Source organism: Globicephala melas, chromosome 1 (genome assembly GCF_963455315.2).
Source record: "Globicephala melas chromosome 1, mGloMel1.2, whole genome shotgun sequence".
Classification (NCBI taxonomy): Eukaryota; Metazoa; Chordata; class Mammalia; order Artiodactyla; family Delphinidae; genus Globicephala; species Globicephala melas.
Genome location: NC_083314.1, coordinates 110,817,597 through 110,889,685, shown reverse-complemented (window position 1 = coordinate 110,889,685; position 72,089 = coordinate 110,817,597).

Here is a 72,089-nt window from a genome sequence, read left to right as displayed (position 1 = left end):
TTAAGTCTAGTGAAGGAGACAAATATTTAATACATCGTCAGAGAGATTGGATATTTGGAATCTGTAAAAATGTAGTTTTGGGGAAATTCTTACCACATTTTGCCTTTTAAAAATGATACAAATATTATACGAATATATGCATGTTATAGAACTCCTAAACAATATAATACTGTGAAAATTGCCTTCCTTCTCCCTCCAGCCTATACCCTTTCTATAGGTAAATATTGCACTTCTCATTTAAAAAAACATCTAAACAAGTATCCACCTACATATTTATATGTACACACATATACGTTTACTTTTCTCTTTCACATACATGAGATTATACTATAAATATTATACAGCTGAAATTTATATTTTATAAAATGTTTCATGTAAATATATAAACCCACCATTTATTACAATGATTAAATTCCCATATATCAACATAATTGTTGATGACTATTGATATGACTATTCCCCTTTTGATGGGTGTGTTAGTTTCCTGTGGTCACTGTAACAAATATGCACAAACTAAATGACTTAAAACAGCAGAAACTTATTCTTTCATGATTCTGGGGACCAGAAGCCTGAAATTAGTATTGCTGGGTTAAAATCAGTTTGGTGGCAGGGCTATAATCCCTCCAAAGGCACTAGGGGAGAATCCATTCCTTGCCTTTTCAAGCTTTTGATGTCTGCCAGTACTCCTTGACTTGTGGCCACATCACTTCAATGTTCAAGGACAGCACCTTCAAATCTCACTCTGCTCCATCTTCACGTGGCCTTCTCTTCAGTGTGTGTCAAAACTTCCTCTTCCTCCCTCTTACGAGGACACTTGTGATGGTATTTAAGGCCCATTTGGATAATCCAAGATAATCTTCCCATCTCGAAATCCTTAACTTAAATTATATTCTAACTTATAAGTTAAATTTAGAACTAAATTATGGTCCTCTTTTTGTCGTAGAAAGTAACAGTCACACTTGGTGACTTTGGGGACCATTCTTCAGTCTACTACAGTGGGTATTCAGGTTGTTCCTATTTTTTAATACAAACAAGGCAGAAACTATGATCATTGAAATTTATATGTGTACACATGTGTAAATATTTTGGTAGATGAAATTCCTAAAAGCAAAATTTCAGAATCAAAGAGTACAGGTAACAAAATACTGTTAAATAATGCCAAGTATTCTCTGGAAAAATTTGTGCTGCAACACTGTACAGTTTCCAAAATACTTCATGGAGTGCTCATTTTCCTATTTTTGTCAAAATTACATATTTTATCTTTGTTCTTATCAATTTGAAAAGTGAAAACTGGCAACTTGTCATTGTTGATTTGAATTTTTTTCATGATTAAAAGTTTGAAAATTTTCTCTCTGTATAATTTCTCATTCTTCATTTTTTTGAATTTTCTTCTTAATTTGTAGAAATCATTTATAAATTAATATTGATAATTAATATTTTATTCTTATATTTTTACCAATCTATTACTTGTCTTCATAGACTTGTTGAAAGAAATTGTAATTAATGTAAAATCTACCAATATTTTCCTTTTGTATATTTTCAGTTTTGCATCTTGTTTAGAAATATCTTGCTTATCCTAAAAAAGTAAAAATGTGTTCTTACATTTTCTTCATTTTTTTTTTTCCCCTAATTGCCAGGAATTTAAGTGTAAGGTAACTTGTCTACCTTTATTAGCTCTCTTTCTAATGGAAAACTAATTATACCATTGATATTTTAGAACTAATTTACCTACTCTCCCACTAACTTTGAAATACTACCTTTATCATATAATAAGTACTCAAATACACCCAGATCTGTTTTTGAACTATATATGATTGATCTGTTTCTGCTAATTCTGAGAGTTCTATAAGGGTAAAGATTGCATCTGTTTTTCCATTCTGTACCTCAGTGGTACACATATATGTACATATATATAGTATACATACAGGCACTCAGTTAATGTGCCAGTAAAACATAAGACTTCCAGTTAAATATGAATTTCAGATAAAAAATGAATTTTTTTTTAGTGTAACTGTGTTCCAAATATTGAATGGAACATACTATGCTAAGAGAAATTGTTCATTGTTTACCTGAAATACAAATTTAACTGGTATCCTATATTTTTATCTGCTAAATCTAGCAACCTTACAGTTGGTATATATTGAGTGAATAAATGAACACTCTATCATAATTTTGTAATTATATTTGCTATTATATTTCATAAATATATATATTATTACACAGGCAGGGAAAATTCCTTCTCTGTGTTCTTCTTTTGTAAAAGATTTTATTTATTTTTAAGAATTCTCCTTCCTGCGTAAATTTCAGAATAATGTTTGCCAAGTATTTTTATTGGGATTGCATTGAATTTATCAATGGTCTTTGTTTTACTTTCTGTATTTCTGTAGTTCTCAATACTCAGCTATGCTGAAAAAGAGGATGATAAATAAATAAATAACTCTGGCCAATATTATATATTATGTTTAATGGTTAAGCACTAAAAGCATTATCATTGAATAAAGAACAAGACAAGAATGAAAACTATCACCACTCGAAATTTTAGCCTCTGTAAAAAACAAGGAAAAGAAATGAGATATGTGAATATTGGGACAGGAAAATTATTTGCCTATGATGCAATTTCTTACCTACAAGTTCCTATTTAGAAAACCCAAAAGATCAATGAAACATACTCAAATTAATATGAACGAATTTAGTAAGTGGATCATTTACAAAATAATTGTATAAAAAAAGTAACTTTTACAGATTTTCAATAAAAACCAGTTAGAAATCATGGCATAAAAATATTATTCTTAATATGAAATAAAAATATAAAACATCTAGAAATAAGCTTAACAAAATATACACAAGTTTATATATAATTATAAAATTTTACTTAGAGACATGAGAAGTCCTTAATACATGAAGTGCTTTATCATATTCTTGGATAAGAAGTTTTTTTTTTCTTTTCAGTATGCGGGCGTCTCACTGTTGTGGCCTTTCCCGTTGCGGAGCACAGGCTCCGGACGCGAAAGCTCAGCGGCCATGGCTCACGGGCCCAGCCACTCCGCAGCATGTGGGATCTTCCCAGACCGGGGCACGAACCCGCGTGCCCTGCATCAGCAGGCAGACTCTCAACCACTACACCACCAGGGAAGCTCCATTGGATAAGAAGTTTTAATGCTGAAAATGAGATTTGTATTGAAATAACTTAAATGTATTATAAACTTTATGATACAGTGTAAATTTTTTGATGCCTTTGTAAATTTGAAAAATCCATCAAACATGTCTTATACCCTTTCTAATAATGAAGTCTCATGACTACATCTTCTTAAGTCTGTGGAATATTTTCATATCTCTTATAAATCTACTTTACTAACTTAAAATACGTATTACCTGAGATGATGATAAAATTGTTTGATTGATACTTTTACATGTCAAAGACTAGTTGCATGTGTACCCAGAGTTAATATAATCACATCAATGAAAAAAATGATCAAGATTATTTAAAAAAATAATACCACAAATAACTGAAAAATAAAGCAGGATGAGGGGAACTTGTATTAGCAGATATGAAATGATAAAATAAAGCTGTGAAAATCAGAATAATGGTTTAATGTAAGAATAGACAGAAAACAGGGCAGAATAAAAAATGAACAGAACTACTAAGAAAAAGCACAGCACTGTACTCTAACACTCCTGGTCACTTTTTACCCCAATACTGATACAGTAGTATTCTTTCTCCAGAGAATCTTTCTTATGAGAGCCTATTTCAAAATGGCAGACTTCATATGTGACTCGACTTTCTTTCCCTCTTGTGGTTCCCCTTAGTACAGGATATGTATATTTACATACATATACCACACAGTGCTAGTAGAATCAAAAAAGTGAGCAGGAATAGACCAGAAACAAACAATGAGAAAAACATGAAAGTTAGCAAGCAGATGGTGCTGGATTGACCAGGAAAATATAACAGGGAAATCCAGTGCTTGAAATACCAGAAGCAGTGCTTCTTTCCATCCAAAGCAATGTCAACTGTAGGGCCATAAATTTCCAGACTAGGAGAGTGGGAATGGGGTAAACATCAAGGGAATCAGCTGAAAGAAAGACTCAGAATAACTGAGCAGATCGTGCCTCTCCCTCACAACTTTCTCTGTGAAGCAAGGGAAGGAGGACTTGATTGTAGTTTTTCTCTAATTCTCCCCTTGATTCTTAACAATTACTTTTTCATGAATTCATATTTAAAAAAAAATCTATATGTGTCTTTAGCTTATCTTAACCAAACCAAAATGTAAGAATAAAGTTTTGGAAACAAGTTGTTAGAAGACATTCCTCTATGTTGTTTGTAATTTGGTTGTTAATGATTCCAAGGTGACTCCTAAGTCTTATTGAGGAAACTAAAGAGTCATAATGTAAAATAATTTTAAATTTTAATTAACTATACCCCATGCTATAGTCAGCTGAAGAAGGCCAATTTTGGGAAATGCAGGTGAATCTCAATCCAGCATGATCCAGGAGAGTGAGTATACTCTGACACTAGTTAGTTACTCATTTTTAAGGTCTGTTCTCATTGTTTATGATTCTATTAGAGAACATTTGTCACTTAGTCCATTACTTGATGACAATAACTTTTAAGATAATCCAACTTCATTTCTCATTGAATATATTTCTTAAAAATACTTCTCTATGAGGAACACAGTTCCACACAGCTAAGATAGATATTTTTATCAAATATATCTGCTCTTCTAAATTAACAGATGGGCATTCTGAGATATAAATCTATCCATTGTAAGTGTGCTTGACACCATTTCGTGTTCATTCTTACTTTGCTCTGTCCACCCTAATTGAAATTTATAAACAAACTAATTATATTGTGTTCTTTGAGTCTGAGAACCTACACACATGATAACCCCATGAAATAATCATCTGATTTTTTAAGATGTATTTATTGAGTGACTACATTATGACAGAGACCCCAAAACCTCAACTAGTCTGTGGGCCTTTTTCATAATTTATTTTCTGCCCCTCTTTCTCTCACCTTCCTGTTCTACCCAATCCCTGCTCACTATGATACCCATCCTCCCTTCCATTACCCAAATGTGAAATTGTCCTGTGGCCAACACAGTTTTTAAAAAGCGTATCTCACACCACAAGTGTTCCATTTTCACATGAGTAGAGCTCTTGTTTTAATTGTTATCAGTTTATATATATCAGCCCATCAGAAAGTTGGGACTCTATTTTTACCATTCAACTCAGAAATGTGGCTTATATCTGCTTGGGCTTATTATTTTGCTCTACTTTTAAGATGGATTCTTTAGTATGTCAGTTCAGCATAGAAATTAATAGACAACTGTAGAAGTTAAACATTAAGTAATACTTCACCACACGGGCAGTTGGAGGAAATAGTGAAGGAAGCTGTGCTAGGATGAGAGCTCACAGCCCCACATAGCTGTGTCTCTGGCACATCTTAGCCTTTAATAAAAGAGTTTTTATGTACCATCCTGCTTACCTGTGGGTTCACAGGTGTGTGAAAGACTATCATCCACAGAATAAAACACCCCATGGCACCAGGACCATAAAAAGTGGTGACCTTCATCGATCTTTGCCTGAGGGAAAGAAGGCTTGAGAACATATAGAACATGGAAGAGAAAGAAAAGGCCACAAACGAAGTTTCAATTGTTTCCAGCTTGGGTCAGAGGAAGGGGTATGCCCCACCTAGAGCTGGAAGGCTTTGACTTTGTAGTCCAGCAAGTGCAGCTAGAGATGTGACAAGATGGTCCAGTGCAAGGCCCTGCTTGGCACAAAGGTAGCTGTGACCTAAATTAAGGAAGCAGGGAGTCACATTAAAAAAGCAAGATAAGACCCTAATCACATCTTTCTGGAAAGAGAGAGAAAGGTTTTGTTAATAGAATAGATTGGAGAGAAAGGACAAAATTACATACAAATAAATATCCTGAAAAGTAGACAAATTCCCTTTAAATACAAAATTAGGGAATCTAGTTCTAAGGGATACATTTGGCCAAGTGGGCTGAGGTTTCATTTATTTCACTGCTGTATTAGCTTTATCCTCCCTGATATATAAAACATTCTATTAAACAGGAAAAGTCTATTTTTTTTCAAGCATAAGAAAACTTTTCTTTAAAAAAGTTTAGTTTTAATTGTCCAAACTATTCTAAACCTTTCTTTGTATTAAAACATTAAATGAATTAAAATGAATTCTGAACTGAAACTCAAAGTTCTTCACTCATTATTTGCAAGCTAATGTCACTTTTAGAAGAAGGCAAAATAAGGATAGAGGGGTGAGGCTAAAAAATCTTCTTTCCAATGTTTGCACCTAATTGTCAGTTCCAAAGCATTGTTGCCCGAATTTCATTCTGAATGGCTAGGGAAAAGTGTCACTGTAACCAGAGTGATGGGGAGGCCTGAATGATATCATTTCATTTAGGAGAATGGTGGCCACCTGAGCAAACAGATAACCCAAAATTGGGCCTGATTTGAAACAACATACCTTCTTCTCCGACACTTAGCCTCCTGGTAAGCTGGTTACCTGTTAGACAGGATGTTGCAGCCCCAGAATCTGTTTTCAAAGATTTCATCAATTCAGATATGGGGGAAAACACACATTCCCAGACACACAAAATAAACTCTAACATACTGAAGGGCTTCAATTTCCTTGTACCTGGAATGCTTATGCCTTTGAGTCAAGCATTCTGAGTATGAAGGGGAGGTATACTGTAGAAACAGTGGGGTGTAATGATTTTTCACTGCAGTGGAGTGAGGTTTATATCCTACCGAAGAACATTCAAAAGAAAAAGGTCTATACATGGGCAGCGTGGATGCATTTTAGTAGGTTTCTCCCTCTCCACAATTTTACCTTCCCAAGCTTGAATTTATAGGCTTAGGTTTCATAGTGTAATTACTGGGTTTAATATCAGAGAGGAGAGCCGCTTTGGCTTTTAGAGTATGGTTGGTGTTTATTCAAGGGAAACAATCTCCAATGCAGTTTCATTTTCTTTTCATTTTCACTGGGGTGGGGGGCGGGGGATGAATACTGATGTTTATGGAGTTTAAGGGTCTGGCAGCACTGGGAACTGCAGAACTTTGTTTATCCAGAGTCCAGTTTCAATCCAGAGGGTGCCAATGCAAACTTCTCCAGACTACCACGCCAAAAATGTCAGCCCTGTCTTGGAGAAGCGGCCTTCCCAAGCAGGGAGAGGTACTCAGAGCCAGCTTAGTTTGAAACTGAACTATGGAGAAAGCCCAAGAGCTCAACCATGCTGTCTCAAGCACAGCAGTTTAAAAATATGCTTTTTATCAGATTTTCCTCATATTGTGTCTCATATTTTTTTATCACAGCAGGAGCCTGCCATCACCAGCTAAGCTGATTGACTGTGTCCTCTACCAGCATCCGCCTTTGATATTCATGTCTTCAGGAAAGCTCCATCCCTTTCACTTGCACTCTTGCTGGGGTCTCTCTATGCACCCGCTACTACCACAGTTACAGCATCTGTCCCCCAACTGGGAAGGAAGCTTTAGCTCATCAGGATCAACTGCATTTCTACTAACTGTGGGTGCCGTCAGAAATGCAATGTTGGCAACACTTTCTTCCATTCTTTAGACATTACATCTCCACAGCCCTTGGGGTGTTTCATTCTAACAGCTGGAAATTCCTGATTTTCAATATGATTTGCTTTTTCCTCCTCATAGTGCTTGGTATCAGGGCCAACTTTGTAAGGCGGTTTTTAATGAACCCATAGCCAGTGTGTTAAATATGTTAGTTGAGTTTTTCCATAAAGCTAAGCTAATATAACATGATTGTTTTCTTAGGCACCCTATGGGGAGTAAGGAACATAGAGGGTAGGGAAGGTGGGGTTGTGTAATTGATATAGTTGGTATGTTGCCAGAGTTACACACCTTTCAAGACCCCCCACCCAACAGTGAGCTGATGACCTTCATGTTAACTGAGCTTTCTAAAATAAGGAGCTCATCTATAAACTGGAGCCCAGAAAGACTGAAACTTGAAGTATAACCCTTTGGGAAAGGCTGCCATGCTGAGAAAAATTGACTCAATAACTAGCATGGACAAACTTTGAAGTTAAACTCTATACTTGCTACTTTCTAGAATTCTTGTCACTGCAAAACTATCTAAGAAGATCACTGCAAAACTATCTGTGACATTAATCAAATGCAATAAGAAAAATGATATACACATATTTGTTTTCTGTAACTTGTGTTGCCTGTGGCATTTGTCCAGTGCCTACTATGCAGCAGATTCTCAAGTACTGGGGATGGTTTCTGATTATTCCTGTGTGAGTTCACTACACAGTCTTGTGAGAGCTGGCAAGTATCTCTCAATAGCCACAGCAGTTCATTTAAGCTCAAACCTCTGAAACTGTGACGCGAGAAGATAGTATTGAAAATTAAAACAAAGCAAACAAACAACAAACAAAAAACCCCAAGCTCAGTAAACTAGTTAAAATCCCAGACTCTTGAGCCATACTACTTGAGTTTCAGTTCCAGCCATTTACTGGCTGTATGATCTCAGGCAAGAGGCCCACCCTTTCTGTGTCTCAGTTTTCTCCTCTGTAAAATTGGATATAATAACAGTATTTACTCATTTTATTAGAATGAAAATTAATTTACTTGAAATCTGTAAAAGGTTGGTGATTAGTACATAATAAGTTCATTTAGATATTTGATAAATAATCTACTCTTAGGATATAGTCATTGATTAGGGGGTATTATTCCCTTGTCAGGTCTGAAACCACTATATGTGGAAAGAATGCATATATTGCACAGAAGAACTAAATCCACCAACTATGAAGTATTCCAGTAACATGGTATATATTCAAATTAAAATGAACTATTGAAAACTAAGCATTTACAGTATTGTCAAAGATGATAATTTAAAGATATTGGATAACATTTAAAGGCAAACTGGCAAAAGTTTTGAGTTTCAACTCTCATGTTTACAAACTGTGTGACTAAAATTTCTGCATTCAACTTTCCTCATCTTTAAAATGACTTTTTTTTTTTTTTTTTTTGCGGTATGCGGTCCTCTCACTGCTGTGGCCTCTCCTGCTGCGGAGCACAGGCTCCGGACGCACAGGCTCAGCGGCCATGGCTCACGGGCCCAGCCGCTCTGCAGCATGTGGGATCTTCCCGGACCGGGGCACGAACCCGTGTCCCCCGCATCGGCAGGTGGACTCTCAACCACTGCACCACCAGGGAAGCCCTAAAATGACTTTTTAATGCACTTGTTGCAGTAGGTTATGGTGAGGTTTAAATAAGTGCTTAGTACAATGTCTGACATATAGTAACCATCCAGTAATATGAAGACTTTAATTTTTTTTAATTATGAGGCCATAATACATTTTACATCTTTATTAGAGTATAATTGCTTTACAATGTTGTGTTATTTTCTGCTGTATAACAAAATGAATCAGCTATATGTATATATATATCCCCATATTCCCTCCCTCTTGTGCCTCCCTCCCACCCTCCCCATCTAGGTGGTCACAGAGCACCCAGCTGATCTCCCTGTGCTATGCAGCTGCTTTCCACTAGCTATCTGTTTTACATTTGTAGTGTATATATGTCAATGCTACTCTCTCTTTTGGTCCCGGCTTCCCCTTCCCCCTACCCACATTTCCACAAGTCCATTCCCTACATCTGTGTATTTATTCCTGTGCTGCCCCTAGGTTCATCAGAAGCTTTTTATTAGATTCCATATATATGTGTTAGCATACAATATTTGTTTTTCTGACTTACTAAACTCTGTGTGACAGTCTCTAGGTCCATCACCTCACTACAAATAACTCAATTTAATTTCTTTTTATGGCTGAATAATATTCCATTGTATATATGTGCCACATCTTCTTTATCCATTCATCTGTCAATGGACACTTAGGTTGCTTCCATGTCCTGTCTATTGTAAATAGTGCTGCAATGAACATTGTGGTACATGTCTCTTTTTGAATTATGGGTTTCTCAGGGTATATGCCCAGTGGTGAGATTGCTGGGTCATATGGTAGTTCTATTTGTAGTTTTTTATGGAACCTCCATACTGTTCTCCATAGTGGCTGTATCAATGTACATTCCCACCAACAGGGCAAGAAGGTTCCCTTTTCTCCACACCCTCTCCAGCATTTATTGTTTGTAGTTTTTGATGATGGCCATTCTGACTGGTGTGAGGTGATATCTCATTGTAGTTTTGATTTGCATTTCTCCAATGATTAGTGATGTTGAGCATCCTTTCATGAGTTTGTTGGCAATCTGTATATCGTCTTTGGAGAAATGTCTATTTAGGTCTTCTGCCTAATTTTAGATTGGGTTTTTGTTTTCTTGATATTGAGCTTATATATTTTGGAGATTAATCCTTTGTCATTTGCTTCATTTGCAAATATTTTCTCCCATTCTGAGGGTTCTCTTTTTGTCTTGTTTATGATTTCATTTGCTATGCAAAAACTTTAAAATTTCATTAGGTCCCATTTGTTTATTTTTGTTTTTATTTCCATTTCTCTAGGAGGTGGGTCAAAAAGGATCTTGCTGTATTTATGTCATAGAGTGTTCTGCCTATGTTTTCCTCCAAGAGTTTTATGGTACCTGGCCTTACACTTAGGCCTTTAATCCATTTTCTGTTTATTTTTATATATGGTGTTAGGGATTGTTCTAATTTCATTCCTTAATATGTAGCTGCCCAGTTTTCCCAGCACCACTTATTGAAGAGGCTGTCTTATCTCCATTGTATAGTCTTGCCTCCTTTATCAAAAATAAGCTGACCATATGTGCGTGGGTTTATCTCTGGTCTTTATATACTGGTCCATTTATTTATATTTCTGTTTTTGTGACAGTTCCATATTGTCTTGATTACTGTAGCTTTGTAGTAGAAGCTGAAGTCAGGGAGCCTGATTCTTCTAGCTCCGTTTTTGTTTCTCAAGGTTGCTTTGGCTATTCAGGGTCTTTTATGATTCCATACAAATTGTAAAATTTTTTGTTCTAGTTCTGTGAAAAATGCCATTAGTAGTTTGATAGGGATTGCACTGAATATGTAGATTGCTTTCGGTAGTGTAGTCATTTTCACAATATTGATTCTTCCAATCCAAGAACATGGTATAAATCTCCATCTGTTTGTATCATCTTTAATTTCTTTCCTCAGTGTCTTATAGTTTTCTGCATACAGGTCTTTTGTCTCCCTAGGTAGGTTTATTCCTAGGTATTTTATTCTTTTTGTTGCAGTGGTAAATGGGAATGTTTTCTTAATTTCTCTTTCTGAGTTTTCATTGTTAGTGTATAGGAATGCAAGAGATTTCTGTGCATTAATTTTGTATCCTGCTACTTTATCAAATTCATTGATTAGCTCTAGTAGTTTTCTGGTAGCATCTTTAAGATTCTCTATGTATAGTATTATGTCATCTGCAAACAGTGACAGTTTTACTTCCTCTTTACCAATGTGGATTCCATTTATTTCTTTTTCTTCTTTGATTGCCATGGCTAAAACTTCCAAAACTGTGTTGAGTAATTAATAGTGGTGAGACTGGGCACCCTTGTCTTGTTCCTGATCTTAGTGGAAATGGTCTCAGTTTTTCACCATTGAGAATGATGTTGGTTGCGGGTTTGTCATATATGGCCTTTATTATGTTGAGGTTGTTTCCCTCTGTGCCCACTCTCTGGAGAGTTTTTAACATAAATGGGTGCTGAATTTCGTTGAAAGTTTTTTCTGCATCTTTTGAGATTATCATATGGTTTTTCTCCTTCAATTTGTTAATATGGTTCATCACATTGATTGATTTGTGTATAATGAAGAATCCTTGCATTCCTGGGATAAACCCCACTTGATCATGGTGTATGATCCTTTGAATGTGCTGTTGGATTCTGTTTGCTAGTATTTTGTTGAGGATTTTTACATCTATGTTCATCAGTGATATTGGCCTCTAGTTTTCTTTTTTGTGACATCTTTGTCTGGTTTTGGTATCAGGGTGATGGTGGCCTTGTAGAATGAGGTTGGAAGTGTTCCTCCCTCTGCTATATTTTGGGAGAGTTTGAGAAAGATAGGTGTTAGCTCTTCTCTAAATGTTTGATAGAATTCACTTGTGAAGCCATCTGATCCTGGGCTTTTGTTTGTTGGAAGATTTCTATTCACAGTTTCAATTTCAGTGCTTGTGATTGGTCTGTTCATATTTTCTATTTCTTCCTCGTCAGTCTTGGAAGGTTGTACTTTTCTAAGAATTTGTCCATTTTTTCCACATTGTCCGTTTTATTGGCATATAGTTGCTTGTAGTAGTCTCTCATGATCCTTTGTATTTCTGCAGTGTCAGTTGTTACTTCTCTTTCATTTCTAATTCTGTTGATTTGAGTCTTCTCCGTTTTTTTCTTGATATGTCTGGCTAATGTTTAATCAATTTTGTTTATCTTCGCAAAGAACCAGCTTTTAGTTTTATTGATCCTTGCTATTGTTTTCATTTATTTCTGATCTGATCTTTATGTTTTCTTTCCTTTTGCTAACTTTGGTTTTGTTTTGCTTTTTGTTTGTTTGTTCTTCTTTCTCTAATTGCTTTGGGTGCAAGTTTCGGTTGTTTATTTGAGATTTTTCTTGTTTCTTCAGGTAGGATTTTATTGCTATAAACTTCCCTCTTAGAACTGCTTTTACTGCATCCCATAGGTTTGGGTAGTCATGTTTTCATTGCTATTTTTTTTCTATGTATTTTTTGACTTCCTCTTTGATTTCTTCAGTGATCTCTTGGTTATTTAGTAGCATATTGTTTAGACTCTATGTGTTTGTATTTTTTAAAGATTTTTTCCTGTAATTGATATCTAGTCTCATAGCATTGTGGTCAGAAAAGATACTTGACACGATTTCAATTTTCTTAAATTTACCAAGGCTTGATTTGTGACCTAAGATATGATCTATCCTGGTGAATGTTCCATGTGCACTTGAGAAGAAAGTGTATTCTGTTTTTGTTAATGGAATGTGCTATAAATATCAGTTAAGTCCATCTGGTCTAATGTGTCATTTAAAGCTTGTGTTTCCTTATTTACTTTCATTTTGGATGATCAGTCCTTTGGTGAAAGTGGATGTTAAAGTCCCTTACTATTATTGTGTTACTGTTGATTTCCCCTTTTATAGCTGTAAGCATGTGCCTTATGTATTGAAGTACTCCTATGTTGGGTGCATAAATATTTACAATTGTCATTTCTTGGATTACTCCCTTGATCATTGTGTAGTTTCCTTCTTTGTCCCTTGTAATAGTCTTTATTTTAAAGTCTATTTTGTCTGATAGGTGTATTGCTACTCCAGCTTTCTTCTGATTTCCATTTGCATGGAATATCTTTTTCCATCCCCTCACTTTCAGTCTATATGATCCCTAGGTCTGAAGTGGGCCTCTTGTAGACAGCATATATACAGGTCTTGTTTTGGTACCCATTCAGCCAATCTGTGTCTTTTTGTTGGAGCATTTAATCCATTTACATTTAAGGTAATTATCAATATGTATGTTCCTATTACCATTTTCTTAATTGTTTTGTTCTTAATGGTTCCTATTACCATTTTCTTAATTTGTTTCTTAATTGTTTCTTAATTGTTTTTGTTTGTTTTGGTAGGTCTTTTCTTTCTCTTGTGTTTACCTCCTAGAGAATTTCCTTTAGCATTTGTTGTAAAGCTGGTTTTGTGGTGCTGAATTCTCTTAATTTTGCTTGTCCACAAATATTTTAATTTCTCCTTCGAATATGAATGAGATCCTTGCTGGCTAGAGTAATCTTGGTTGTAGGTTTTTCCCTTTCCTCACTTTAAATATGTCTTCCCAGTACCTTCTGGCTTGCAGAGTGTCTGCTGAAAGATAAGCTGTTAACCTTATGGGGATTCCCTTGTATATTATTTGTTGCTTTTCCTTTGCTGCTTTTAATATTTGTTCTTTGTATTTAATTTTTGTTAGTTTGATTAATATGTGTCTTGATGTGTTGATTTATCCTGTATTTATCCTGTATGGGACTCTCTGTGGATTTGATTGACTATTTCCTTTCCCATGTTAGGGAAATTTTCGATTATAACATTTAAAATATTTTCTCAGACCCTTTCTTTTTCTCTACTTCTTCTGAGACCCCTATAATTTGAATGTTCATGCATTTAATGTTGTCCCAGAGGTCTCTCAGCCTGTCTTCAATTCTTTTCATTCTTTTTTATTTATTCTGCTCTGCAGCAGTTATTTCCACTGTTGTTATCTTCCAGGTCACTTATTCATTCTTCTGTGTTACTTATTCTGCTATTGATCTCTTTTAGAGAATTTTTAATCTCATTTATTGTGTTGTTCATCTTGCTTGTTTGCTCTTTAGCTCTTCTAGGCCCTTGTTAAACGTTTCTTAAAGTTTCTCCATTCTATTTCCGAGATTTTGGATCATCTTTACTATCATTACTCTGAATTCTTTTTCAGGTAGACTGCCTCTTTCCTCTTCATTTGTTTGGTCTGGTGGCTTTTTACCTTGATCCTTCATTTGCTGCATATTTCTCTGTCTTCTCATTTTGTTTAACATACTTTGTTAAACAGCCTTTTCGCAGGCTGCAGGTTCATAATTCCTCTTATTTCTGGTGTCTGCTCCCAGTGGGTGAGGTTAGTTCAGTGCCTTATGTAGGCTTCCTGGTTGGGCGGTCTGGTGCCTGTGTTCTGGTGGGTGGGGCTGTATCTTGCCCTTCTGGTGGGCAGGGCTGCATCTGGTGGTGTGTTTTGGTGTGTCTGTGAACTTAGTATGATTTTAGGCAGCCTCTCTGCTAATGGGTGTGGTTGTGTTCCTGTCTTGCTGGTTGTTTGGCATGGGGCGTCCAGCACTGCAGCTTGCTGGCCGTTGGGTAGAGTTGGGTCTTAGGGTTGAGATAGAGATCTCTGGAAGAGCTCTTGCTGATTAATATTACATGGGCCCAGGAGGTCTCTGGTGGTCCAATGTCCTGGACTCGGCTCTTCCACCTTGGAGGCTCAGGCCCAACACGCAGCCGAAGCACCAAGACCCTGCCAGCTGCACAGCAGGGAAGAAGCATAAGAAAAAGAAAAAAAAAAGAACAGACAGAACCCCAAAACAAATGGTAAAAAAAAAATAAAGCCAAAAAATGAATAGACAGAAACCCAAGACAAATGGTAAAAGCAAAACTAAACAGACAAAATCACACAAAGAAATATACACACTCATAAAAAGAAAAAAGAAAAAAAAGGAAGAGAGCAACCAAACCAATAAACAAACCCACCAATGAAAACAAGCACTAAAAACTAAACTAAGATAAACATAAAACCAAAACCAAATCAAATGCAGAAAGCAAACCCCAAGTCTACAGTTGTTCCCAAAGTCCACTGCCTCAATTTTGGAAACATTTGTTGTCTATTCAGGTACTCTACAGATGCAGGGTTTATGAAGCCAATTGCAGGGATTTAATCTGCTGCTCTTGAGGCTGCTGGGAGAAATTTCCCTTTCTCTTCTTTGTTCACACATCTCCTGGGCTTTAACTTTGGTTTTGGCCCTGGCTCTGAGTGTAGGCCACCCTCAGCATCTGTTCCCCACCCAGATAGTAGGGGGTTAAAGTAGCGGCTGATTAGGGCTCCCTTGCTCACTCAGGCTGGGGAAAGGGAAGGGTACAGTAGTCATAATTGCAATGTGGGGCATGCCTGCAGCAGCAGAGGCCAGTGTGACATTGCAACAGCCTGGGGCATGCCATTTGTTCCCCTGGAGAAGTTGGCCCTGGATCATGGGACCCTGGTAATGGCATGCTGCACGGACTCCCAGGGGGGTGTGGGTAGTGACCTGAGCTTGCACACAGGATTCTTGGTGGCAGTGGTGGCAGCAGTAGGAGTCCGTGCCTCTCTCTGGGGTCCAAGATGATAGCTGCATCTCTCACCTGTCTCTGGAGCTAGCTTAGGTGGTGTTCTGCTGTCTCTGGGCACACAGAGCAGGAAGCCCCTCTCCTCGCACACCCCAAAACAATGGTCTCTTGCCTCTCTGGCAGGTCCATACTTTTTTCCTGGACTCTCTCCCAGCTAGCTGTGGCACACTAACCCCCTTCAGGCTGTGTTCACACAGCTAACCCCAGTCCTCTCCCTGGGGTCTGACCTCCGAAGCCCAAGCCTCAGCTCCCAGCCCCCACCCACCCTAGTGGGTGAGCAGACAGGCATCTCAGGCTGATGAGTGCTGGTCAGCACCAATCTTCTGTGAGGGAATCTCTGATTTGCCCTCTGCCTCCCTGTTGCTGCGCTCTCCTCTGTGGCTCTGAAGTTTCCCCACCCATCCACCCCCCATTTCCACCAGTGAAGGGGCTTCTAATCTGTGGAAATTTTTCCTCCTTCACAGCTCCATCCCAGAGGTGAAGGTCCCATCCCTATTCTTTTGTCTCTGATTTTTCTTTTTTCTTTTGCCCTACCCAGGTACGTGGAGATTTTCTTGCCTTTTGGGAAGTCTGAGGTCTTCTGCCAGCATTCAGTAGGTAGGTGTTCTGTAGGAGTTGTTCCACATGTAGATGTATTTTTGATGTATTTGTGGGGAGGAAGGTGATCTCCATGTCTTACTCCTCCACCATTTTGAAGGTCTCCCCTCTAGGAGGCCATAATACATTTTTAGTAATGAAATTCCAATACGGTTATCAAGAAATAGGGTTCTAAGAGCATAACCCTCCCTTCGATTTTAAGGACTCAAACCAACAAAGACCAGGTTTAAAGACTAACCATAGCCTTATTTTGTGACATATTTTGGGACTTGTACTTATCAAGCAATGGCACCTATCAAAAGGAAAGATTTGATTCCCTTTTACATCAACATGCAAAAAAAAAAAAAGAGAGAGAGAAGTGGTTAAACGTGACATGAGAGATGATAATTGATCATGGTTAGCAATTTTCAGGGGTTTCTAAAAAATGTATCTAAAACTAGAAGTTACTGGGCAAGGGTACACAGCATTTTAAAAAGATATTAAATAATTACAAATTTCTAAGAAATTTCATCTGGAGTTTATATTTTTATTTCAGGTCTTTCAGTACTTTTATTTCAGAGTCCCACAAGTTTTATTTCCTGTCAAAATTGATTTGTCTCCATCTTTCTTCAAACTCCTCATATATAAGAATTCAAAGTCAGGTAATTTTAGATCTAGGAGATGCCTTATCAGTCATCTAGTCAAATCTCCTCATGAGGAAACTGAGGCTCATAAAGGTGAAGTAATCAGCCAAGACTGCAGAGATGCTCAGAGGCAAAGGCAGGTTTAGAATATAGGATTCCTGGTGTGCTTCCCACTTAATTCAGTGGAATGAAAAAATTTTGTTAGAGTTGCTGGAGAAGTGACAACAACCATCACTATTAGTTTTTTGTTTGCAAGGTTTGCATGTGTAAGACTGTTTATTTCCTTTCAGATACCATATCTGCAGCTCTGGTACCTGTCACTGGGTGAATAATGGTGCCTAAGCTGTGGTCTTCTGTGTAAGTGGAAAGGTTTCCCAAATAGACTGAGTATTTGATTTTTGTACCTGCTTACGTTCATGTGTATGTGTAATTTATACATACATATGCCACTCTTACTGTGTTAACCTTTTGTTATTTTAACACTCGTACTATATATATATGTAAACTTAAAGAAATATGCTTCTTAGGTGCAAGTAAATACAATATTCAATTGTTAATAATTGTCAATAGTCTAACCCCAGCCTTCTGTTCAAATAGAAAAAAATATTCCAATAACTTTGGACTTAATCTTGAAGTCTACTTGGATAAATAGACAGCTACTGAGTCTAGCATCTGGGAGTCTTCAGTTGAAGATGTTTAATCTTTTCATAGGATTTTACTGATCTCTGTTTATAACTCATCACAAATAAGGGATGACATTCCCTTGCGAGAACTATCAAACAATTTTTTTACTATCTGAGTTCCCAGCTCTCCTAATCATTTAGAGAAAGGTAAAACTGACTTGGTAAAAAATATGTAGAAAGAGGTTTGCTTCTTACAACAATTCTATGGCATAAGTTCTGTTATTATTTCCATTCTACACTTGAGAAGACTAAGACAGAGAGAGGCTAAGTAATTTGTTTGATAAGTAACAGAACTGAAATTTAAACCCCCACCATAGGGCTCCAGAGTCTACGTTCTTAACCACAACACTTATGACCTCTCCAATAAGCCAGGTGACTTTCAAAGAGGAAGGGAGAGTTCTGGTCTCTTCCACCTGAAATGTGGTGGAAAATCCAATTGTTTAGCAGTCTTTATGGTCCCCTAGCTCATCCTTAACCTAACTTCAAGTTCAGAGAACAAGCTCATACTCTATTTAATGAATTATGCATTATTTCACATCATATATTATTACTACTATACATTTTATAATACACACAGGCAAAATACCATGGAGTTTAAAAGTATGTTACATAAACTACATGTGTGGTTTTTTCAAGGATATCTTGCATTATCACTACACTTTGGATAAACATTCAAGTTTTTTTAATTGTTTTTTTGAAAGTTGAGGGCAACTAATCATGCTGCATTAAAAAAAATTGTAATACTTGAGCAACAGATTTTGAAAACTGAACATAAACAAAGACAAAACAGTAAATAATCAAATTAACATATAAAAATTTTGTTGCAAAATATTCATAAGAAAATGCATAATTATTGTGGTATAGTAGTAAGGTATAAAAACCAGATAGCACAGTATACTGCTTAATGGTTAATATCTTATATAGCAAAATCATGTTTTACATGATTTTACATGATCTTTGTTCCCATTTTGTTATTTTCCAGAATCTAGAAGCATCATAATTATCAGCAGATTTTTCCAACATATATAATTAGGTCCTGTTACCTACTCACACTGTCATGCATATTAGAAGACAATGTCCTGAACTCAACAAACTAGTATCTAACTGTAACCAGAAACAATGCTCTGTGCACTTGGTTCTTCCCACTGTCCTCCTAGGTCCCACACAGTACGCTGCCTAGAGCAATGGAGTTGCTTCCTGACCAGAATGTAAAAGTCACCCACCAAGGACTTTGAGTCCCCAGAGCCTCAAGATGGGGATTCTGGGCTATCAGTATATAGAGATGGAAGTTTTAGACAATGCCAGCATTCCCCTCCCCCCACATCACCACAATAGTTTAATCACAACCCTGAGGGAATGAGAACTGAGCTACTGAATGTGGGATGATTGTGGGATAGGGAGGGTGGGAGGGAGGGAGACGCAAGCGGGAAGAGATATGGGAATATATGTGTATATATAACTGATTCATTTTGTTGTGAAGCTGAAACTAACATACCATTGTAAAGCAATTATACTCCAATAAAGATGTTAAAAAAAAAAAAAAAAACTTAATGGAGAGGATGCCATGAAAACGAATGCCCCAGAACCTTGCAGAAGGTAGAGGTCAGTTGTGTGTGGAGAGTGCTGGTGGGGAGAAAAAGCTGAAAAAAAAGAGGAAAGCTGAAAGCTATGAAAGGGAGAAGAAAAGGACTGGGGAAAGTGGTGTCAAGTCCAGAAAGGAGGATGGGCTGGGAAGGATGGAGAAAAGTAGTGGTTGTGAATGTACGCTCAGTCCAGGGAGGATGGACTCTAAGTCTCTGGTTTCTCAAGCAGAAAGCTGGAGATTCCACTGCTGTAGAACAGGTTCTCCTCTCATCTCCAGATGTCTTCCAATGACATTCTACTGCCTCATGGGTAGGAGGATGGCAAATCTGAAACCACTGTTACGTGGGATTATTGCTGTTAGATTCTCTCTGCAATCTGAAGGGATAGAAAAAGTCAGAAACTTCAGCTATTTCTAGGTAGCCAATATCATTAATAACTCTTTACCTCCAGAGGGAGACTGATGGGTACAAATATGGTGTAATATCCTAAACCCTAAAACTCCTGCTGCTTTAAATCCAGTGTACACACAAAATGCCTCCCTCATTTGCCCACCATGAAATACTTCATTTTACAATTAGAGAACAGGCTACATGGGAGCAGCACCATGTAAATTTTATTCTTAACCAAATGGTTGAGGCTTCTTATGCCCAAATTTCAATAAATACGAATGCAAGGGGAGAGAACTCTGGATAACTGAGACACTGAAATAGGTGTGAAGGAGGTACCTAAAAAAGTGTGCTGGGTATCTTAAAGAAAATTTAACTATTCTATATTTCCACTTCAGACTGCTTCTTCAAGGAGCCTGGCCAAAGACAAGCCATAACCATAACCAAGACGGCAAAGAGCCCTAAGCAAGAACTCTGGAGTTCTCTCATCTTCCATGATTCTCAGTTTCCTTGTTAATAAATTCAGTGAGTTTTAGTAGACTTCTAAAGTCCCTTTAAATTTTAATATCATAATTGCTGGGGGTTTTTAAACATTTATTTTTAAGCCAGTAGAATTGTTATTTTTCCAACAAAATCTGAAATAAGAAACAATAAAATCACTACTCTGATTAAAATTAAGATTGGGAAGCCTAAACCCTGTGTGCTCAGCCTCTTCATTTCCTCAGGGAACCCTGAGCGATCATCAAGGGATCCTAAGGAGAAGTCCATCTTTAACATTTGTGGAGCCCATGGCAAGCGTAAAAGTGGACACCATACATCTAAATATTTTGAATGAAACTAAACAATCATTAAAATAAACATATTCTATCCTCCTATTTTGTCTAATGTATATTCATAATGATGGAGAAGAACATGTTCAAATCTAGAATTCTTGGACTCCTCAGAGTTTGTGATGGAAAATTCTGGAATGAGGTACGCCAGCTTCTGGCCACTAGTCCCTGGTGCCCCGCCTAGAGTCTGCTCACCTTTTGTTTACCATTCCCAGTTCCATCTCCCACAGTGGAACTTATATGCATTCTGTGGGCACCAAGCCCACAGTTAGAAGCACTGTCCACAATTCCTGAAAAGTGGTCTTGTGGTACACTCTTGGATGGTTAAAAACTTAGGGGATATGACTGTTCAGGTTCAGATCATTTGAGCAAAGAAATCCAGAGTCCAGAGTACCCAGACCATGGTCTAGAGAACAGACTTAGGCTCCTGGTGGGCACATACTCATCAGTCCCACAGATCTCAGGCTGTAATCCATGGGGTGGGTTACAGACACCCAGGCAAGATGCTTTAAATGTAGAACTGTTACTGACCAGGGTTCTTGGCCTCCTTAATCAATAAAAATTGATAAGAGGCCGGACAAGAAATTCAGGAAAGGCTTTATTGGGGCCCCTGCTGCAGCAGGGGGTGGGGGGTAGAGTGACAACAAGTAACAGCTTCCCTTGCTTGCCCGCTCACTGAGCAGGGGCAAACTGGTTCCTTATATGGGGTGAGGGTAGGGGTGTGTCCAGGGGTCAGGCTGGAGGAGTGGCTTAGGGGTTTTTCCCACCCCTTTGGTGGTGGTGTGTGCAGGGGGCATGCGCAGTATCCTGTTTTTGCTCCTAACCCCCTGTTTTTGCCCCTGACTCTGTAGAAGTGGCAGTTGGGCTTTCTTTGGTCTTTTTTTGTATCTTGTCCATAATTTGCCCCAACTACACGTGCATACAGCTATTTTTAGTCCCTTATAGTTTCTTTGTATTTTGTTGTTCAAAAAGACGTTTGTCCAGGTGCAAGCATTGCAGCAAAGGGTCCCAGGTCCCAGCCTGTCTCAGAACCTTGACCCAAAGCCTCTCTTGCCCAAGTCCAGGGCAGTACTGACTGGGTAGATGTAGCGCCTAGGAAACCATCCCTGTGGGTCCCCAAGGACTCTCTTTTGGAGGCAGCTTGGTAGAATGTTGTTAGTGGACATCAAAGTCAGTCTTTATAATCAGTCCCATTGCCTATGCCTCAGGACTGCAATGTCAGCGGCTGCTGAGTCTCCAGGCTGCCCTCCTGCCTTATCCATTTCAGACTTGTCAACCCCAAACAGCAATGGGGTGATTAATTCCTTAAGTCATATATACATCAGAACTTCTGTATGACACTTATTTTATATATAACCTGGGGCTGGTTCCTGACTTCTCTGACAGTTCATTACTTCATCAGTATCATCAGAATAGTAACAGCAACCTCTGAGCTGGTAAAAGAGTAAAGAGATAAAGTATGGCAAGTACATTATACCGAGTTTGACACAGAATAATGACTTCAAAAAAAGTAACAACCACCACTTATTATTATTACTATTAATAGTGGAGCAAAAGCTATTAAGCTGGAAGTTAGTTAACATAGAAACATCAAAACGTTCATTCATCATAATGTAGTAACTGAGAACACCGTCTTTGGACTCAGACCACAGGTGTTTGTGTGTTTGCTCCATCACCTACCATTTGTTAATACTTACAATGTGCTACAGAATATGGTAGGCACAGTCCTTGCCCTACAGAATCACGGTCTGACTTATATGGGTGCAAAACCCATTAGAGTTTGCCATGACTATTGGATCCTACCATATTGACTTTTAATTTTTTTAAAAATAAAACTCATTTTTAGGGGTTTCCCTGGTGGCACAGTGGTTGAGAGTCTGCCTGTCTATGCAGGGGACACGGGTTCGAGCCGTGGTCTGGGAGGATCCCACATGCCGCGGAGCAACTGGGCCCATGAGCCACAACTACTGACCCTGTGTGTCTGTAGCCTGTGTTCTGCAACAAGAAAGGCCACGCCAGTGAGAGGCCCACGCACCGCGATGAAGAGTGGCCCCCTCTCGCCGCAACTAGAGAAAGCCCTCGCACAGAAATGAAGACCCAACACAGCCAAAAATAAATAAATAAATAAATTTTAAAAAAACAAACAAGAATTCACTCACTTTAAAAAACAAAACAAAACTCATTTTTAGTTTAGGCTCTTATATTTGAAAAGCCCTAGCAGATCTCAAATACAGAGCACAGCCATTAAGAACTTGGGGTGGTTTGGGAAACTGAGTCTGGCAATGGCATAATTGTACAATTTTTGCATGGCAGCTTGGAGGAAACAGCTCATCATCTCAAGTCACTATTATAATTAGAAACAACATCACAGTCAGGATGCATGAAAATCCAAAATGTTTTGACTACGGAATATCACAACATTTAATTTGTAAAGTAATTTTACTGATTACTTTTCAGTGCTGCCCTACTTTTAAGGAAAAAGTTTGTTTTTTCCTGACTACTAAAAAACACTTAAGGGTATGACATTTAATATGATAATGGCGTAAATTTCTCTGTTACCTATCAATTGAAGGTTATTTTTAAAGCATAAACATTACATTTATATGAAGGAAAGCAAGACCAGGAATGACAATTGTCATTTTTATGGAAGCCAGATCTCCCTAAGATAATGCATGTGTACATTCAAGGACAGAGATTTATAGCTGAAGCACACTTTGTAGATTTCAGTGACAGATACAGGCCTTGAAATACATCTCCAATACAGGAGATCAAACAGATTTTTTTTTTTAATTTTTAGTTAAAGCTCATGATAGCACAGTAAGAAAATGAGCTGACAACTTACTGAGTTAATCTCTCCCCTTTCACCTCCTGTACAATAGATTTTTCACAGTTCCTACCATTTTTATTGTCTCTTACCTCAGACCTTCTCTCACATCACGCCTGGAATTTGTGCCCACTGTGTCAGGTCCCTGCACTTTTCTCTGTTGGTGGAAAGCTCTGGCCCTGAAGACTGCCCCGCCTGTAAGAGTAATAAGTGTGCTAACAGGGGGGATTAATCTAAGCCAAGCCCAGGGGTTCTCTAACCCCTGGAAAAATCGGTCTTTTCTCTGGAGCTGCACCCTTGTCTGTAAGTGTTAAACCTTATAACAACTTAGGGAAACATAACAACTACAATTCACTCAATTTCTGGTTCATCAGGTGTGGAGTGTCAAATTGCTGTGAGCTCCATATATTAACATACCGAAGAGCTGAGTCAAACCTAAGCTTGTTTCCCCAAACAAGAGATTCATAGAATCTCAGTCATGCAGAGGACTTTTAATCTTGGCGGGGAGCATGAAAAAAAGGGGCAAGGATAAGAGAGAAAGAAAGGAATAGACAGATGTGAAGCCCCAGGAAAATTGTACAGTGAGAAATGAAAATCTAAGCTGTTCAGGTTAAGTCTTATCATAACAAAGAAAATTTTCAATCCTCCAAAATAGTTCCAAGTCCTAGAAAATGCCTCACTTATGTTAAGGGAGATTTTATATCGTAAAAATTGCCTGCAGCAATGGGATTTATACTACCCTTTGGTGTGGTATAAAATAAGGACTGCATGGCAAAAAGGAAAGATGTCTTGGGGCCAGGCAGACCCATGCTCAAATCTTCTATCTACCAGTTCATAGCTGGGTAGTCTTGGCCAAATCACTTTGTCTACAGCCTTAATTTCCTGATCTGTCAAAAAGAAGTAGTTTATTATAGACTCTAGTCTATAATGGATGTACTGTAAGTGGTTATTATTATAAAAGAATATGACCATCAGTTAGAAAAATACTGGGCTGTAAATATCAGGCCAAATATACTGGGTTAAGCAGTCAGTAGGTAGACTGGTCATACTGGGCCCAGTTTGCTCAAGACAGCACCAGTTTATACCTGCTGTCTTGAAATAATTATTAACATTGCTTCCTTTCTTTTTGTGATGGATGATACGGTTGTTCTGGTAATTGGCCAAATACTCACTGGTCAGCTAAGGCAGAAAGGAGCAGGTGCAGACATCAGGCAGCCAGGAGTCTGGGTGAAGGAAGCAGAGGGGCCCTAGCAAGCTGAGGAATTCTGATGCTGAGCTCTCAACCTAGGTCAGTCCCCTAATCATTAGAGAGTCAGAATCCATGGAAAAATGTCCTTATGCATAGAACTTTTTGGAAATAATTTTGTTTTATCAAATATTATTGGGTATCTACTAGGTATCAATTAGTGCCCTAAAAATGTCTGCCTTTAAAATTTTCTAGTCTATACCCCAAGAAAGACCCATAACATTATTTTATAATTGTTAAATTAGTAGCTTTAATTAAAGTCTAATAGGAGGATTTCTAAGGAATATTTAACTTTTCCCAGGAAGAAAGCAGCAAGGGATAGGCTTAGAGCCCAGCTTTGAAATTTGGGTAGGTAGGTATGTGCCGGGCAGGCAAGGGGTATACCATCTCTTTTCCAGAGTGAAATGCTTGAGGACAGAGACATGAAGAAGGCAAGGTTTGACTTGCCCAGACAATTTTGAGAAGTCAGATGTGAGAACAGAGTAGCTTTTATCATGGCAGACAAGGCTGGAAAGGTTACCTATGTCAGGTGAGGAGAGCCTTGTGTGGGCCAGAGTAATCTTGAGCCAACTAAGGATTATTTTAATGAAATAATGAAATGACTTAAAGGGATAAGGCTCTCAACATGTGGTCAAAACCAAGCTCTTGGGTTTATTTTTAGCACAATTCCTGAAAATGAATAATTGAAAGGGGAAAAAAAAGTTGCAGGGAACATAGCACATTGCCACATTTGTTCAAGTTATATTTCACAACCACTAAAAATAAACAGAATTAGTTCTTCTTGCATTGCTTTCCATGATTCCTTTATTTATTTATTTATTTCACATGGTGTTTCCTCTGAGTCTGGAGGCCCCTTCTTGGCTAACTCTGAAACCTAATGTCCTTCTGTCATTAGTGGGTAAGGACAATCTTCTCTAGACTGTTGTTATGTAGAAAGAATTGAGCCGGTTTAGACTGTGGTATAGACTTGGGAGTGGATAGAATTAATAACTTCATGAATGCTTTGTTGTGTTGTTTTTATTCGGCTCTGTAGTCCTGGACAAGTGATTAACAGAATCTCAGACATCTAGATATAATAGATCTTGTATGAACTATATGTCTAAACAGAAGTATTGCATCAAAAATAGGGTGTGGCAAGGAAATGCTCATCCAGTCATCTAATCCTTTAATTAATGCATTTGTTCAACAAGAATTCACTCTGGGCCAGGAAATATTATAGGTGTCATGAGGGATACAAAGTTTGATGAGCTATGGTTCCTGCCTTAAAAGAAATAAAGCCTCAGATAAACCCCGAAATACATGGTAATATATAGAAGCATTTTGGGACAAACTGGAGATATTAAGAAAATATTAAACATCCTCCTCTTCTGCTCCAAGTGCTTAGGTATGCCAAGTAAAATAGTTAATTTTTCTCTTCAAAAACATAAATACTTTAAAAAAAAACATATACCTGATCTGGAATGCAAGGAAGGGAAACATTCAGGTACAGATAAGTTTAAGATATCCATGATAGTAATTGGAAGTCAAATAACTTACAAAGGAAAATCTTAGGAGTGGGGTTTTAACAACCACATGGTGATAACAGTTCTAAGTGCAACCTATGTGTAAAAGGAGGTGAAACTGGGATTACAGTCTAAAGTTGGGAGCCAAGAACTAGCTGACTTCCATAAAAGGAAATTTAAATATATCTTTATTCTGGCTAGATGGAAGCCTAAAGTTAGGTGCCCACCTTGGCCCACAAATATAAATAATAATCTGTGAAGGATGGAAATCGACATTCAGGAATTGAGTTTGATTTGAGTCATGTGTTGTGGAAATGTAAAGAGCAAAGAGATTAATTAGAAAAGTGTAGGGCTTGATTACATAGCAATTACAAAACCACCCCATAGTGGGCCACCACAACCAAGCTACACATGGAAGGAAGCAATCATAGAATGTGAGAAATTCTACTGTCAATAAGAGACAATGTGTAGCGAAGGAAAAATTGTACTCTGGTGGAATTAGAGATAAGAGAGATAAATTGTAACAGTAAAGCTATGAAATAAGAATAAGCAATTAGTTAGAGATTTTAAAAAGGAATTAAAAAGAGTTGGAAATAATAATGTTCACATTTGAAAAAAATCTAGATAGGTGAAAAGATATAGCTAAACAGAGAATTAATTAATTGGAAGAAAAAACAGAGGAAATCTCCCCTAAAAGAATATAGAGAAATGAGAAATGAAACCAATGAAAGAAAAGTCAAAAAATTTGAAAAGTAGAATAAGAAGATCTAACAAATATCTAATATTTTAAAAAATGTTTTATTTAAAATAATTATAGATTCACAGAAATTTGCAACAACAGTAAACTGAGGTCCTGTATATCCTTTACCCAGTTTCCTCCAAAGGTTACATCTTAATATTACATTTAATATAATATCAAAACAGGAAAATTAACTTTTGTTAGTAATTTATAATCAAAATAATTTATAATAATATGTGTATAATTGTATCAATGTCTCCTTGTTCCTAATAATTTTCTTTGCTCTGAGGTTTATTTATTCTGATGTTAATATAGCCTCTCCTACTTTCTTCTTATTAATATTTGTATGGTATACATATGCTTTGGTCATGTTTTTAATCCATTATGCCAAGCTTTCTTTTAATTGGTATATTTAAAGCATTTACTTATTTTTAAAATAAGTTTTTTTTAGAACAGTTTTAGATTTACAGAAAATTACAAAGATAGTACAGGAGAGTTCCCATATATCTAACACTCAATTTCCCCTATTATTAACATTGGTAGGGTACCTTCTTTGCAATTAATGAATCAATATTGATACACTCATTAAATAAAGTCCACATTTTATTCATATTATTTTAGTTTTTACTTCATGTCCTTTTTCTATTTCAGGATCCCACTCAGGATGCTACATTATAATTGTCATGTCTCCTTAGGCTTCTCCTGGTTGTGACAGTTTTGCAGGTTTTCCTTGTTTTTGATGTCCTTAATTGTGTTAAGAAGTACTGGGCAAGTATTTTGTATAATGTCCCTTAGTTGGGAGTTGTCTGATCTTTTTCTCATGGTTAGACTGGGGTTATGAATTTTGGGGGGAAACCCACAGAGATAAAGGGCCATTTTATCCCATCATAACAAGGATACATACTATCAACATGAATTATCACTGCTGACTTTTGACCTTGATCTTTTGGCTGATCTAAAATCATTGCCATTAAACTTGTTTTACCCTATAGGTAAAGTGCCATTTCACAGTGCTCTCAGGATTTTTTTCCTTGCCTTTAGTTTTTAGAAGTTTGATTATTATATGTCCTGGTATGGATTTTTTTTAGTTTATTCTGAGTTTTACTAACTTTTTGAATAGATTTATGGGTTGTTTTTTTGTTGTTTGCTTTTCTAAATCTGGGAAATTTTCATCCCTTGTTTTTTCAAATACTCTTTCAGTTTCTCTTACCCCGGCCTCTTGGACTTGAAGTACACAATTGGTATATCTTTTGTTGTAGTCCCTGAGGTCCCTGAGGCTCTGTTCTTTTATTTTTTCCTTGTATATTTCTCTCTGTTCATATTGGGTGATTTTTATTGTTCTATCATCAAATTCATTGATTCTTTCCTCTATCCTTTCCATTCTGCTGTTGAGCTCATCTGAGTTTTTCATTTCAATTATTGTGTATTTCAAATAAAAAAATTCCATTTGGTTCTTCTTTATATCTTCTACTTTCTTGTTGAGACTTTCTATTTTTTCATTTGTGTCAAGCTTCTTTGTAATCATTCATTTAAAGCATTTTTATGATGACTGCATTAAAATCCTTGTCAGATAATTCCAATAACTGTACCATTCCAGTATTGACATGTGCTGATTCTCTTTTCTCACTCAAATTGAGATTTTCGTCACTCATGGTATGATGAGTGATTTTCAATTGTACCCTGGAAATTTGGGGTATTACATTTTGAGATCCCAGATTTTATTTAAATCTTCTATTTAGCAGGCCTCCTATGATACTGCATGAGTAGAGAAGGGAAGCATCACCTTGCTATTATTGCCATGTGGGGGTGGGAGTCCAGGTTCCCCATAGGACCTCCACAGATCCTGTAGTGGGGGAACTCCATTACCTCTGAAATGTGGTGAAAGTCCTGGCTCTCCTCTAGGTCTCCTTTGACACCAACCCAGAAAGGAGAGGAGAGGTGTGCCTCACAATCAATAAGTAGTGGAGGAAGTGTAGGGTTCCCCACATAGTCTCCAATGACACCACAGAAGTGAGACTTTCCTTGTTACTATCCTTGGGTTAAAGTCTTGGCTTCCCACTTGGCCTTCTCTGATATCACCCTGGTAGGTGGGGGGCAGGGAAACACCTCATTCCAGTCAGGCAAGGGTGAAGTCTAGATGTCCCACTCTCCCTTTGCTGAGAGAGGTGGGGGTTAGGCTGTAGATTTTTTTTCTGTGGTGTCTGGCTGGAGCAGGGTGTTATTGTTTAAAAGCTTTCTGTTTTGCTAGGCTGCTCTTTTCCATGTCTTTTGGGCAAAAGGAGCCAACTTTTCTTGGGGCTTTTTTGTTTATGCCCTTGGTGTTTACAGATTGCTAGTCCCTTCAGCACCCAATCTGGGATATATGCGGTAAAAAAAAAAAAATAGCCTACCACCATTGTTGCTCTGAAAGTCCTGAGGACCCCAACGCTCTTAATGTTTACTTGGCATGTTGTCCAGGGATCTTAGCTGTATTTGGTGGGAGGAACAGGGAGAGGCACATCTACTTCTAACAGGAATTTTGAAAGTAGAACACAGAAAGAATGGCAAATAGGTAATATTTGAAGAGAAACAGTTGACAAATTTTCAGATGACAAAAACAGGAATTTAAATTGAAGAGGTACATTGAATGCTTGGTAGAATTAAAAATAAGCCTATGCTTAGAAACACTGTAGGGAATTTACAGAATATCACAGATAAAGAAAAAAATCGTAAAAGTCACCAGATGAAAGAAAGATTATTCCAAAGGGAATGGCAATAAATTTAGCAACAGACTCAGGAGCAGCAGCCATGTATCTCTAAAATAATCCAATTAATGTATTTGAAAATTTGAGCAAAAATTATCATAAGCCTAGAATTGAAAACGAACCAATCACTTAAGGTGAGATTAAAATAGATATGTTAATAGACATACATCCTGGAGATCATAAAGTTTGCTACTTACAGGGCTCCCTGAAAGAGCTATTTTAAAATTACTTCTGTGAGGTAAATTATACTAGGAGGAAAGAGTGGGCTTCAAGAAAAAAAATAGTTGTGTCAGGACATCAGTAAATCAAGGTGGCAAATCTAAAGCAGAAATGACTATGAACATAATAAATGTACTATTACCACAAATACCTATAAATAATATGGAATAGTAATCATGATAAAACAATAGTTAATAATATTTCTCTTATAGTTAATAACATTCATTATAGAACAAGAAAGAATAGATAACAACTTGAGCATTAGAAAGGATGCTAACTTAATGGGAAATTTAAAATATGCTAGAAATTTTATCTTGTTCAGGAGGAAAATTAAGATATTTATTCTAACTTTTTTAGAGAAGTATTAATTTAAGTAAAAATTTACTTACATTTATTACTTAAGTAAAAAGAATAAACTTGAAATATTTTTTCAAAGGCGGAGGGGGAAAAAAAGAAACAAGCAGAACTCATCATCCAACAGAAAGCAAAAACAAATGGGCAAAAAGCTAAGATTGTAGGAGAAAAACCTTAGCTTAATACTTATTGTATTAAGTATAAGTATTAATAACACATATAAGGAGCAAACTCATGGATTAAAAGACAGAGACTCTCAGATTAGATAAAATCAAATTCAGATATATGCTTTTTTTTCAAGATACTATTTTAAAAGCAAATAATAGAGAAGGTAGAAAATAAAGTTTTGGGAGGCGATAGATCAGGTAAGTACTAACCAAAAGTCTGCCAACAAAGTAACGTAAATATAAAGCAACTTTTCGCGACCTCAGTACCACTGACATTTTAGGCAAGATATTTGTTTTGGGAGATTGTCCAATGCATTGTGCTATCTACCCCACTAGATACCAGTGGCACCCTCTCCCCTCAATTTTGACAAGTTTAAATGTTTCTAGACATTGTCGAATATCCCCTGGGGGCAAGGTTATCCCTGGCTGAGAACCACAGATTTAAAGGGAAACATCCTGAAAGGGAGGAGAGAAAGGACCTTCCATGTAGGCAGAATTCTAAGATGCCCCTACGATTCCTGCCTTCTGGTGTACACACATCTTCTTCCTGTAATTTAATCAAACACTAACCTATGTGTAGTTGAAAGGATTTTCAGATCTAATTAAGGTCTCAAATCAACTGACCTGAAAATAGGGAGATTATTCTGTATGGAACCTGACCAAATGAGGTGAACTTTTAAAAGGGCCTGAGCTCTTCCTGAAGTCAGAGATTTGAAGTGAGGAGGACTTAATGCAACATAGAGTCTCCAGTACTGTCTGTTACATGTCATAGGACCATGTAACAAGGAAGGTGGCTGTCCTCTGGCAGTTGAATTCAGCCGCCGGCTCTGACAGCCAGCAAAAATATGGGGACCTCAGTCCTGCAGCTGCAAAAAGCTGCCACACTGCACCACCTCTTTGCTCATCTATTTCAAACTTTCTTGCTTATTCATATACTTTTACTCTTCTACATGAATTTGTAGAATTCATTTCTTAAGTTTCTTGTAGCCCACTGTTTTGCCTGTGAAATGGGGATAATAATAATACAAAGATAAAATAATGGTGAGAGACTGGAGAAGATATTTTTAACATATGATAGACAATTGATTAGCAATTAACTTCCAGAATACATAAAATCACTTTTAAAAAGGTAAGAAAAAGATAACAATAAAATCAGAAAATAAGCCAAGGTATTTAATTGCAATTCCCAAGAAATTTGAATTACAATCTCCAAATAAAAATTATAATCCCCCAATTTAGGAACCCTTCTATAGAATTTTTTCTTAATCAAAATGTAAAACAATTTAAGAGTTCAAGAATATGAAATACTGAGAACTCTAAGAGTTGAATTGTTAACAACATTTTGGAGAGAATTTGGCAGTCTCTAGTAAATTGTGTAAAGTAAATACCTTAGGGTCCAACAATATCACTTTTAGGTGTACAATATAGCTGTAGAGAGTAGAGAGACAGCTATAAAAAGCTCTAAAAGTACATATTTTAGGATTGTTTGAATGGAGGGGAAAAACTGCCTAAAAGATCATAGATAGGGAAATGCATAAATAAAATGTGGAATAGTCATATGAAGAAAAACTATACAACAGTTTAATAAAATAATCAACCTGGCTATGTTTTTGGCATAATCCTTAGAAGGATTAAAACAAACAAACAAACAAAAAAAACTTCCAAGAAACAGAACATTATATCTGTTATAAAATCAGAGCAAAAATGTCACATATTATTTATGGAAGCACATATAGGTTTTGTTTTGTTTTTGTATTAAAATATAGGTGGGAAGGATGCACAGTAAATCCATCATAATGGTTGCCTCTGGGGAGAGAGAAATAAAAAAACAAATATTATTTAATATTAAATTAAATAATTTATTACTTAATAAATATATACAAGTAATTATATATTTACGTGTAATTTATATTCTTAAATATATATGTAAAGTTTTATTTCTTAAAAAGTATTAAAAGCAAATAAAACAAAATGTTACTAATATAAGGTGGTATGAATATGAGCATTTGTTTTATTGTTTTTCTATTTTTTCATATCTCTTAAATTTCCAAAGTAAAAAGAGTGGAGGAGAAAACTTTGAGATGAGAAGAGAAAAAGCAGAAAAGATTTTGAGCTAGGCCTTGGATGACAAAAGACAGAAGGAAAAGGTCTTCCTAGGAAGAAGCCAGAGGAATACGCCAAATCATTTTATCCAATGGTTTTCTCAGGTGCCTTATGGACTCTAAAGCAGAAGGTGACATGGTATGGGTTAAGCAGAGTTCCTGTGAGCAGGGCTTTAGACACCCATTCCCGTTTCAACTCCAGGAGTTTCAACTGTATCTGTGTCATAAAATGGGCTTCCATGTGTGCTGCTTTGAACTCAGGGTTCCATTGATAAAGACTTTCCAATCCTATGGCTCAGTCCATCTCTCTCGTAGACTCACAGACTGGCTCAAGGTCATATTGAGAGTTGGATGCAGAGACCCAGTTAAACTGTTGTCCCAGCCTTCCCTCTGGGGCTTATCTCTGCTGGCTCCTCTCAGAGTTAAGGAAGATAATCCTCAGGTTTATGGACTGGGCCTAGGGTTAATTCCTAAAATGATCTGGGGATACAAAATTCCCAGCATTCCATGTGCAAGACCAGACTTAGGGACTGCCAGACTACTTATTGATTATATCCTTTTGTTGAGTGTAGAAAGCCACAGATTGTTTTAAGATCTTGTTTAGAAATAGTGGCACTGTATAATTTTGGTTGATTGGTATCTTTCAGTTGACATGGCATGTTACTTCTTAGCACAAATAACCCTGGCCAAAGCTTTGTTTATGGAATGCAAAGGAACATGCTTTAGTCCCTGTGAGATCCAAAGAACAAAGAGTATAAACAAAGAACAAAGGATATGAATATTACATTGTGCCTTTTAAAAAATATTCATCAATATTTTGTAAGTTTCTTTTCTATTGGTAAAGTGTTTTTGCACACGTTTTCTCCTGTGACCCTCAGGACATTGCTAGGGATAAGCATTAGTGTCGTCTTTGTTTTATGCCTGAGGAGCTCAGAAGTCAGAGATGTGAGTGCCACCCCTGGTATTTGACTCCTGCCTTGTTATTTGTACCATCACTACAGTTGAAGTACTAGCTTATATGTTATCTCATATGACCTATGCAAATGGATCAGACAGATCTAACAGAAACCATGCCCTGCACACAAGCTAGTTGCTATGTGGTTTAAGCTCCCTTATAAGGAATTTAGGAGAAGTTTTGGCTTTGAGGATCAACGCGGGCTGCAAAATACAACTGAGGACTGTATTAATTTCAAGTTAATGTCAAATTTTTAAAAAACAATGTTTTGTTTCGAGTTTCAAAAAAGGCATACACACACACACACACACATATATATATATAACTGAAATCATACAAAACCCTGAAAAATTAAAGAATATCTGATACCACTTGGAGAACTCTGAAATATATTTTGTTCAAAAGAGAACAAATAGGATACAATATAACTTTCATTTGCGGGGCTTCTTTCATGCTAATCATTGCCCCCAGAAGCTTTACAGATCAATATAATAGGAGGCAGCAGCAGAAAGCATATGGTCCAGTGTAAATTACTAGAAAAAATGAGTTACAAAGATATTATATGATGAATAAATTAAAGTACTGAGTCATAAATCCAATAAGAAAGGGAGAAATTAAGAAGTTGTGAATAGGAGGAAAGAAAGGGCTCAGAATTAACTCTGAGATGAAAAGGATACATGTGACGAATGTGTGTCTCCAAGGGGCAGCAGAAGAGAAAAGGGAGTGTGAGAGCCTTGAACTCCTCAGAAAGGCCGCTAGGAGCCAGAGTGAAATATTGGTGAGAACAGGGCCCAGCCAGGAAAATAAATATTGGGTCACTGCCTAGGATCTAAAAGAAATAAGGTTAAACCTAATGAAAATCAGACATCAGATCTAAAGAAAAATGTATAATATTGTGTTCTTTCTTTTTTCCGTTTTGATTGGTTTTGATAGGAACATGTGTTTATAGGAGGGCTCTAATCTATGGATGCAGATGTTTGTTTTCTTTGAAAACCCTGAGATGGAGAGAAATAGAAATGGGAGAACACTGTGCTGGGAAATTGGCTTAAGCCAGTGAGAATTTTGTGGGATATTAAATATTGGCATCCAAATGATATTCTTAAGTTATTTGTATATTCTTTATATGTTTTGGAGACCAGAGAGCCAGCATTTTGTCTCTGAGGCCCACAGAACAGGCAGGTGATCCAAGAACACATTCAGAACATTTGTTCGGTCCTTTGTTTCAAAAATATTGGGAGGATCGGGTACCAGTATCAAAGGGGAGTTTGTGTAAGTGACTAGATCCAAGTTTCAATGGTGGCTGCTACACCAAAGAGGCAGAGGAGATTAAAGTACCAACAGTAGTTGGTTGTACACAACTCATAATTTTACTACAATCCAGGGGCAAGTGTCTATGCATCAAAAATTACTAAATTCCTAATCTATGGCATGGAAGAAACATTAAAAGTGAAGTCAACGTGTAATGCACACCTATATACACACATATACATATATGCACACACACATACATGCACACATATGCACAAACATATATGTGCACACATATGCACGCACACACATACACACATATACATACATGCACACACATACATGCATACGCACATATATACACATGCACATGCACACACATGTGCATACACACATATATGCATACACATATACGCACATACATATATGCATGTGCACATGCATACATATATGCATACACAGATACATATATGCACACACGCATACTTATATGCATACATACACGCATATGTAAAGTGAGGGTCATAGGGAGGCAGAAAAGGCAGTCAATAGAGAAACACTGTTTTTTTAGGAGGGGCAAAAGAGAATGTGACCAAGAATGAGAATACAGCTCTCTGTATGGTTGTGATAGTTTCCAAAGTTATTTCTCTATTTACTCATTTATCTAGTCACTAAACAATTATAGCTCATATGCCACGTATCAGGCACTGTGCTGGGTAGTGGGTATATAAAGATGAATAAGGCACCACCATCCTTGGGTTACCTGGAGCCTAGAGGAATTATTTTCAGGAAAAAATCACTAAAAAGCGGAAAGAAAAAAATATATATATTTTAGTGTGGTGTTATTAAAAGAGAAAAGGAGGTCAGTTCTAATTGAAAAAAGAAAAATAAAATCTGCTTGAAAGTGTTAGAAGGTGGGAAGGGACATCAACCAAAATGGAAAATGAGTTTAGGGGTACTAAGGAAGGCCAGCTATCACTTCTATAATGTGGAGAAATTATAAATTTCACAAAATCAAATCAGGCTGCAGAAAAGAGAGTGACTCACCTTTCCTGCTTTGCAGCCTGAATGGAGCGAGCAACAGGCAACACGTGCTGCACATGTGGCTTGATTTTCTACTGCTGAACAGAGTCTGGCCTAGTTCAGATGCTCACTACATGCTTGCACACCTGGAGTGTCCACCTGGAACTTGCTTTGCGGGTCAGAGAGAAAAGAGCCATGGAGGGGAGGGGGGTGTTCAGCAGCATTTTCCTGCCGGTCATGAGATTCTCCAGAGAGCCATCTCCCATCAGACACACACTGTGCCCCTGCCCCTTGTGACCACAGCCTGGCAGGTGTGAAAGGGGCAAAAGAGGCTGGTGGAAAGGGGAGGGAAGAGAATGATCTGATTTATATAATCTAATGCCTTTTCCTGATTTCTTTGCTCTCTTCAGACTAGTTTTTAAGAGAAGCTCTTAGTTAAATCACAACTTGTTTACAAGATAGTTTATCAATGCCCCTTTATATTCTCCATGTTTGGTATGTTACTCACCTTTTCAGCCAAGATTACTTTAGAAAATATTATACTTTAGGTTAGAAGAAAAGCTGCAAGGAAGGACAGAGATAGACCATACACTAGATGATCTCAAAAACAGTTGTTAAATTGAAGAGAAACAAGGAAAAGAAACTTAGAGAAAAAAGGTAATATGAATAACATTAAATTCATAATTTAGTTAAGGCAATATATGTTAACACCTCTGCATAGAAAGAAATGGAATCAACCACAAATCAAATAATTTTGAATATTTTCTTAGTTGAATGGCTATAAATTAGTTTACTTTAAACTGTAAATGTGTCTTTCTTTACTCCGGAGATCTGAATGAACACTTTGACACTGAACATTAATAACCGAAAAAAAGGAAAAACAAAACAGATTTTAGAGACTGATCAATACATTTACTCTCTGCTCTTAAGAAGCTCTCCAGCAATGATTTTTCAGTATTCATTGTTTTGGACCTTAAGAAAAAAAATAAGAAAAGGAAAGAAAATTTGCATTCACTTTTCCAGATTTTGGGAAATGCTTTGTCTCTTGGATCCTTCATGAAACACTTTTTTCACCTGCCGAGGTCTCTCTGTGGTGCCCTGCTTCATTGCAGCGCACCAGTCCATCTTCCTAGTGCCATCTTCCTTCATTCTGACAAGATCATCATTGGTGCCAAATTCCATTGATTTATGTGGAAGCATTTTAAAAAGACAGGTCCTATGGGGGCCTAAGTGCAGATCACTACATTATAAAACAAAGCATTTGACTACAAAACCGATTTACAGCAAACAAACTACGGATTACAAACTCCAGTGGTCTTCAATCACATCACCACTTAGTCATGCCAAGCTTGGCCAGACACCATTAACCCATTACTGTGAGCTATGGCAGTACTGATTCCCAAACTGTAATGAATGTTCTAGGAATAATTATCATTATGCCTGTAAGACTCACATTGGATATCAGATTCTAGAAATGTCTAAGGGTCATCATCCATGCTGTGTATTGGAGGCTACAGTCAAATTAGAATGAGCTGGAGGAGTGTGGTGAGAGGGGAGATCACCGCAACCATCCCACAGGGTCTTCTCTGAAAAACAGACAATATTGCCAATGTCTGGATGTCTATTTAGCTATTCCACTCAAGTTCATTCTTAGGGGGATCTTGTCAATAAAGTCAAGCCAAGGCTTTTGGTGTGTAACAGGGTTTCTGAGGGTCTTTTTTTGAGAGCTTCATTAAAAGCAGACAGTTTCTATAACCTTTTAGCAGAACCTGTTATCTGATGACATGAATTAAAGTCTCTCAAATGACTAATAATCATATCAGGGCTGCCATGTCAGCTTGTAGATTTGAATAAGAGGGTCTGAAAACATTTGCATGCCTCGATGTGCCAGTGCTAAGAAGCTAATGTGATAGTGCTGTCATAAAGCACTGCAAAGACATGACTTAATGTAATCTGTCATGTCATATGCTAATCTTCAACCATTACTTGAGTGCTGTAAGTAAGTAGAAAGCATTTGGGAGAAATCCTTTCCAATTTCTCTGAGTACCACTTCTACTGCTGGTCAGCTCAAATGGGTTTTGTGCATTTAATGCAGAGCTCAAGTCAAGTTGGTTTAGGTCACACTTAATTAACCAGCACACTGATGGGCTGGGCCGCTACAGCTCTACGGAAAACGGTTATTTCAGAGGCGACCTAACAAGTAAATATTTCATATGCTGAAGGAAAAGGGAAAAGGACACTTTCTCAGTCCTTGATAAAGAATATGTTCTTTTCAGAGAAAACACTATGAATCTTAACAAGACATCATTTTGGTTTCTGCTTGCTGCCTGCTATATTTGAGTTGAGTTTACAGAAAGTAGATAATAAATAATTAAAGACATTCCTCTCACCCTGATAGCAAGAACTCCCCTGTTCACCAGATATGGACTTATCACTCAAACAATAGAGGCTGCTGCAACTCTAAGTCCACAGGAACAGAGGACAAGTGATCAAAGGAAGACATCCACTTGGCACACTCTTTAACGAGATGACAGCATCTTAATATACAGTCATTAAGGAAGGAGACTGGTTCTCTCAGCTAAGTACAGTTTGCGAGACAGACAATGAGGGAGACTAGAGAGACTGAAATTTTTGCCCAATTTTTTTAGGAACGTATGCATGGAATTGTGATTCAAAATATGAAGGTTATTTTTATCAGCCACACTGAGTGAAGTCAAAAACACGCCTAAAAACTCGAAGAACTGCCTTCTGGAATAGGATTTTTGAGGATGCTGAGCAGATGGTATGAGATTGGCCCCAACGATTCTGCCTGAGTTTCCCGACATTCCAACGAGGCCCGCTATTGGTAACCCAAGGGAACTTTCGTTCACGTGGGAACTGGCTTTTTATAGGGTCTAATTAGAAAGCACAGCCAATTCCTACCTACAGCATTTAAAAAAATGCTTCTATAAAATATTTTTTCCTTGACAAATGTGTGTCAAATTCATACAGAAAAATGAATATGAGTCAAAACTGATAGAGAAGTGAGGTTGTATTTTCCTTCTAGCCAAGAACTCTGCTAAAATTTGGGACTATCTCTCAAAAGAAGATAAAAACCTTATCACAGGAATGGTGAGTATCTGTGCTACTTACACGGCTTCCAAAATATCTTGACCATTGATCATGAATCGATGGTTGCCTAGCATAGCTACATCCTCCTTTATGTCCACTTACAAAATTCCAACTGACATTTCAAAGAGGTGAAGAAGCAGTGTGATTCTTGGTGCTGGTGAAATGTGGCTCCTTATCTAGTTTTTTGCTCCTGACACAACCTAAACATCAGGGGACGCTTTGATCTTTTCAGCTCTTATTCAGCTGTGAAAACTCATCAGATGACTTCTTTGGGCTGGATGGAAGCTGGTCTCACTGGCACAGATTCCCAAGGCCAATCATCGTTTGGACCGTCCATTTTGCAGAGCACTTTCAACTCCATCCAGGCATCTTGCATTTGTGTATTGCTAGCACAGGGAAAATTCATTATTATTATTAAGAGAACAAAGTAACATGTTCCTTGGATTTGAGGTCAATGGCTTCACCTTCCAAATGAGGGCAGTAAAATGCTTCTAAGTCCTCCAGGGACTTATCAGCTTGATTTTAACATCACAGAAGCCTGTAGGACTAGGTCCCAGAAAATGATACTCCCTAATAGCATTAAGCCCAAGCAAGCCCTTTTTCCCCCTATATCTTCCTGTTCCTGATAGACTATCCAAATAATCTGTTTGGATTAATCCCTCTTAATTGCCGTAACTTCCTGATAGGCTCTCAAAATTCTGACTCCATCAACTTAAATTATTCTCTACCCCCAGCTCTTTTTATACTCACTTCTCGAATGCTCACAACTTTCTAGGGCTCATAATCACCCTTTCCACACCATCCCTTAACCCTCTCTCTTAAAAAGAAAAAGTGAAAAGTGTTCTACAACCTTCTCTTCCCTATGATTTCTTAGGCCATTAACTTTTGCTTAAGTAATCTCATTTCTTGTGAAGCCTCAAATTATGTCCCCTCCCATCATTAAATTAATATTTTCCCCAATGTATCTGGGAAATATTTTCTGGCTAATCCAGTCAAATATTGATATTACCATTGACTGATTATTTTCAACTATTCCTTCATTCAACACATATGACTGAGTTCCTCTGTTGTGTCAGGTGCTATGCTAACCAGTAGTAATGGTGGTCAAGTAAGGAAATGGCTCTCACTCTTGTATTCATTTCGTCTTAAGTCTTATGTAAACAAGTGTAAATTATGTTATCAGAATACTCCTCCATTTGACTTTTTATATTATATTCTCCTTAAGAGTCTTACACAGAGAAGGTTTTTTGACCAGGCCCACTATTTTATATATCAGTGTACTCTCTTGTTCCTTCTCTACCTACTACCTTCTCAAACAGCCTAGGCAGTTTTCAGTTATGCAGAGGTGCTCATTCAGTTCTAAAAAGACTTATAACTCTTTAGGTTTTATTGTGTAAATTACACTGAATAAGGCAGTACAGAAGATAAACATGAATCATGAGGCATTCCCCTGCTGTCAAGTGATTTGAAGTCTTTATTAGAAGGTAATGCTTTATACATTAGACAACTGAATGGCTCAAAGACAACATGAAATAAAGTGCCAAACTTAGCATGATCGGATTGGGTCAATAGTGATGGTGGAGATGAAACATTAATGTAAGGACTAGAGATGGTAGGAGAAAGAAGAAATGAAGATTGGCTGGAGTAACTCATAGGTTTCTGCAAATTTATCATGAATTAAATTTTATCAGAGAATATTAGAGAATCATGGATGTCTAGTATGGATCCTGTTGGGCTAGAGAGAAACAAGAAAAATCAGTAGGAAGATGGGGTCTTTCATGTGAGGGGATCAGAGGCAGGGAGAAAATATGAACTGAAAAGCATGAGACCTGGGAACTCTGAGATAATATCACTCTAAGTACTAGATTTATTAGTGTATCTCTAAAATCAAACTTCTTGCCATCAAAAATGGAAACAGAACTGAGAAGCAAATGGCTGAAAGCACTAAGGTATCTTATGTTTATGGATTTTTAAGTCAGGTCAAGACCACTTTCTTATCTTATGTAGTTTTTAAAAATATAGTTTCAGAAATTATTAACTTACCCATTATCTTTCTTATTAAGAATGCTGATTTATGGCAAGGCATAATATAAACTCTTAACCAATATCTGCTCTTCATTCTTAATTAGGGGATTTGGGTTTTGCTGAAGGTTCACTGGTAAAGGCAGCTCATTCATTTCTAAATCAAGTTTTTACTTTTCAGAGGCCATTGTGTCTCTGTAGCCCCTTGTCAGCTTCCTGCTGGGTTTCTGTCCAAGAACTTAATTGTTAATGGCTCCCAGCTGTGCCACAACCATGTTTCTTTAACTCCTTCCTTCCCGGCTGCCAAATGGTATTCTATGCTTGAGAAGTCAAGTCCCCAGTGTGGGCTTTTCATAGAGATGAGGAATAATTGCAAGTAGGAAGGTTCGATTGGAGAGAGCACACATGAATCTTCCCAGATCCAAAGCTTGTCATGTACACCTCTGTTCCCGTCTCTTATGTTGAGGTGAATAAGTAGACTTTTACCTTGAATTTTGGACAACAGGATCAAAGACCTCTTTTCTTTTTTTTTTTAATTTTTATTTTTATTTATTTATTTTTTAACATCTTTATTGGGGTATAATTGCTTTACAATGGTGTGTTAGTTTAGACCTCTTTTCTTGATCTCATGTATTCTTGATGGATTTTTTTAAAAAATTATTTATTTATTTAAGCATCAACTTTCTCCTTAAACTGTTATCTGTAGTCAATCCCTACTGGCAATTCTTCGGCTTCACCTTCCTCATGTTGCTTTGATGAGTTATGATCTTTCATGATCTTCACCTCAAACTCCCAGTGAATCCTGCTGTCAAACCCTATCCACATCAGCACACCAGGCAAGCTCAGTGCATTGCAACACCTGTGAAAGTCATCCAATTTTCTTTTAATTTCTGCACACACTCACTCCTAGTTCATTTTGCAAAGGAACATCTCCAGTAGCCCAGGAGGCACTGGTTTAACCCTTAATTCTGTGCTTTTTTGTCACAAGAAGCTTCTTTCTATCCTTTGGTCTGGTTAGAGATTAAGACTTTCCACTACCTCTATTTTTCTTCTTCAAACTCCCTTAGGAACTTGTTTGTTCTCTTCCTACTTCCAGTTTTCTAAGGTCTGCAGAGCCCCAGCTCTTCCTACTACTTTTGTTCCAAGGCCTCAATCATCAAGTATCAGCCATCAAGCTCCAGTGCTCCTGGATGCTTCCACACAGCGTATGCCACTTTCACTTGCTCTCCATACCATGAATGTTGTCCCAAACCCTCAGCTCCCCACAGGCTCCCTTCACTTCCCAACTCATTGCCAGAATTGACACTCAGTGATAAGAGTCCATAGGATTGTCTCCTTCAGAAATGGCCATGAACAGGTTATGAGCTGGCTATTGGATAATAATAAATTCCCATATTTTTTCATTCTAACTTTGTCTACTTAACATTTCTTGAACTCTTTTGATGACAGCTTCCCTTGAGGGATTCTCTCAATAATGAAGGAAGGATGGCACTAACATTTTGTGTTTACTATTATTCCAGGCTTTGTATGTGGTTCATTACAAACTTTATCTCATTCAGTTAACTAATCTTTTCACTCAACCAGTATTTATCACCTATAATAGCTAGCATCTATTATTCTGTGTTGAGCATTGGACTACAACTCTTTACCATAAGATTTCTCATTTTATCTTCACATAACTTTATGAGGGTGAACACCATTAAGATACTCCACTTTATGGAGAATAAGTGAGGCACAGAGAGGGGAAGTAACTTTTCCAAAATTACCCAGGTAGAGGGATTCAAGTGAAGAGGGTGTAACTCCAGAGACCACGCTTTGAGGTAACAGCCATGAAGAAGATAGTCATGATTACTTCCATCTTGGAATTTAAACTCCAGTGGGAGGAGCCCACATTACACAACAGTTATACAAACAATCATTTAATTATATCTCTGGCCTCTAAAGACCAGGAATAGGCTCTTGTGTGGTGACACTTACACTGAGACCTACAGGATGAGAGTGAGTGGGATTGGGGTCGCGATGGTGTGATCATTTCAGGCAGCAGGAACAGCAGTGGGCACAGGCTCTAAAGAACACTATTTGAAGTGCAATGGGAAACTATGGAAGATTTTGTAGGAAAGTGATTTAGATTTACAGAATTTGTTCCAGGATCCCCCACGGACACCAAAATCCTTAGATGCTCAACTCCCTTACATAAAATGTCCAGTACAGTTGGCCCTCTGTATCTGTGGGTTCCATGAGGTTGAATTTGATCCATGCTTGGTTGAATGTCCCAATGAAGAACTGTGGATACAGAGGGCAGACTTCACTTTTTAAAACTGGCACTGAAATAGAATAAATTAGAGGCAGTTAGATGCAGGTATGATATATCAATTAGAATGTTTTCATTGGCCAATGATATTTCATTGTAGTGTCTATTTTACAGATGAAGAAACTAAGGTTCAGAGAGGCTATACCACTTGCCTATGTTGACAGAACTTGTGCCAAAGTCAGGATTTGAATCCAGTTCTCTGTGACAGTCAAGTTCATGTTACTTTCCAGTACATCAGTCTTCCATTTGTGAGCACAACTTATGCCTCTTTATTTGCTAAATGTAACTTGAGGCTAGGGCTTAGGAGACCTCCCCCAGAGCACACACCTGGTAATTAGCACACTGTGAATTTTAGCTCATGTCTTTGAGGCCACATCTAGTGTTCTTTCCACATTGCGTTGTCTCTTGCTATTAGCCAACAACATGTTTCAAAATGATCCCTCTTTATGATGAAAATGGAAACCATTAAGTCTTAAATGACAGTACAGTCATAAATGCAATGTATGAAAATACCTGCCCAGTATACCTCACGGGATTGTTATGAGGTTGAGATAATATGCATTAAAACACTTCATAAATTGCCAAGTACTATGCAAAAGTAGGGCATTGGTGATGTTTGTTATACAGGAAGCTAGAGTGCCATGGCAACTTGTCCAGGAGGAATGAGACCTCAACCTCGAATTATTTTGATATCAGTTGCCAAAAGAGCTCACAGATTTTAGTGTCAGTGCATTTCAAAGATTTTTGCAATTCAGGAACAGGGCCCAAGAGAAACATTTGACATCCGTGTTTCCACCACACTCCATTACTTGGTTATGCCCAGTCAGAGTTCAATTGGATAATCCTCAGTATAATTACTTGTCCTAGAGAAATCTGTGTGTCCCAGAATGCCGCCTGGTGTGCCATTACTTCTATTTTATGAGGCAAAGGCACTTTTTTTTTTAAACACACCTGAAGGTGAGAATTTATCTTTGCAATTTAAATTCTCAAGGAGAATGAAACATGGGTACACAGACCCAAATCAATAGTCATCTTTCTTCCATTAAAGAACTTTTAGAGTCTTTTATAGGATTCCATTTCTGATCATTAGCCCATTCCTACAGATGCTTTTGGTCTGACTTGGTGTTTGTTAAAGGGTAGATCATGACCTACTGGTGGATTGTGAAATCAACTGAATAGTCATAAACAATACTTTAAAAAATGAAATATAAGAAAAAGGAAATATCCCAGTGTGTTGTATATAGTAAGGATATTGTTTTAGGACGTTTTTTTTCCCAGCCATAAATCTATGTACCTGTGTACTGGTTCACAGTAGAAAATGTTTCTCTTACTGTAGGTCACTACAACAATTGTTTGCAACACACTGGTCTATTGGCTTCAGGAAGAAAGCTGGTATCTTTACATTTGTATAGGCTGGACTTATTCAAGCCTTAGTCCAACTTCGTGATGGAGAGGTACTACCCAGATTCGATGAAGATTATACTTGCTTCAATTTCAGTGTTCCCTACAAGGTTTCTAAAACCTGCACCACATGGAGAGGGTGATAAATGGGGAACCAGCACTACCCAGCAGCAGTTCCCGAAAGGAATCCTGAACTGAGGGCTCCTCTAAGGGGGTGGGGGGCTGAGGAATTTTTTAAACAACAGCTAAGAATGGATCTTCTTGAATAATACATATAGAGATGGGCTATGTGCTGGGCTCTGGATTTACATGTTTGCTTTATCTATCTACCTTCACTTACGGTACTCACAACGTGCCCAGCCCTGTTCTCAGTGCTCTGCAGACACTAATTCATGTAACCTTTGAGGCAGGCACTATAGTTACCTCCCTTCTAAAGAAGACATGAAGACATGGAGTGGATAAGAAGCAACACAGAAAATAGTCTTCAATGATGTACTCTTCTGGCTTTGGTGCTTCTCCTTGGCTCCCATCATCACGCTCACTAATAAGGGTGTTTTACCATTGATTCTAGTTCAACTCACATCCCTAAGTCAAGGCTGTGTGCCTGTGTATGTGTGCATGTGTATGTGCATGTGCGTGGTGTGTGTGTGTGTGTGTGTGTGTGTGTGTGTGTCCAACATGGATGCATTCATGAGTAGGAGTGGTGGGAAAGATAATGTGAAAGAATCCTAGAGACGCAAACCTAGAAGAAAGTCAATTTATACTAAACTGCCGAAATGCAGCAACTTCCTATCCTTACTCTGGCACCGTATTCCCTTGACCTACATCCTGGTTAAAGTAATAACAATAAAACGATAACAATTGATGGAGATGATGTTTATAATGTGCGTATAATCAATTTATCCTCTGCATATGAAAGTATTACACAATGTCCATTAGAAGAAGTCTCGGCGTCATTTACAATTACAGGTTAAGGGAAACGGAAAGGCCTCACGTGAGAGAAGACTGAGACTTTTCCTCAGGTAAGAGCGGAGAATAGAAATGTTTGGGTCCTACAGGCAAAGAAAAGGTAGCAGAGTTCCCCAAGTCCCCTCAATGCCATTAAGTAAGTTAGTAAAAGCTGGTTATTGTTTCCACATGTTCGTTAGTGTCTATCTGGGGAATTTTCAATATGACAGCAGCTGAGATCTCAGTCCGGAGTGCAGCAGGTGGGGAGTGTGGGGAGAGCAGGAGGGGATGAGGACCTCTGGTCACCCGTCACTTCAGCAGGACCTAGCAACTGGCTGGGCTTCCAGAAAGCCTTCCACATCATCCTGGCTGGCAGTGCATTCCTCTTTTTCTGACTCCTTTTATGTTTGTTTGTCTCACTGATGTAGTCTTTTTTCACTCAGTATGTGAGTTTATTGGGGAAATTTCTTATCACCCACATTAGAGGGGCAGCTCCTCAAAGCAGGGGCTGTGTTACTTACTTCACAGTATCCACAGCACAGACGTCATGTCCTGCATATACTAAACCCACAATAAATGTTTATTGATCCAATGAGATGCAAGACCTCAGAAAGTTCCAGGCTAGAGGACTTTGCATACCCCTGGAGCTGTCATTTCTGTTGCTATTTCATTTTTATATTGCTTTGAAAGGTCTTCCAAACACTCCTTTTGATCATGTCTCAGTCTTTGGGGATATTGGTGGGAAAGCACCTCTCCACGACCCCAACTCTTGTCCCAAGTTGACTGTGGCCACGGAGCCACAATGGACAATTTAAACACATACAGAAGATGTTTGTCCCAAACCCATACACAGCTACTTGTTGTGTCCATTGAGTCACTTTAATAGAGATTCCTCCCTTGAGCTCAGAAGCCAGCTCCAGATCATTGATCTCTCAAAGGCAGTTGGCCTGTTTCTTTGGAAGTGCAATGCATAGCTTTCCTGATGCTGAGGTCAACCTCTCAGAAGTGTGGTTTCCACAGGCTCCCATGCCCACAGGCTGCCAAGTGTGGAAAGAAACAAGGGTAGCCTAATCAGCTGTCATAATTACGTCATGAATAAAGGCCTTAGACCCTGAAGGTCTCAAGAGATGTGGTATTTCCACACAGGCCACCGTTGTGTGGTTAAGCCAGTGCTGGCTGAAGGCTAACACCAGTACAATGACAACTACTTTGTTCCTTAGAGGTAACAAGGTGCATGAGAAGAGAGTGCAGGGAAATGTCCTCAGTTCCCCACTTAGTTCTTCTTCATACATACTGTGCTAGTGGGAAGTGTCAGCTTTAGCTTCTACAGGTTGTGTGTGTGGATAATTTATGAAGTTATCTGCCTCATAAAGGACAAGTAGATTCTGCAGCCTCCACTGGTTTGGTGCTACAAACATTAGGATAATGGCGTTAACAGGAAGGAGTGATGGAGAGGCGAAGAAGAGGAAAAGAGAGACGGGAGCCCACATTCCTCCTCCATGTGGCTTTTAAGGATCCGCAGGAATCTCCTCAATCCACTCCTTCTCAGGCAGCTTCTAGATCTGCCAGTTTTCCCCATTTGGATTTTGTAACTGAGAACAACCTGGGACCCAGTGGGTTGGATGTCAGACGCCGTACTTTCCTTACGGAGAGCAGGATGAACATGTTCTCTATGACTTCATGCTTCCTGCCCACCTCACCCCAGTTTTCTTATTGTGTGGCTACCTGCTTATTAGTCTTTTGCATAGTCCTTAATACAAGGTTAGTTTGCTTGTTCTTTCTACTATCTATTTTTTTTTTTTTTTTTTTTTTGCGGTACGCGGGCCTCTCACTGTTGTGGCCTCTCCTGTTGCGGCGCACAGGCCCCGGACGCGCAGGCTCAGCGGCCATGGCTCACGGGCCCAGCCGCTCTGCGGCATGTGGGATCTTCCCGGACTGGAGCACGAACCCGTGTCCCCTGCATTGGCAGGCGGACTCCCAACCACTGCGCCACCAGGGAAGCCCTCTTCTATTTTTTTTGATATCTCTTCGAGATAGTGATTTCATTGCTTTTGTATATATACCCAGAAGTGGGATTGTTGGGTCATGTGGTAATTCTATTTTTAATTTTTTGAGGAACCACATATCATTTTCTATAGTGGTTGTGCCAGTTTACATTCCCACCAACAGTTTGCTTGTTTTTTCATTCATTCAACCAACAGTTTGCTTGTTTTTTAACCATTCAACAATTACTTTTTACTGAGTTTCTGTTTTGTAAGCATCTCTGTGTTTTTAGGCACTGATGATGCAAAGATGAACAAAATACATTCTCTGTTCTCAAGATGCCCCCAGGAAGACAGACATATAAGCAAATAATTTCAGTGTTATCTCAGTGTATTTTAGGCCAGGTTGCCATGGGAACACATTGGAGAGGCCCTTACCCCAGTCTGAGGAGGAGGTGGTCATGGGAGGATTCCAGAACAAGTGGTGCTTGGGCGCTGGAAGATGATTAGGAGTTAGCTTGGAAATTGGTGGGAAGAAAGGAAAGGAAGACCAGGAAGGAGGAAACTCCCAGCAGAGGTCAGTTTCTGCAAAGGCTCAGAAGGGAGGGGGAGGAAAAGCCAGTCTGAGAAACTGCGAGTAGTTCGAGTAGTTCGATATAGCTGGAGCATCCAGTGTAAGACTGGAGAACTAGACAGAAACCAGGTAATGAAGGGCATTTGAAGTCAGAGTAAGGAGTTTGGACTTATCCTGAGGGCTATGGGGAATCACTGGAGGGTTGACAGATCTGATTTGCATTTTATAAGGATCCCTCCAACAGCAGCATAGGGAACAGACTGCAACCAGACAAAAGACTGGCTAGATGGCCGTCACAGTAATCCAGAGGAGAAAGTCAAGGACCTAGCTAAAGGTGTAGCAGGGGGATGGTGAGAAATAGTTATACACAATAGGATGTGGTGCTGATTGGACGTGGATGTGAGGGAGGGGAGGGGCCATGGATGACCCTGGGATCTGATGATAGCATCCTGCCAGCTTCCCTGCTGGGTGGGTGAGACATGCAATTATCAGATACAATTTTATCTTTCCTTTTTCTCACATTTTATTATTTTTTTTATTTTATTTATCCTCCTTTTGTAAGAGGAAATAACATTAATTCAACTCTTGGCTGTGATATTCTTTCTAAATTTGAAAACCAATAATAGCACATAAAGGTGAGGTGGGCTAGTAGAAAAGTTTGAAAAAAATACTATTAATTTTTTCAGGGGAAAAAAAAAACCTATGCCATATGCAGAAAGTTTCCAATTAGGTTAATGTACCTTAAACTGTATTAGTAATTAAGTGCTTTGGGTATTAACATACTTAATCTAGCTTCAGGCTGTTTTTGATAAATCCTTTGACATTTTCCCAGCTGAGGGGGAGAGACAGAGCAGAGGAGACCTCGACTGGGATTACAGAGCTCTTGGCTTTATTCCCCAGCTTTTAGTGGCTTACTGTGTGACCTTGGTAAGGCTGCTTTAGATCCTCAGCCTTTAGTTACCCTATCTGTAAAATGGCAAAAATAAGAATATGGCAACAGGACTGATCATGTAAATAACTTCTCCTAAAACAAGGTTTGGAACTCAGTGGGACAGAGATTTTGTTGGTGGTGGGGTGGGGTACGGGTGTTAATTTGGGTTTGGTTGCTCTGTTATTTATTCTATTTAGGAATATACTCCTTTGTAAGTAACAGGATATCTGCTATTTCTGATTTCAATTTTGGTTTTTTGTAACATAACAAGAAACTGGCAGATAGGCAATCCAGGACATCCGTACAAGATGCATGCAGCTATGGTAACTCAGCCATGGCATCAACGGCCCAAGTTCCTTCTATCTTTCCACTCCGATGTCCTTAGCATTTCTCATTGCTGGATAGCATAGCAGCTGTACCTACAAGCATCATGTCTACATCCAGCAGGAAAAAAGAAGGGTTGGTGATAGGTTTATTTCTCCCATTTTTCAGGAAGAAAATCACTTTCCCAGAAGCAGTGCCATGACTGCCTTGGACTCCCATCAATAGAACTGCACCCATTCCCATCCCTGTCCAGATTCCAGGGAAGCTGGGAATGTGAGTAGGGAAGCACCTTAGAGCTTCGCCTGCTTCCACAGTGAAAGGGGCAAGAAAGGAGGGGGTTCGGAATAGGCGTTGAGTGAGCAAATCAACAGCATCTGTCACACCTGCTAAACAGAGACTCCTCAAAAGCGGGCAAGTGAATCATTTCTCTAGAAGAAAAGCATCGAAGTTTAGGCTGGAGCTGAAACTTTGCAAAGGCAGCCGCCACATGGGAGTTTGCTTCAAGTATGGTGGAAGCTTTTGAGTAATTTCTTCAGTCCAAATTTGTGAAAATCTGGCCCACCCCAGAAGGTGAGTCATAGAGAAATCTGATTTCTTTAGCTAACAGGTAGACCTAGTGATGAATAAAAAGCACAAGTAAAGAAGGAGAAAAAGAGAAAGATGCATCCATGAAAGTGGGGTGGGAGCTCATTCCTGAGGAAATATAGTTTAACTCCGCCCCTTCAGACTTTTTTATTGTTGGGTATGATGGGGAGAGACTAAGCCCAGGAAAGAAAAATCAAATTGCTTATTTTTGTGGTGCCTTTGAAAAAATTCTGATCCAGCATTTGGGGACACAGGAGTAAAAGGTCAGTACAGTTGAATGTGTTCCTGATTCCTGAATTGGTTGGCCCCTCTGATGTGCGCTAATCCTCTACTGCTTCCCTGGAGAGATTCTTCCTCCACTCACAAGAGGGCAGGAAGGGTGCAAGTGTGTTTTCACCAACAAATTTAAATAAGGTCTCAATTTTCCTTTTCAGCTTATCATCTAACAAGGTTTATCATTTATGCTTATATGTCTCAGGCAGCCTATTAGGACATTCGGGCAAAACTGCCCACTGCTTTTTTTTTTTCTTTTAACCTAGAAACAAAAACATGCAGAATTGCAGTTTCTATTCCTAGAGAGGAGGGACAGCTCCCAAGTCTGACCACCCACCTGCACGCCCTTTCCTCCTTGACCTCTGATCCCCGTGAATTGTGAGCTTGAACTGTGCTTCGGCTGGAAAGTCTCTCCAACTACAGGCCACCTTCCCTTTGAGACTTCACCATTATGGAAGCCTCCATAGTCCATGAGACTCAAAAAGAGAAAAACTCCTTTTTTAAAAGGTCAGCTTTTTAAGCAAGACTGTCACTTCCCTTTTCTCCTGTAAAACATTTTCTCAGGTAGGGATTGTGTTTGTTTTCAGATGTCCCTGTCTGGCTCAGGATCCCGGGTAGATTCAGCCAGGCAGGGGTGGAGCATGTAATTCTCGCAGCTAGAGTAACGTGGAGCCTCTCCGACGGAGCTCGGTGAGGAGAAGCAGACTCCTTAGCTGGTACTGTATAAGTGAACTGGCAACTCAATTTACGGACACGGGAGGATGACCAGGGAGGCTCTGACTACAGAGCAAAGCCTTGTCTGTGTATTTTTGCATGCATTTGTGCCACTACTAATCTGTCTGCCTGCAATGTAATTGCCCAGTTCCTTTGCTAGAATTGAGTGCAGCCACGAGAAGAGACGCAAGCTCACACACCATTAGGACACATTTGTGAACAATACACTAAGTGAAATTAAGGCTGATGAGCCCCGACTGTATTTTCACATCACTCGGCTAGCACTTGCTCCAGTGGCCCAAAGCCATGTAGATCATCCTCTGAAAATCCACTTCAGAGACGCTATGATGCCCTTCACGAAGTTTACATATCGATTTTCCAAGTGTTTCATTAACTCATGGCAACACGTTAAAGGCCCCTAGCATCACAGCTGCCAAAATCTCTTTAATGGGAAAGGTTCTGTTTCCATCAACCTTCACTTCTAACCAGAGAAGATACTTAAGTACTCCAGAATCAGGGGTAGGACAGGAATTCTGAAGAGATTCTCCTTGTGAATGGAAAATGACACTGGATACTCATCACCCCTCTCCCTGTGATTTCCTAGGTCGGGGTTGAGAAAGGAGGGTGAAGTAGGAGCACAACTGCAGGGTAGTGGGGAGAGCGGGAGTTTCTTATGTAATGAGTTGGTATATTTAGCTTCCCTTCCTACTGAGCCATCCTAATTTGGTCAGAGTAACATGCCTTGATCTCCTCTGAGCACATCACCATCTAAGGGTCTGGGCCACAGCCATTTTGAAAAGGCTCTCAGGCTTGGGAAGCAGCCCCTCTGAATTTATGGTTCAGGGTAAATTGGTACCTTGCTCTGTAGTGAACTGAGGGAGAATTCTCTCTCTCTGGGATTTTTCAAATTTCCCTCAAACTGTTTTGACCTAATAGTGTTGTCTTGGGGATTCCTATACCTCACCCAACACTCTGTCCTCTGACACAGATACAGTCTGAATTAAATGGACATATATTGACCTGAAATATACCCATTTAAAGTTGGGAAAACTGAGGACTGATACAAAAATTTCTATTCCAATCACTGATCAGAGTTAAAAAAGAAAGCTCATGTTATATTTCATACATTTTATTATAGTTGCTCAGTCCATTCTGGTTGAGGAACATCATTCAGAAAGATGCAGTTGACTATAGCACCTTTCCAGATTGGTCAGCCACCTTGATTACACTCACTGTTGTACCCGTGCAGCCCCTTCTCAGTTGTCTCTGGGCCCCATGAGAGCCTCTCTGAATTTTTCCATCATCATGCCCAAATGGGCTGTTGACCTGGCCTGTGGAATTTGGGACAGTTGGCGTTAGTTTTAGGGAGAAGAGCTGCTAGGAAGATTTTCTTTCAGGAAAGAATATAAAAATCCTATCTATTTAGGGGCAGTTTTACAGGATGTTTTTTCTGATAGCCATAGCTCCCCCTGCTGTTCAGTTAGGGGCAAGAGAGGCCAAAGGAATCTCTGAAAGGAGACAAAGCAGCGCCTACCTGGAAGTCAAGGTGGCCCCAGGAGCCAGGAACTGAAGGCTGTTAACCTTAGCTCAAAAGTCTAGGGCCTCAAGCATACCGAGTGAGGAAAGGCAATGAATGATTCAGAAAGGTAGGCTTGGGCCTTTGAGGGTGGGAGGGCAGCAAAGAGGGGGAAAGGCTTTTAAACATGGTACCACTAACGGTTGGTTAAAAATCTGAAATGCAAGGAAAAGAACACTTGGACTCACGTGCACATGTAATTCCCTGGCGAGTTCTCCAGGCTCCATCACTTGCTCATGCACACATGATGTTTCTCTTGTTTTCTAACAGCAGCTCTCTCAGCTCTTTAGCTGAGAGCAAGCTACATAACCTCTGCCTCAGTTTTCTGGCCTGTAAAAGGGATTTATTTGATGATTCAATGAAAAAAAAATTGTATGTATTGATCACCATGCCCCATATTTGTGTAGAAGCAGCCAACACATGTTGGCTGTTGTTATTATTTTAGTTAATATTATTATTTTTTAATTGGGTCCCAAACTTGGCCGCACATTGGAATCACCTAGAGAATTTTTTAAAATGCTGATGCCTGGGTATCTTTTCTAGAGATTCTGATTTAATTGTGGGGTGTGGCCTGAGCACTGGGATTTTTTTAAAGCTTCCAGGGGATTATAATATGCAGGAAAGTCTGAGAACCTTTGCTCTAGAGCTCCTCAGCATCCCTCCTCAAAGACTAATACCTCTCAAGGAGACGGTCCCTTGTGCTGGGTAGAGTGAGGGGCCTTCTGCAGTTTCAGACGAGCTATGGGTCTTGGGGAAACATTCTCTTTGCTCAAGTGTGGCCCCTGGATCGTCAGCATCTGAGTCACTTGGGAGCAGGTTAAGTTCTCATTTTCTACCTCAGCCTTAGGGTTCAGAGTCCCCATTTTAACGAGGTCGCCATGTGATCTGTACACACATTCAAGTTGGAGAAACCATGCTCTAGCTCACACTTTCTCTCTCTCTCTTTCTTCTCCCTCTTGCTTTGGTTTCTTTTATTCACCATGGAGAATAGTGTTCTGAAATATCCTTTCAAAAAAAGCTCCAGGTCTTTATTTCAATAATCTCCTCAGATTCAAATCTCCTCTGAGTTAATTTTTTTTCAGCTGCCAGATGTAGTTTGAGTTTTTAATACCTGTCTCAACTCACAAGCACCCACTTCATGTCTGCTGATAGATGTGTACTGGGCCTCTTGTGTAGCTTCTAAAAATATTCCTTCTGGGGCTCATGCAAATGCCCTGATCTGTCCAGTTTTGGTCTGTTGTTGAGAAGGGGTTGACATTTGATAGAGGATCTTCAGTACATCACAGCTGTGAGACCAAATTTAGAGGATGATTATTGTTTACTAGAGGTTCAGAAAGGAAATAAAATCCTCCATTAGAACCTAGTCATTAAGGTTAACAGTAAACCATAAAATGAATGGAATGTTGGCCCTATGAACAGGTTCCCAAAAAAGACAATGCTAATGTTTTTAACTAAAACTGGGGAGACAGGACAGGGATTTGGAAGGAAAGGAGGGGAGGAGAGTGAATGATTTAGAAAAGAGAATAAATCTCAACAGGAATTCAGCTGCTATGACATTAGCACTTCTTTCTCCCTCCTTCCCACCCTCACCCACCCTGTTTCAAAAAAAAAAAATATTTAAGCATGAGTTTTAAAAGACTCATACTGAGATAGAAATAACACAAGAATTACTATTGCTGTCTTCACTTTTTTCCCTCTCTTATTCTCCTTCGAGAGACACAATGCCCTCTTTATGATGCTTTTATGTCTATAAACAATTTAGGGAAAGACACTGAAACCAAATCTGTAAACGTGTAAGCCTCCTGGATTGGTGGGGAGGCGGGTAGGGTGAGGGGGAGACACAAATTACAAAGAACAGAATAATCAGATACAGAGGGACTTTGATCTTCTGGAGACCTAAGCTAATAGATGTTAAGTGCAGTTCAGTGGAAGTAATAACCCATGAAGAAAACAAAATCTGCAAAATGATAAAATGCTGCAGTCGACTGATCAAGGAAGACATTGGAAAATTACTATGAAAGCATCCTTAACCCAGCAGATCCAAGGTGAAGAAAGGGCTATGTCTGCCAACCAGCAGCCAGACATTCCAGGCAGACTTAGCCGTCTCCCATTCTGTGGCCAGATTAACACTCTGTGGAACCTGAGTGCTTTCTCACTGAAAAGGCATGAACTGGCACCATCGCAACCCTGGGCTTCATAATCTCTCCCAGTGACACCATAGTGAATCACCCCAAGGCTGGCCATGTGTTCTGTGGCGGTGTTTCGGGGCCGCTGTTACCGGTAATCAATTAGTTCAAGTAAAGAATTTCTGAATAGTCTCCAAATGAAGTGCTGGTCATTTTCTTTTTTTGACATCAGGACACGGTTAAGACATATTAGACATCCTGCAAGAAATTAAAATCTTACCAAGGAAACTATTTAAGCAGAAATTGGGAAATTATGGACATTTAAATATGATTTAAAAATTCCAGAAACTTTATAAAAGAGAACTCCTTAACACAGTTTATTTAAGTAATATTTTATTATGTGTGTCCATTAATTGAGCGATGATTCATTATACACATTGGGTAAAGTAGGACAGAATTAATTTAATCTGTCTATAGACAGCACTGAAGTTTTATTATCCAAAGAAAATCTAAAACTTGAAGCAGTTAGATAAATTTGGTCTGAACAGATTCTTTATAATGAAAAGATTTTTTTTAAAAAAAACAAAAAATAACAACAAAAATCCACCAGAAAATGTAAGCTAAAATTTAGGAAACTGGGAGAAAATGGAGAATGCATTTTAAAAGCCACACCTTCCTATATTTCATGTAATGGCTAATTAAACATATGGAATACATTATCTGAACCACATATTAATGTATTTGGATAGGGTGGGAGCAAACAAATGAAAATACAGGAAAGCTACACCGTTGTAATCCAAACATGATGTGGACAAGCTCTGCTGGGCAAAAGCATTGGTTCATCTTTGAAAAAATTACATTAGAACATTTAAAAGCAACAGTCTTGCTTAGAGGATTCTTCTTATCAAGAGAAAAATTAAAGCTGGCAAACCTCAGGTAACATTACAGGGAATGGTTCCAGGACCCCCTTCAAATACCAAAATCCTCAGATGCTCAAGTCTCTCATATAAAATGGCATAGTATTTACATATAACCCACACACATCCTCCCGTATACTTTAACTCATCTCTAGATTACTTATAATACCTAATACAATGTAAATGCTATGTAAATAGTTGTAAATACAATGTAAATGCTATGTAAATAGCTAAATAGTTGCCGGTGTACAGCAAATTCAAGTTTTGCTTTATGGAACTCTCTGAAATATTTTTTTCAAATATTTTCTATCCACAGTTGGTTGACTCCATGGATGTGGAACCCTAAGATATGGAGGACCAACTGTATAGACTAGTGTTGATGCTCAAAAAGAAAAGAAAGGAAAATTCCATCACCAATTTGTTCCAGTACATTGAAGCTCTCCAGACTGTTTCCTCATGTTGAAAAGGACATTGGTTAGCATTGACATGTGCCCTTAGTAACCACTGTGTTGCCCCTCAAGAGAGTTATTTACAGAGACTGGCCTTTTAAAATATATTTTCTCTATGGCGAAAACTGAGCCTGGGCCCACATGATGACAAAGGGACTTAATGGAAAATTAAAACTCCAAGAATACCAAAAATTGTTGGAAAAAAAATTTAATGTAATATATATATTTAGTTCTTAAACAAGTTGAATCCTTGTTTTGAAGTCCTGTGGGATGGGCTCAGCTCCCACTGCAGACTAACCGGGTGGTTAAGATAAAGACTTCCAGCCTCTGAGTTTCCAGTTCATTCCTCAGCCGGCTGTGTCATGCTGCCTCTCTCCAACAACAATCCTTATCTATTATACGCATATAACACAATTTAGACTAAGCATGCTGAGTGGATTAACTAATGATTGCAAACCACTTTGGAAATAGAAAATAGCCCATACGTGCATAGAATTACTAATGATCGGACAATAGACTGTCCGAAATTTTACTTTTCATTCAAATAAACGTTTTCTTGATGATGAAAGTTATGCTGTTTAACAAAAGGCTTTTTTTTGCTAGAGGTTTTCATGGTATTTTCATTTAGGTTGAATTTCTGTTCTGCAGACCCATATTTCTGCCAATTTCTATCTCTTGTGCTTTCTCTGGCACAACTGAAAGAACAAAGTTAATAACAGAGAAAGGACAAGCTTTAAAAAGTGCTGCATTTCTCGTCTGTTGTAATTCTGCTATTAAATGGTCTTGGCATTTGGGAAATTCTCAATCTTACTTTTCTTCTTAGAGAAAAAACTGAAAACATGGAATTTATACTAAAAATAATCCTCCATCTTTCACTTTCTCAGTCTTTTCCCTCTTGCGTTCAGCATTAGCACTCCTACTTCTGTAGGATAGTACAAGATAAATGCTGAGCCTTCGTTTCCCCTTCACTTTTCTGCAAATAACACATACTCATGCTCTTTCACACACACACACACACACACACACACATACATACACCCTACACATGTGATTTGTGTAGAATTATTTTTCACTCTGATTTCTGCCTGTGGAACAGATTGAAGATTTTACCATCCAAAACGCACAAAGAGAAAACTCCTACTGTGGTCTTCAGAATTTCCATTCAGTTGATTTGCCTGCCAAGTCCAGTGACCAGTACCACCACTCCTGATGGTGGGGAGCATATGGTACTGCTGTGAATAGTTTTGCTCTCACTGCTGTGAAATCCCACGCCCTCCCACAGAATGTGTTTGGAGGAGCCGATGGTAAGTGTCGCTCTTCAGCACAGCTCTGTCTCTGCCTGTGGAACCCATTCCTTTAAACAACAAAATGAAGAGATAGCTGCAGGTCTTCACAGGCCCTGGTTTAGTAAGCAGCTTCAGGATTAATGGTTACCTGTGACTATTCACTGTTCCTTCTCCCGGGGAAGGGGAGATTATCCTAAACACATCCTGGATTTACCAGGATCCATAACGGTAAATCAACCACCCATCATTTTTTGTTTCTTGTTTTTATCTTCCTCTTCCTCCTTCTTCTCCTAAAAAAAAAAAAAAACTCAAAGTGGGATGCGATCTCTAAGTTAAATTGGGGCTCCAAAAAGAGCACTGGACTTGGCATTAGAAAGCCTAGAGTATCAAACATTAAGTAGCCTTGTAACTTGGGGCAAATGTATTCTGTGCCTCTTCCGTGAAACAGGAGGTGTGGGCCCTTCATGCCCCTTCCAGTTCTAAGATTATACGTATTTGTCGAGTTGAACCCCTCCCCACTTCCAACCTCATCTTTAGGAACGTCTCTTTCTAAGCCACTCAAAATAAATGATTATCTTTCATTTTATAACACAGCTTTCAGGAACTTACTTGGTTGCTTGTTTCTGGGATTAGTCACCTCCAAAGTCAAGTGCTTCAACTGTATGTTTAGCAAAACTCTCTCCTGCTACAATATAAGGCTGCTTTTCTTCACCTTCTGTTTCCTGTGAAAACAGAGAACAGCTCTTTGGAATCTTGCTTATAATAACTTTTCTTATGCGTGCTGACCGTGAGCAAGTCGTTCTTGCATGCCGTGACCCTTAAGATGTGTATTCGAATGTTCTTATTGGCTCTTCTGCTCCTCCTGTGTCCTGATCATCCCTCTCCTGCATTGTCAACAGAGGTGTATGCTGGGCGAGTGGCTGACTTGGGCTGTTTGGAGGCCTAGGAGTGATTCCGTGGGTGCCACATCTGCTGGTGTGCAAGGGGAGGGGAGAGGAGAGAGCAGACATTCCTCGGCTGCTGAAGAGGGCTGTGGAAACTTAAGTCATAGACATGCTTCAGCGGAGGATGAGGATTTGCCCAGATGGGAAGCCTCAAGTACAGAGGCACTTATACATCTACTTATCTTGAGTCTCAATGATGCTGTTTATGAGTGAGCTATTCAAATGGAGGGAGAAACCTTCAGAGAAGGAAAAATAACAGGTTGGAGTGATTATTTACAGGAGGAGAGGCCCTTGTAGAAATCCAGTGGGAAAGGAAGAAGGGAATAAAATTAAGAATGATTAATGGCAGATCTCTAATAGTTTCATTGGATCCAAAGGACAGGGGCAATACAGAGTAAGAAACACTTGATATAGGAAAGGGACATAAGTGTGAAGGAAAATATATCATTCTACAGATATTGACAGGCTCTGAGGCTGGGGGAGAATCCTCCAAGAGCAGAGAGAAGCTGTCCCTGCTTCCCCCCATCTCCAGAGGCACCCTAGCTGGCATGGCATCTTCTCCTGGTATTTCTGGGAAATTCTCTCCAGCTGCATTCCAGCAGGGCCAAGTAGAATAACTGTGGCAATGAGGGTGAATCCGGAAAAAGGTGGATTTCAGCTTTTAGGAACATTTAATTTAGGGACACAGGCAGCTCTCCTGTTGATTGTGTCCTTAAACGTGCCGTAAGGGGTGTGTGTGTGTGTGTGTGTGTGTGTGTATGTGTGTGTGTTGCTCAAAGTATCTGCCTGAGAATCAGAACACAGATTAGAGCTTTAGTTGCAGTTGACCCAGCTGTACTCTCCCACCAACGCAGTTCTTACTACTTCCCACCTCCCCTACATCAAGTTTAGAATCGCAATAAAGCTCCTTATAATGGGGAATAATAATAGCTACCATTTATGAAGTTCTTAATACATGCCAGCATCAGACTCCGCTATTTACATGCATTTTCACATTTAATCCTCACAGCAATATATGAGGTAATCACAGACATTTACATAGTGCTTTTTAAAAGTCAGACAATATTCCAAGTGCTTTACATATATATTCATTTAATTAGGTTCTATGATTATACTTTTTTTGACATATGAGGACACTGAGACACAAAGATATAAATAACCTGTCAACAAAGAGCTAGTGTCAGAGTCAAAATTCAAAACTCGTGTCTGACTTATCTCATTAGACTGTAAGCTCCATGAAAGTAGTAATTACATGTGGTTTGCTAACTGTCAAATCCTTGAGCCTGGAACACAATAAACCCTCATACCTATGAGCTGAGTGACCGAATACAGAGTCCAAACCATTAACTTCTATGCAATACCAGGGCCCTGGGCAAACAGATTTCCCCCAGATCAAGTGAACCAAAACTAGACAAGCAATAACACTAGAAAGAGAGTCATTCATTCATTCAACACATATTTATCAAGCACCTACTATGTGCCAGGCCCTAGCCCAGGTGCAAGTGGCACTTTCCTTTTTGGAAGGGAAATGCCATGACTTGTTTCGATACCTCTCGTACTCAGGAAGATTTGCCTCCAGCTTTTCCTCCCTACCCTTCCTGTCCTCCGGCAGCTAATACAGCGGGCCCAGCAAAATGGGGAGGGCAGTTGTGATCTCACACAAGCAGCTCTAAGTCATATTCTGCTTGCTTCCCATCAGCCTTAGGCTTGAAGGACCCTCTGGGGATAATGGCTCAGTGCTGGGGAGAGCAGGGGGGCTGCACATAGCAAACCTCAGAGGGAAGGATTGCAAATTGGAGGCATTTTATTGTTTTCTCCTTTTTTACTTTGAAAACTTTCCAAACAGAGAGATCTATCTGAGTGGTTTGCAAAATCCATCTTAAGGTCAGCTCTAATTAAGTTGAGACCTGGCAGCTGTATGGTTTCAGTGTTGTTACACAGCTGCCGAAGTCGAGGAAGGTGCCCACCTTCAATGGCAGCGGTGAGTCTTGGACTGCCTGCCTGGCTCCTGTGTCCTCCCAGACCAACTTGGCCTCTGTGAAATGTAGAATGGGTCAGTGCCAAAGAGAAAATCTGTCTTATACTTGGGTTGAAATAGACTGATGCAGGAGTTTAGAATTTCAGTTTTTGGTAAATTTTAGGAAACTACGGACACCCATTGTATCACATAGTAGGTACTCAAACAACCTTTTATTTCTCTTCATTTCTGTAATCGGAATATGATCTTAGCAACAGAGAACTGGGTCAACACAGTGTCAGGCACATAGCAGGTATCCAGTAAATTTGCATACAGTGAAAAAGCTTGTATAAAAAATGGAGAAAATGAGAACTCAAGAGACTCAGATTCTCGTCCCTGGATTTTCTATTAATTAGTAAGATAAAAATATAGAAGTCGTCTCTCTGGACTGTGGTTGTTTCCCTCTACAAAATAAAGAAATTAGATGAGTTCAAAAATTCCTTCCTGTTCTGAAAATTTACAATTGAAATTTTATATCGAGGCAGCTTCCTATAGCAGAAAGAATAGAAGACAAGGCCCACAGACAGGATTTAATTCCAGACTCGACCTCTGACCACTCATGCAAGGTTAAGCATTTTATTCAAACATCCCCTGGCCTCAATTTCTTCACCTTCATGATAGGGATGTTGAAATGCTTTTTATAGGATTGCAGGAAGGCAAGGAGAAGATAAGTCAGTGCCTGGAATATAGAAAGCTTTAAGTAATAATTAAAAATAAAAATCTATTGAATGTAACATCATTCTGTTTTGTAGAAAAGTGCTATGACCCTTGGGGATAGATTGTGTGAATGGCCCCAGTTCTTCACCACTCCCTGTATCTTTGCTGTTTGACATGTAACACTGCAGTGCTCTTCCAAGCCTTGACTCAGCTTAGCTAAGTGACTTACCAGTAGGATGTTAGCAGATGTGATGTAAGCAGAAATTTAAAAAGCATTTGAACTCAGTCTTTCATGACTCTGCCATTGCCATGAGAAGGACATGCCTCCACCTAACCACAGGTGCTAAAAAGAGGATAAGCAACACATGGAACAGGGCCACCACTAGCCATGACCAGTCTAGACAAGCCAAATCCCAGTTAATTTGATACTCAGAAGCTAAATAAATGCTTGTTTTAAGCCACTGAAACGTGGAGTGGATTGTTATGTGGTAGTTCTTGACAGCAGCTAGCTGATACACCATTGGTTTAAAACAGAAGACAGGAGTTATAGATTGCTTTATTTTAAAATTGGAGCTAATTAGTAAAATTTAAAAATATATTACTTTTCCATATTTGGTGAACCTTCAGATACACTTTTGGGTAAAATTTTGAGAGGAAAAGGAAGAAAATTTTGCTAAAATTACCTTTCTAACTCCAGTGACAACTTTAATGGTATCTGAGGCATTTTAAATTGCTGGATTATGAAAGTTTGAAAACTTGCCATTAGGTCTGAGTATTCTAGCTTTAATTTTAGATTTGGGAATTTTAAGCAGGGAGGGACTTAATATGTGTAGGTATAAATCTGATTATAAAGTATGTCTGCATATTGCTTAATATCATTCTATTTTTGTAAAACACAGACATTTTAGTAACAGTTTTATTCAGATTAATGAGCCTTTCAAAATACAGTGTCAAAAGATGGTCCTTGATGGGTCAACAGGACCCTCTGTTTACAAGGTCAGACACATCTCTTAGAAGGAAGGACTCTGGTAGAAACCAAGCACTCCCAAACCAACACAATCACTTCTTAAATAAATCAGTGTGCAAGTCTATAAAACAGAAGCCACATTCTTCTGGGCATTAGGACTGATACTAGTTGGTAAGCTTCTTCAGGGCAGGGACGAGAGTGAATATGAACCACACTGACCATATGATTGCTTGGATAGCGGAAGATGAACGCTATTGTCGAAGAAAAGCAAGTGGAAACCTGCTTCTCATTACTTAGGATCCAGACCAAATGTTGTTCCACGAGGAAGAATGAATTCTTTTCTCATCTGTGTTCTTCTGGGACCTGTCAGCCCATTTCCACGTCTGACTCTTCCACTAGGCTGTCAGCCCCTCAAAGACATGAGACACATCATATTGACCTTATGTCCCCTATGCCTAGCAAGATACCTTATACAACCTGTGAGCCTAATAAGCTCTTGTTAAATGAATGAATGCTAGTACTGCCCCAATTTATAAGTGAGGAAGCCAAAAATCAGAGAGATTATAAGTGATTTTCTGGAAATCACACAGCCGGACAGAGTTGGGAAATAAATATGAACTCAGCTCCAGGTGAATCCAGTCTATTTCTACTATACCATGCTTGAATCAGGGTTCTGATGACAATAAACAAAATAGTACAGGTAAAGTACCTAGTACTGTAACAGTTGCTGAATAAATGTTACTTACCTTTTTCATGCCTTATGCTGGTACCAGGAACCCCACCACTGAAGATTTCTTTCCCTTCTCCTGAATTCTTTTTTCTTAGAAGTCATCAACTTATTGTTGATTGAGGAAGTTAGAAAACAAACCAAATAACCTAATAGAGTAATGGCTAGTTTATGACATTAACTATCAATTGGACTATTATTCAGTCATTAACAATAACATATATAGGAAGAGCTTAAAATAACATGGAAATGAATTCAACAATGATGTTGGCTTTTTTGGAATGCAGCATCTAATTTCTTTTGTAATATGTATTTGCAGTATTATCACAATGCTTTCAAAACTATATATATATATATATATATATATATCAAGAAAAGAATGGAGGGAAATGGTAGAAGCTAGCTGGCAATATTTGTCTTTAGGTAATAATAACAAGGATGATTTTTGCCATCTTTCTAATTTCCTGAAATTTGCAAGTTTCAGAAAAATGAGTATATCTTACTTTTATATCTGAAAGGCTTTCACAATGTCCTCTATAATGCATTTTCTGTTTCCTAAACTGTCTTTGGTAGATGGACCACTGACACATTTCACCCCTACTTTGTCATTGCTTCCACACTTTTCTCATTGTATCTATACCCCTACGTTGAACTTGGTTTTCATATTGACCTCCTCTGTTACCTGACTGTGAGTTTATTAATAGCAGGGATTTTTTGACTCCTCTGCATTTCTCCAGTTTTCTCCAGTACCCTGCTAGTACATAGTCCATAGTAGGTTCGTAAGTTTTTGTTAAATGAATGCTATTTCTCATGACTACATTCGTAATTGGTGGCATGACCTCCATGAAAAGGCAGAATAGGAAAATGTGTATATTTATATGTGTGTATTTCAACGGAGTCAGAGCTTGCAAACACTGTACTACATGTTTTCACATGTCTTCCTTCAATTTTGCACATTCACAAATTAGAAAATAAAACTAAAAACGCAGTTGAGTTTTTTTCTCCCACATTGCCTTTTCTGAATAATGATGACTAGTGCTCAATATGCGTGCTTGTCTAACATGAAGTCTGTAAATTCTCTGAATACAGGCAAAATGTATGGAAATTATATCAAATCTAATTTAAGTGTGTTTTCTTAAAATTAGAATGTATAATATTTAGTTTCATGAGCAGAGCAAATAATACAATTAGTGTTTATTCTTTGACTGCTCTTTTCCTAAACAACTCAGTTAAAACATGCAGGCATCACAAGAACACAGTGCTTCCCAGTCACTGTTCCAAGTTTCATATGTTAAACAAAGACAGACCAACCTTAAACCTTTTGATAAATACGATGCTTGTGGTAACTGCAGCATTCACTTCGTATCCCATTTCTCCAAGTTCCTGTCAGCCAGATGTCACTTGCAATGCAAACACTAGAAAAATATGAAATAATAATTTCATACATCATCTATGTGTGCATGAGCCAGTCAAACATTCAATACAAATTCAAACGGCTACTACACACAGAGCAAATATCATCCAAATAATATTTAAAATGATTGAAAGTCTTTTGATTTGGAAGTGTATTCTCTTAAGCTAAGTGGTCCCCAAGACCATCTAGAAAATTCAATTGTTTCATTTTTAAAATGTTTTCTGCCCAAAATTATATCAAACCCTAATGTCTCAATAGAAACACATGGGATTGGATTGCTGACTGGGCGCCTGATGTCAAAGAAAAATCTAATTTCACAATGGCATTTCCTCATACTGTCTCACCAAAATACAAAATGGATAAAATTTTAATGGATAATTTTCAGAAGCAGAATGTTAACCATTGGGAAAATATGAAGGAAAAGTTAGCATTGTAGCATAAGAGAGGCAAAGTGAAGGAAGGAATTGACTAAGAATACAGATATACAATGCTATATAAAAAGCATTCTTAAAAGCTTTTTCTTATCAAAAACAGAACTTCAACTTTAAAAAGGCCCTTACTATCAAAATATAAGCTTTTTTGTGTCCATTTCTAAGTTTCTCTTCCCAATTCTTTTCTACTTTGTAAAATGATATAGGGAAAGGGAGTCATACCGTAAGCTACACATTAGGCATACATTTGTGCCATGTTGATGTCTATTTTTGATGTTGGCTACAAAAACGGAAACGGGTACCCCAGGCTTCAATTAAGAGATAAGAGAGAATGGTATTTGATTCAGTACTGTTTCTTTTCACCAAGGCCCTAAACATCATCTCTTTCTGCTTGCTGTTTAGTGGTGAATTTCCCTGTCTGTCTGCAGGGGAAAAGTTTCGATTCCCTTTGCTTTTTTTTTTTTTTTTTTTTTGCGGTACGCGGACTTCTCACTGTTGTGGCCTCTCCCGTTGCGGAGCACAGGCTCCAGACGTGCAGGCTCAGCGGCCATGGCTCACGGGCCCAGCCACTCCGTGGCATGTGGGATCTTCCTGGACCGGGGCAAGAACCCATGTCTCCTGCATCGGCAGGCGGACTCTCAACCACTGCGCCACCAGGGAAGCGCCATTCCCTTTGTTTTAACAAGGGAACTCGATGCTCTACGAAAAGCATGGTTCAGAGCAGGTAGCGCTTCATACTGGCTATGTGACCTTCTGCATGTCCCTTACCTTCTTTGAGCCTCAGTGTTCTGATCTGTAAGGTAGAGATAGCAATTCCTACCTTACTGTTTTCTTGTGATGTTTAGGAATAAAACTTATAAAACATCTGACACAGTGCTTGAGGAAGAACTCCAATATTATTTTGTGATGAGTCTAATTTCTTTGAGCTTCTAATGCTTGCTTTCTTGAAGTCTGCCTTTTTTTTTTTAATATCTTTTGGTTATCTTCTTCACATAAGCTGGCAGTATGGGCAGGTTTTAAAGTGCTGATGGAGGGAAGGGGCAGCCTCCACTGGACGGCTTTGCCAGGGTGACCCTGGTATCGGTGAGGTGAGCAATGTGACAGCCAAACCACTGTCAGTCCCTGAAAGTCCCTGTGTAATCTGGAGCAATGGACTCAAGCCACTGGGGACACCATGAGGAGGCAGATGCTGGTCTCTTATAAGGAGGAATCTTGCTTCTTGGTGACACTGAGGACCCCACCTCCCTACCACCAAGGCTCTCTACAGCGGACCTCAAGGTTTTAAAGCAGAATCAACTATAATGCCAATGTTCCCGTTTAAAAACTTGAAACTTACTGGAAACATATTTAGCATTTTCCCCTCTCCCCCGCCTCCCTCTCCTTCTCTCTCTTTCATCTTCTCCACTACGTTATATTTTCCCGTGAGGGCAGGCCCTGGTTCTTAAATTATCCTCATATGCAACTTTTCTTCTCTCCAGCCCTAACATGGGGCTTTGGACTAGGTAGATGATCAATAAATATCTAGTATTTAAGATTGAAGTTAGCTCTTTCCCTTGAGGCAGCTTATTTGGCTGAATAAAAACTGACTCTATTTATTAGCCTGGATGAGGAGACTGTATGATACAGTTGCTGATAGTATAGGATTTTAAATCAAACACGAGTAGATGGTTATCCCAACTCCTCTGCCTTTACCCACCATCTTGGACAAATTTCTTAATGTCGCTGAGTCTTAGTTTCCTCAGTTATAGGATGGGAATAATAATTCCTACTTCTTAGGATTCTTCCAAATAGGGTTGCCAATAAAATACAAGACCCCCTCTTAAATATGGATTTCAGCTAGAAAACTGCATTTTAAGTATAAGTATATCCCAAATATTGTATGGGACATACTTATACTGAAAAGTATTTGTTACTTATCTGAAATTCAAATGTAACTGGATGTTAACTAGATTTTAATTTGCTAACTATGGCAACCCTAATTATAAAGACTAAGTGAAATGATACATTTAAAAATGAAGCTACTAGCTTCTGCCCATTGGCCAGTGGGTGCTCATTAAGTGTTATCTCATTATCGTCTTCCCTCCTGCGGCTGTTGTGCAATTAAATGCCTGGTGCATAATACCAGCTCAATAAAACTGAGTGTGCTTTTCTTCTCAAGGCTCAGCCTACAAAGAATATGCTTTATGCCTCAACAGAGGAGAGGTATCGTCGGCCTGTAGCCTTTGTCTCCAGGTGACTTGCCTGCTCCTTCCTCCTTCCCAGGGCCTGTTAGCCTCATGAAGTCCAGACCGTGAGACGTGGCCCTTGGAAAAGGACAAAACTGAAGGGACAAAGCTGTTGATACAGGTCCCCCTCAACTTAAGGCAACTTGATCTTTGAAAATCTGAGTTTACTGTGGAAGTAGATGTTAGAAATTCTTTAAATTGCGAGCCCTCTGAAGAGTTCCAAAACAAAATTGTAAAGAAGTATTTGATTTCCAGAAACGTAGAAGTAAGATAACCTGTTCAGCGAAAAATCTGCTCCCTAAAGTATGCCATAAAGGTGTCGCTAACAGCTCTATAAAACTCTGCCTTGCTTCCACAGGTACCCCCTCACCCTGCAAGACACCCCTTCCGGACACTGTTATTCAACAGGACAGAAAAGCTTTCTTCTGTGACTATTGCCAAATGCCCTCCTGGGGCGGCTAGGCATGAACTCGGCTATCCGCAAAAGATATGGGCCAGGGTTTTAAGGACACTTTTTGTTTTCTGTACAAGTTCAGTGTGGTTCCTCTCTGAGAAGCCAGAGATAGTGCATAGGATATGATTCAATGGAAAGTCTTTGTATGAGAAAATGGCTCTTTCAACGTGGTCTATCTGAGGATCAGCACATTTGGAGTCTGTCTGACCCACGTTCCCAGACCTACAGCTGGTTCTGCTGGGCCGGGGCAGCTGCCAGCATCCTGGGAGAAACTCCTTTCGGCCCCCAGTTTTTTCCCATGTCTGGAAAATAGCTGGGGCCCAAAACCTTTGAATATTTCTAGTTTACACATCAGATCTTTCCACGGAATCGAGTCCTTGGCTGACAGCAGAAAGCAGGTACTGTCCACTTCCTCCGGCTCACATTCTCATGTAAACAGGCGGCCACCGTCCTCAGCACCAGCTGCAGCTTCTGGGTGGTCCCGTAGGAAGTTCCAAGAGGATTGCAGTGCAGTCTCCTAGGCTGGTGGTCACACGGCTCGGCTCAAGCAAGCATCTGTGGGAGAGAGCAAAGGCATGTACGTTCTCCGAGTTCCAGTCTCGGGTGGAAATGTCAAAGTAAAATCTGACTTCCCAGAGAAGGTCTGTTCTTCAAAATTAAAAAAAACAAAGCTGAACTGGACAAAAACAGAGAGGCAAAGAGTGAGTGGATTTTTCTGGCAGGTAATTGTCAATATGAAAATTGGGGGGTTCTGCTTCCCCCTTCCTCTTGGGCATAGGGCAGCAGCGTCTTCATCAGTGCATGTTAATTGATCAGTATGAGTGCATACTAGTGTATGGAATCGTGCGACTTTCCACACCTTTCGTTAGGATGGTAAAATGGGGGATTGCTGGGGTGGAATCCCACGTCCACCACGTATTAGCTGTTTAACAAGTTACTTAACCTCTCTGTGTTGGTGTGAGACATACATACAAAGGTTTCAAACACTGCCTGGCTATAGTAAGCCCTAAAGAAGTAGTAGCTGTTATCAACATAATTAAAATTACTTTAATAACCATGCTGTATGTGTGTATAGTGTTATATAGTTGTAAATTACTTCCCCCTCTCTTTTGGTGGATCTGTAGTGAAGATGAGGTGGAGTGAGATGAGAAATCCCCATCTTTTTGTAATGAGAGAAGGGAGAAGTAGGAGTAATCAGATGGTTCAATGAGGTTGTGCCCGGTAGAAAGGGTGGTATACTTAAGAGGTAGAAGAGGAGAGTTCCACAAAGGAGCCATTGAGATGCTTGCTGGGTTGGAACTGAGAATCCTCAGCAACCCAGGGTGTGGACAGGGAGAGAATAGAAATGGATGGAAATTAACAGAAGTGTTTATAAGGAACTTACAAAGAAAAATCAGGAGTCTAAATACGATTTGGGAGACAACTAATGTTATAAGTAACTCTTTAACATTTTGAGAAAAACTTTATTCGCCTGGCCCTACACCTTACTGCAAGTCAATTACACATGAAAATGTGGATACCCTTGTTCAAAAAACAGGAAATAAATACCACTTAAATATATGAAATTATAAAACTTTTTTTCTTTCTTTTGTGGTCTCTCCCTCCAATTGTCATGATGTTTTTTATTTTCTATTTAATGTCATTCTAAATAAATAAAAATTAAGATTCTAAATTATTAGCGTGAATTTTACTGTACATCTTTATATTGTGCAACACCAGTTTTAAATGTAAATACAAAAGCATTTAAATTGTACACAGAATTACTGAAATTGCACAATTTTTATTGTGTAGTTTGTACACACCTATGTATTTCGCTACCAAAAGAGTGGAAGTGGTGCACAAAACTAACTCATCTGTTTTTAGCACACTTCTTTATACATACGCATTCACCAACATGCTGCTTTCAGTTTACTGATGAATAGGGAAGTACTGGAAAAAAAAAGGAACTATGGATTGCCCTATCACTTCCTTTCCTTCTGTGTCATCACTTTCAGCTTAAGTGATTGGCTAACACATGGACATAACACAGGTAAGAAAGGATATCATATGATTCCTTGAGTGTTTGCATTTCTTAGAACTCCATGCCTTCTTTCTGTGTTCTATGTTTGAAGCAAATTCTGAAGGAATGAAAATCCTGGCCTCTAGGGCATATCAGCGTCCCCTCTCCTTTGCTTACAGCCATGGATGCAACACATTGACCTTGTACTTGCTTTGAGTCTCCCCTAACACCCCCCACCCCCATATTGTAGGTCCACCAGAATTGTATGCTCACAGGGCATTATGAATTCCACGTGTGAATGGGGTGGCGAGGACAGACGGACATGCATGTTGCACATACATTTTCTGTTCATGTACCTGTTCCATTCTCCCTTAGGGCTTCACTTACAGAACATATTCAAAGATTAAATTACTAAGAGTTTCAAGGTAGTGACAGCAGAGAATTAAACCAAGTGAGAGGTCCCATGAGATTGCACAGGTCACACATGCGTGAAGCCAGCCACGTCTTTAAGTAAAGTTTTACTGCGTCTCAGTTTCAATTATTGTACTGTCTTTGGAACACCCGCAGTGCTACTGTCCAAACAAGTCATATATGGTAGTTTCTATCTTTTAAACCTGCAGTGGTCTCTTTTAGACTCATCATAAGCTCTTGGAAAGAAAGAACTGTATTTTATGACTTTGCAACTTCAGCAGAGTGCTGTGTATAGAGCAGGTGCTTGCTGTGGGTATTGATGGTGGTAAGTACCCCACACGATGTGACTCACTGGATCCTTGAAACTACGAGTTAGTAATACTTGTTGTTCTATTCCTACTTGCTAAATCTTTTATGACGAACTAACAAAAAAATTCGGTGCCCTGGCTGTTACTTCCGATGTCCCCTTTTAACCTGTAGCAACTTGAAGAGTCGCCAGAAGTTTACCTTTCTGGTATGGGTAAACATTCTGGTTCTCTCCTAGTCTGTGGATACTAGCAGAAGAAATGGAAGAACTAGAAGCGTGCAGGTCCCCATACTATCTCAGTCCGAAAATTGTAGAGTGTTTCTACCACCTCCAAGTCTAATCCCTGTGAAGACGTAGGATCTTGGACAATGATATCTTTGTGTGTATAAGATACAAATCCTACACATAAAAATACTTAACCCTCACTAGAAAAATAGAGAAATGATGCAATGACTTTAGAATACACAGACAAGAGCCAGCTCACAATGGTGGAAAAATAACAGACATTCCAAATTGAGGCAAAAATGTTTGACATATTACTCACCTTTAATCCCCTAAACCTGGGGACTGTAGCAAGCCCTTAACTAACCAGGTAAGATGGTGCTGGAAAAATATTCTGGGGGTATAGGTTAACTATATCTCTAGTATTTTCCCAGAGTGACCCCAAAAGGGGAGAGTCCAAAGGGTTTGCAGTTTGCGTTCAAGGACCTATAATCTATCTAGTAATAAAGGCAAAAGCCGGAGAAGCCAAAATGTCTACCTAGACCAAGAGGGATGAGCACAGAGCCAGACAAAGGAAACCGAACCGAGAAGATTTTGATCAAGATATGTTCTAGACCAGCGGTCCCCAGCCTTTCTGGCACCAGGAACCGGTTTTATGGGAGACAAATTTTCCATGGACGGCATTGGGGCATGGTTCAGACGGTAATGCGAGCGATGGGAAGCGGCAGCTGAAGCTTTGCTCATTCACCCGCTGCTCCCCTCTTGCTGTGCGGTCCGGTTCCTGACAGGCCGTGGACCGGTACCGGTCCGTGGTCTGGGGGTTGGGGACCCCTGTTCTAGACTGCAGCAGACAGTAAAAGAAATGACATAGAGGAGATGGTCTAGAACAACTGTTTACATTCAGGGAATTTAAAGGCACTGATGCTGGTCACCTAGGGTGGATACACGGCCAAGGATATGTCAATATGATCTCTGTCTTTTTGCTGAGATAGCACCCCTCATGGGATAAGCAGGGTTTATAGAATGGGGGAAAACAAATCAGGAAATGCTATCCCTGTACTTGCTCGCCGTGAGTATCCGAGGAGGAAATCCAGGGCGACTACGCAAAATAATGAGAGTAAATTTGGAAAAAGAAAAAAAGGACTGAGGGAAGAAAGGAACAAAGGGAGGAGGAGAAAGAAAGAAAATGATTACAGTTGACTGGCCCTTTATATCCATGGGTTCCTCGTCTGCAGATTCAACCAACTGTGGACTGAAAATATATGGGAGAAAAATTCCAGGAAGTTTCCAAAAGCAAACTTGAATTTGCTGGGCTGGCAGCTACTTATTACACATGGCATTTACATGGTATTAGGTGTTATAAGTAAACTAGAGATGATTTAAAGTATACAGGAGGATGTGTGTGGGTTATATGGAAATACTCAGCCGTTTTATATAAGGGACTCGAACAACTGCAGCTTTGGTATCTGCGGGGGTACTGGAACCAGTCCCCTGGGGGTACCAAAGGATGACTATACATTTGTGAAAATCCCTGGTCTTGCACAAGGCCTGACGCATAGTAGTAATATTATTTCAAGTCAGTGAAAGATTAGAGAAATTAGAAAGGAAGAAAATAAACTGTGATTTAGTTTAGACTAGTGCAACTTTTCTCTTCAACCCCTGGCTGCTAAAAATGTCACAGTTTACCCCATGATGAGAAACTCAAAAGACAAACACATAATTGAAATCGGTTGATACATTTCCTAAGGGTGCTCATCTCGGGACTGGGAAGAAGAGAAAGAAGGAAAGATGGAGACTGAAGGAGAAGAAAATGCATGGCTCACTAACCTATTTCCAATCAAAAACAGCTTGAGTTGCTCGGAGGGCAGTTTCTGAGGTGTGGTTGCCAAACAAAACAAGAAGTGGACTTGCTATGATCCACAGAGACTCAGCCACGCTGAAAGGCCACCTCACAAAGGTACGAAAGATCTTCTCAGGAAAGCATCTCCGAGGTTTCTGTGTTCATCAAAAATCCCTGAAAATCCAGGAAGTAGGAGGTAGTCAGAATTGATTTAATCCTTTTTACTATAAATCTCATTTATGCAAATGATTAACAGAGGCAGAGACATAAATGGTAAAGTCTC